We start from the raw sequence: 69765 nt of genomic DNA, 5'->3' as shown, positions 1-69765 counted from the left end.
GGACAGCAACCTAGCGGGCGGCATGCTGCTGTGCTGGGTGCGGAAATATCTCGGTGTTTATCCGGGCCATCATTAAAGAGGGATCTCGGCTCAAGACGGGGGAATTCCGTCGTGACCGTCACGCTAATCAAAAGTCACAGTAAAACCAGAAGGATTTGTTTTTTTTTCTTAAAGTCACTAGTGGGGGAGGTGTCGCACTGCACGGCTGCACGACACGGCAGCAGGCCAGGATTGGGGCTTGCCGGCCACGGCCAGGCAGAAATTCGAGCAGGTTTTAAAGGTCAGACGAGCTGACGCCCTTCAATGATGACAGGTTTTAATCTGTCTGCATAGCCAGACATCATCGGCAAAAGGCGCGACGTGAAACGCAAGCCGAGTCAAAGTGGCGCAGCGGTTTTACTTAAATATAATTTGCTTTTGAAATTTTTATGGGTAATTTGCTTTTGACTTTCACCTAATTAGAATTCAGGATTGCTAGACGGTGGGAGATCGCTGGTGAGCGACGGGGGTGAGGAATGAGAACGGTTAGCATGTGGGGTGGTGGTGGGCGGTGGCTGAGGCTGCTGGAGCCGAAGAAGGGCACGACGGTGGGTTACACGCTCTTCTAGAGCGCAACCCATCGCGCGGGTTAACCCGCTCCTAAATAAATTCCTCCACGCAACTTACCTCCTGCCGTCTCAACCTGCTAAGCTATGGCTGCTCCGGCACGTGCGTGTTGACACGTACGCCGCGCGAGTCCAAAGGAATGGGATCCACGTACGAAGTCAAAAGGCGTTTGAAAACAGGGCAGGCGGGGTTCGGTGTTCGGAGCAAGTCAATTTGCGCAATGTAACAGAACGGCCCATGGGCCAGATGGGCCGGACCACTTTCCGGGAACACTGTAGCACAGTGTTACTGTAGCGACGCGCTACAGTAGCGACGCGGCACAGCATTTTCATTTAGTCCCCGACTGAAATTTGTTTAAATAGCCTGTTGCGGGAAGTTAGGCAACTCCGGATCTCCGGATCGATCTTTTTGCGTAAAGCGAGGACGAAAGCATAACAGAATTATTTAGCAGGTGTAGTTTACTTAACATGCAGAGTGGATCTTAGCCGTTATTCCGAACCGGGTTGTTACAGTGGTATTAGAGTCAACTCTCGCGGTTTCACGGGTAGGTGTGGGTCACAGGCCCAACATGTACATGGGCGTGTGCGGGTCAGTGCACGGGTATCGGGATGCACCATTAGCACAGGACGCACATACGTGTACATGTGTTGGTTGGCACTAGAACATACAGTCGTGGCCAAAAGAGGAGATCCTAATCTTTGTCTCGTATGGATAAGCTGGTTCGATAACGTCGAATCCTAAAGGGTGGGTGATTGTAATAGAACGGCCCATGAGACAAATGGGCCGGACCACTTTCCGGGTCACTGTAGCGATGTGCTACTGTAGCAACGCGGCACAGTATTCTTTGGTACGAGACTGAAGTGTGAAATCTGAGTGGGAATTGAACCAGTTTAAATAGCCGGTCGCGGAAAGCTAGTTAATTCCGAATCGATTTTTTTGCGCGAAGCGTGAACAAAAGCAAAAAAATTATTCAGCAGGTGTAATTTATTCAACATGCAGAATAAATCTTAACCCTTATCCTTACACGCAAGCGAAGCGAGCTACCCGCGTTGCGTCTCCAATAAGTCTATTTTTTCCCCTGACGAGACGAGGCCCCGCCGAAGCGTGTGGGCACTCACCACGTGCCGGCGCGACGGACATCGAGGGTTCACGCGGTTGCCGTCCCCGTTGGACCGTGTCTTCCTCCAGACACCACACGTCCACACCAGGGATCATGCTCGTTTTCGTTTGGTTTGGCAGCCTCCGCATCAAGCAGGAGATTGTTTGGAGTTGGCACTCAGCAGCCTGGTTCCTACGCGCACGCGGTAGTGAGCGGTCGCGGGTGGCATGCGTGTCCTCGGCATGCTCGGCGACTCGAGCGATCATATCAGAGACTGGTAGCGGGCGGACTTGGGCACTTGGCACAGGAGAAAGACTTATTACTGTCAATCATAGGACGTGTTAGAGCTAGTTTCTGTGACCGGTATTAAATGGCCGGCACGAACGTGACAACACGTTAGCGCCGGCTACTCTGACCGGCACTAATGTGCGTGGCCACGAGCGGTCTCAGTCACTCTAGTGCCGGCTGATATTACTAGCTGGCACTAAATGTTTTTCTCTTTTTTTTCTTTTTGTTTTTATACATATTGCTATGTGTATGTGTATCGTATTAGGATCGTATTGCAGACTAATATTAGGACCGTATTAGTACCATATTGCTTACTAATATTAGGACCGTATTATTAACTTATTGCACACTAATATTAGGATCGCATCACACTAATATAATATTATATATATAATATATGTATATACATATAGAGTTTATATATGGAACACTTAGGAGTTCAAAAGTACTTGAGATATTATAAATTATTAAGCAACAACTATAGTAAGGTATCAGCTTTCTCGTCGTCGGATCTTCTTTGGCGACGTTTGTACGGAGATCGCCATGAAATTCGCCCTTAGGATTTATAACTTCATCGAGCAGGAATCCGCACATAGCTTCTTGAATTGCCCTGACCCGAGCCATTTCAATGAGTTCTTCTTTCATCCTCAAACGCTGTCACATTTTCAAATAAAAATATGAGAATGAAAAATAATGAAATTAAAATAATGAGCAGATATGATTGTGCTCACGTACATTAAACGTCTCCGGTGTCATTTGCCCTTTTTCACTTGCATACATGTCGATCCACTCACATACGTAGTATCCACATAAGTTATTTTCTTGCTCCTATCTCAAACACTATGGGAAAATATGGGTTACGATATAGAATTTTCCTGATGTTTATTACAAATGACACTAGTAGCGAGAATATATTCATACCGAAAATTCAGTCAGCCAACGAAGAGGCTCGATTTCACCTTTCAAGCCTATGTGTTTGCGGAGGTAGCGACTCCATGCAATATTTATCAGGTCGATGAGGTCTTGGTACTTTGATTTATCTTGCCTTAACGAGTCAAACACACAGACCTTGAGCTCCTCAATCATAATACAAACCAATATCCAATGGAAGCTGTGCATATACATACATATAACCAATTAATGTTGATTATAATAGTTATTAATTAGTATTATTAATATGAAGGGATTGAAAAAGAGGCTAACGAAGGACGACTCACTGATGATTGTATGGCAAGAGAATGAAGGGACACATGCTATTCTTACACAATCCCCTATATATAACATCGACTACCTCTTCAGGCTTGTGCGCTACCGATTCCTCGTGTATAACATCGGGGTCCAAGAAGCCGACGTTATGGAAGTTCTTCTTTCGGCAAATTTGAATTTTTGACCTACGGGAAACAACAAAAGCGGGGATCAGTCAACACACAAGGCTAAAATAATGAAACGAGAGAAAATACTTACATGCACCACACACTCATGAGGCACTTGTGAAGGGCATCTTGATGGTATAAATCGTAAAGTGCTACAAACTCGACATATACATCATCTGCCCCCCGCCAGAAATGCTCATCTTTAATCCGAGCTGGGAACATCTCTAATCCTTTAGCTTTAGATTGCACGGCATACCATTTGTGTAACTCGGCCATTCTCGTTGGAAGGAAACTTAGCAACTCTGGCCATATCAAAGGTTCACCAAGTACAAACTTTTTCTTGCCGCGGGCATTCTGTAGGGCCTCCCCAAGCAATTGAGCCCTTATTAGATCAGTTTGCAATATCATCCCAGCCATGGTCAACAGATCTCTTGATTCATTGGGACATTCTTCATGCGGCACTATCAACGGAGGGATCGATTGTTTGGACTGCTCTCCGAGCTGGGGAACGGTCTTTGCATTAATCTGCCGATTCTTGGGGTTGCTGTAGCACTTTCTGATCTGCCGATCATAATCCGATTCCCTTTCTTTCTCCTTGGTGGGATCTTTAATGAATTGTTTAATGAACTGTGCCTTTACAACCGGATCTATTTCTGGCTTCTTGTTCGCAGCCTCCCTCTGTAGCTTGTGCTTAAGCAAGAAGGTTTGAAATGATTCTTCTGCCTCTTCCTCTTCTGGAGCCTTCACTTTCTTCTTTCTTTGCCGCTTATGAGAAGGCTGGACCGAAGGTACCGTGTATGCCCTCTGCCGCTGACTCTGATTCTGTTGTGTGGCTGGTGATGCCGGACTGGGCTCGCTTTGTGCGGCTGGTGATGGCGGATCCATGCTGGGGTCCCTTGCAGGCGGTGGAGAAGGTGGACCAACACTAGGATTCCTGTCAGCTGGCATTGGTGATCTTTGCCTTGAGCACCGAGCGGAATCTGTGGCTGCTTGCACCAATCTTATGTCGCGCTTTGGCCAAGCAATCCATGTGTGTACGACATGTTGTGTAGTTCTGTTTCTTCAGGACCTATAGGGATCGGGAGGTCCATGTCTTTCCAGCGTTCTTCAGTAATTCGGTCAACAAAGACTCTGGCAAATCCTTCAGGAATCGGCTGGCAATGTATTGTCCCGCCTTCTTCTTGGACTTCCGCATAACCCTCAGCACAAACTTTGAGGTTTTTCCCATAAAAAATCAGAAGCTCACATTGGGTCCTAACGGTGATGTCGTCAATGGGGTCCCTCGGCCTGTCGGCACCCAAATTAGGGTGCTCCGTGGAAGCAACACTGCTACGACGCTGAGAGGGGGGGCTGATTTCCACATTGGCAACTGGTTGGTCCGAGCGTTGCACAACTGTTGCCTCAAGTGACATTATCCGGTTTTTTAGGCTACGGATCTTCTCTGCCACTACTGCCTTGCTTCTGCATCGGCTTTGGTAGGTTTCGAGATATCCGGAAAAGCCATATTTCCATGGAACTACGCCCACGCCTCGGGTCCGTCCAGTGTGTTCCGCATTCCCAAGAGTGTAAGTTAGCTCGTCTTTCTCTCTATTGGGCTGGAAGGTTCCTTCTTCCGTACACCTCATTGCGTCGTCGAGTCTTTGGGCAGCCTCTCTTAGTACGTCGCTAGTCACAAACATTACAGTGTCGGGGTCTAGTGTGCCTCCATGGGCATAGAAGTAATACCTTGCTCGTTTGGGCCAACTCAAGGTTTGCGGTACGATTCCTTTTGTAATTAAATTATTTTCCATTTTTTCCCATTTCGGAATAGCAACCTTATAACCTCCAGGCCCAAGTGTATGAAAGTTTGTCTTTTTGCTAGCATTCGTTTTGCCTTGAATCGAGGCTGCCACACTGTCAGCACTGTGCTTGTAGTTCACAAATTCATTCCACCACTCTCGTTGCTTCTTCCAGACTTTATCAAAATTTGGTGTGAGGCCTTTGTTGACAAAGTTTGCCACCAATTTTTTCTTGAACGAGCCGAATTGAATTGTCATCTTCTTAAATGCCCATCCCTTTACTTTGTCAGTTTTGCCTGGGGGAAAGTTGAAGTGCAACGATACATCTTTCCATAACAAATCTTTCTCTGAATCTGGCACGATATCTTCAGGTCGACCAGAGACTTTATTTCTCTTCCAAAACTTGTACTTTATGGGGACGCTTTCCCTAACAAGATATCCCAATTGATTTACAAATGTCGTCTTAATTTTATCAGGGGCTAGTGGCTCGCCGGTTGCTTCGTTGATCTCCGTGATGGTCGTACATCCTACCATCTTCCTCTTGGAGCCATGTTTCCGTTTAGGCTTCGTCGATCCTGATGCCTGAAATAATATCTAAAAATTAATACAAGTTGTCGAAGCGTATATATATAAATTTAAAAATTGACAAAACTTTTATACCTCGGCTTCCTCAAGATTTTCTTCTTCCTCCTCATTAGTATCTGGCTCCTCATCACCATGATAATGCAAGTTTAAAAATTGGGTGCCATCGTTTTCGGCCTCATCAAACTCTGGGTCAGCAACGTACCCAGCACTACCACGAATGAGTTCGTGCATTAAGTCGTCTTGGTTGTCCGTAGGATCCATTTCCACTACCTAAAATAATAAAAAATATTAAGTATTTTATAGTACTAGTAAAATATACGTGTGGTCCACTGATGAATAAAAATATTTTATAGTACTAGCAATAAATCAGCAATAAGAATAGAAGTCCACACATGGAGTTCAAGTAGAGAAAAAACAAATGCAATTCATAACATGTGGTCATGTGATGCTAAAAAACAGTGATGAACCTTATATTTATTCATGAGAGAATATGGAATGCCCCTAAAATATAGGCATGGTTTGCCTATGTTCATGAACCCATAAGGTCAGTCAAAGCTATAAAATTTTGCTTCTAACAAGAAAAATTTTCAGCAGTTACATGTAAGCTAACATGAACTAGCTACAACTTGAATGGAGGTCTGAAAACAATAGCAGCCTCTCAACTTAACATAACTATAATATTATCTATTGCTGAAAGTGCCTCTTTATCAATTGATTTGCGGAGAGAGTTGCAAGGCCGCCAACTTGTCAAACTGCTAACCACTGATCCACTTAATGGTGGAGGCCCAGCCGCAACTTCAAGATTTCTATCAACCTTAAGAGATTCCAATGATGCTCTTCCTGTAGCCATTGGTGCTATGAAGCTATTACCTGACTTGCATTCAAAGCAGCTTCTTGTATGTTGCCAGATCTGATCAAATGGGGCAAATGCACTATAGCATTTCCTGTTAGTTTGATACTGATTAATCATGTTTCAGGTACATTTTTTTTCCTCAAGCGTACAGTTGGGAGTCTGTCAGATGCTGAGATTGCACGGCTTAATTCATGGGCATTAGGTCTTCGTGTTCTTTCCTTATTGCCATTGCCATCACAACAGCGTTGCTCTTCTCTGCATGAACACCCTCAGTTGATCATAGAAGTACTATTGATGATGAAACAATTCCAGTCTGCTTCTTTGGTATTCCATCTCAACTATTTTTGTTATTGTTCTCATCTCTACTAAATCTTGGAAAAATATTATCTATTCTTATGTAAGCTCTGTACAGCTGCTTAACTTATATTTTGTTTGTGCTCATTTGTTTATGCTTGTGCCAAGGTTTCACACAGTTTAAAAATGAAGTACAGCTCATATAGCCAAGCTCCAGCATACTAATCTGGTTAATTTTGGTACTAAGTTTAACGAGATCATTGCACAAATTTTGGGTTCCAAAGTTTTCCTCTAATATATCTATGCTTAATTGATTTGCAGATGAGACAAGAAGAGTATGCTTAATTGATCATTGCACAAATTTTTGGTACCTGGGATTGGGCGAAGAGGATTGTGTCGTAGGGGCAGAATCCCAATGGCAGGAGATGGAGCCGGCGTGGTGGTGGGGGCAATCTGGATGGCAGCAGATGAGCCGACCTCGCGGAGGGCTCACGTCCGGCAGGAGTAGGCGGAGCGGCGCCGTTTCCGACGGAGCGCAGGGTGTTGGGGCGGCCCCGGGACGAGGTTGCGCCGGCGCGACGGGGGATGCGAGGGCTGCGCAGACCAGGCGGCGACGATGACGAGGCGCGCAGTGGCGCGGCCGAGGACGACGAGGTCGGGGCAGCGCGGGGCCGGGGCAGGGCGGCGTCGGGGCGGCGCCGGGGACGAGCTAGCGCCGGCGCGGCAGGGGACGCGAGGGCTGCGCAGACCGGGCGGCGGCGGCGACGAGGCACGCGGTGGCGCGGCCGAGGACGACGAGGCCGGGGCAGCGCGCGGGGCCGGGGCAGGGGATCCACGCGCGGCCAGGGATGGGGGCGGCGGCGCACGCGGGCGAGCGAACAGGGGATGCGGGCCGGGGTGACGTCAATCTGAATTTAGTGAAGTGCGGGAGAGAAGGACGGAGATTTGTTGGGGGCAGTGCTCGGTTAGTGCCGGCTAGCCTTATCAGCCGGCACTAACGTGCCCTCTGTGACGTCATCTTTCAATGTTAGTGCCGGCTGGTAATTCTAGCCGGCACTAACGTGAATTCTTAGTGCCGGCTAGAATTACCAGCCTGCACTAACTTGTCCCACCTGGCGGGAAATAAAATTTGCCCGCGCCAATTCCCTTTTACACAAAATTTTTAATATTAGTAAATTTATTCGTAATAGGCTTAATAATTAGATTAATATAACAAAAATTGATATCTTAATTTTTTAAGCATATTGTTAATTATATCTACACAATAATAATAGTAATTGAAGTAAATGAACGAATATGCTTCCATTATCAATTATGTGTAGCTTATAGGATTTATATGTATATATGCTTCTGTTATTCGTAATAAATCGAAAACATTTCATTTTTATCCATGCGAAAATATTCAAAAAAAACTTTTCAATAATAGCCTATACAATGATGTGATCAATTCGCAAATTACTTGATTATTTGTTTGTAATTTAATGTTTCAACGCTTCTAGTAATGCAAAATTAGTGAAAGTAAATAATATTTATACCATGCAAAAATATAATATTATCTGAAGATGATATTGTGTCCTAATTGCATGAATAGTATCGAGAATTGAGATAAATACGACACGGTGTGTTACATTACATCACTTAATGAGAAAATACAACATATAATTTATATAAAACTACTACTCATTATCATTATCTACTGCAACATTGATAATCTTCCTTTTGATGAAAGTGTCTTGCGCGTGATCACGACGTAAGTAAGTCGTGTCCTCTTTGGATAAGAGGATGCTGGGGTCAACGTCAATTGAGAATGGAGGAAGGTCATCAATCTGGTCATAATCTTCCGAATTGTCCGAAATATCCTCAACTCCAACAACTTTTCTTTTTCCTGGAAGAACTATGTGCCGTTTCGGCTCATTTCCAGCCTTGTCTGCTTCAGGCGTCTTATCCGACATCTTCTTCGGTTTGCTCGACACGTCCTTCACATAGAACACTTGTGTCACATCCTTAACTAGAATGAATGGTTCATCTTTATATCCAATCTTTTTAAAGTCAACTATGGTCTTCCCATACCGGTCCTTCGTTACGCCTTCTCCAGCCACCCATTCGCAACGAAATAGAGGAACAACTATGGGTCCATATTCAAGCTCCCATATCTCCTCTATGACACCATAGTAGTTGTTCTTTTCTCTATTACTATTTACTATACACATATGGACACCACTGTTTTGGTTGGTGCTTTTTTTGTCTTGACCTCTCGTGTAAAATGTATACCCATTGATTTCGTACCCTTGGTATTGCTGGACGGTGATTGATAGTCCCCTAGCAAGCCATTGAAGTTCTTGATCAACTGTGTTGTTGCCCAATAATTTTTGTCTGAACCAGCCGTCCAAAGTTTTTATATGTTGGCGTGTAATCCAAGCAAAATTCTTCTGTGGATTTTCAGTCTGTATAATATTCATGTGCTCGTCAATATATGGAGCCACCTTGGATGAATTCTGAAGAACCGTGAAGTTCGCTTGGCTGAACTCACTACAAGGGATGTTCACATTACATTTCTTTCCTAGTGTGCCTTTTCCCTTTAGTCGCCCCTCATGGTGTGACACAGGGAGCCCAATCAGATTGAGATCAGGTAGATAGTCAACGCAAAACTCAATGACCTCCTCTGTTCCATAGCCCTTAGCAATGCATCCTTCTGAGCGAGAATGTTTACGCACGTACTTCTTCATTACTGTCATGAACCTCTCGAAAGGGAACATATTGTGTAGAAAAACAGGACCCAGGATAGTTATTTCTGTCACAATATGAACTAGAAGGTGTATCATAATGTTGAAGAAGGAAGGTGGGAAGAGCATCTCGAAGCTGATAAGACATTCGACAATGTCTTTCTGCAGCTTTATTAGATTATTTGGATTAATTGCTTTCTGCGAAATTTCATTCATGAACACATAAAGCTTTACAACTGCCAATCTCACATTTTCCGGTAGAACATCCCTCAGTATAACCGGAAGTAATTGTGTCATCATGACGTGGCAGTCATGGGACTTCAAGTTTTAGATTTTCTTCTCTTTCACATTTATTTTGCCATGTATATTTGAGGAGTACCCAGACGGGATCTTGATACTGTTCAAGCAATCGAACATACTTTCCTTCTCTTCTTTGCTCAGATTATAGCTGGCAGGTTTTAAATAGTGGCGTCCTTTGTCTCTCTTCTCGGGTTGCAAGCCTTGTCGTCCAACTAGCTGCTGCATGTCGCGCCTTGTTTCCAATGTGTCTTTTGACTTACCATGCACTCCCACGAAGCCTAGTAGGTTCACGCAAAGATTCTTCGACAGATGCATCACATCAATTGCGTTGCGAACCTGTAAGATTTGCCAATAAGGTAGGTTCCACAATATAGACTTATTTTTCCACATTGGAACATGTCTCTGGTCATCCTTGGGAACAGGTTGGCTACCGGAACCCTTTCTAAATACTACCTTCACATCCTTGATCATCGAGAACACACGCTTTCCATTACGGAACAGAGGCTTAGGACGAGTTTCGGACTCTCCTTTGAAATGCTTCCCTTCGGTTCTTAGGGGGTGATCGGTAGGAAGGAATCAGCGATGTCCCATGTATACGCACTTCTTACAGTGTTTCAAATAAATGCTATTGGTCTCATCATAACAGTGGGTGCAGGCCATGTATCCCATGTTCGACTGTCCTGAATGTTTTACAAGTGCAGGCCAATCATTGATGCATACAAAAAGCAAAGCTCGGAGGTGGAAGGACTCCTGTTTATACTCATCCCACACACGTAGACCTTTTTCTTTCCAGAGTAGTAAGAGATCATTCATCAAGGATTGCAGGAACACATCAATGTCGTTGCCAGGTTCTTTTGGCCCTTCTATAAGCACCGGCATCATGATGAACTTATGCTTCAGCCACAATCAAGGAGGAAGATTGAACATACATAGGGTCACGGGCCATGTACTATGAGCGCTGCCAAACTCACTGTACGGATTCATTCCATCCGCACTTAGAGCAAATCTTATATTTCTTGGGTCGTTGTCAAATTGAGGATACTCTCGGTTAAGGTTTCTCCACTGGGACCCATCTGCTGGGTGTCTGATCATGTGATCCTCCTTACGGTCTTCTTTGTGCCACCGCATCAACTTAGCATTATCCTTATTTTTAAAAAAGTGTTTCAGACGTGGTATTATAGGGAAGTACCACACCAACTTTGCGAGAACTCTCTTCTTTACCGGCTGCCCATCAACATCACTTGGATCATCTCGCTTGATCTTATACCGCAATGCGCTGCAAACAGGACAAGCTTCCAAGTTCTCATATTCGCCGCGATACAGGATGCAGTCGTTAGGACATGCGTGAATCTTCTGCACGTCCAATCCAAGAGGGCAAACCATATTTTTAGCTTTGTATGTTGTTGACGGCAGTTCATTACCCTCAAGAAGCATGTTCTTTACAATCTTTAATAGCTCACCAAATCCCTTATCGATGACACCATCAGTTGCCTTCCATTTCAGCATCTCCAGCGTGGTACCCAACTTCTTCTGCTCCGGTTTGCAACTAGGGAACAACGGCCTTTTGTGATCCTCCAATATTTTCTCGAACTTTAATGCCTCCTTCACAGTCTCACTGTCTTTCTGTGCATCAAACAACGCCTGACCTAGCTCATCATGTGGCTCCTCTTGTGCAACATTTGCTTCACCCTCGTCCATTGGTTCATCTTGAAAGCCACCTGCTTCATGAACCCATGCCCAATCCGGAAGGTTGTTATCATCATCGGCATCTTCTTCATTATCTTCCATCATAACTCCAACTTCGTCGTGCTTGGTCCAAAGGATATAGTTACTCATGAATCCATTTAAGGCCTGGTGATTCCATAAAGTATCTCTTTTTCGGAATTCCTTTTTATTTTCGCAAACACTGCATGGACAACACATTAAACCCTTTGGCGACCTATTTGCCATTGCCGCCTTGAGAAAAGAATCTAAACCCTAAATCCATGCCGAGGTGCTCCGGCTGCCGTGCATCCATTGCCGGTCCATATGTAATTAATTACCGTATAAAAACAAAAATCAATTCTACATATCTCAAATTGGCATAATTGTTGCTAAAAGAACGTACACAAATAAATGTCTCAACATCCAACACAAATTATCCAAAGAAATTAGAATATGCAAATTATCGGCGGAACTTATTTCTTGTGAAACTTATGTACAAATTAAAAAAATCATGCTCATTATCCCTAAAAACAAGTTACTATGAAATAATTCGAAAAAAATTTGTAAATGTGTCATATGCCGCCTATCTAGTAAACCTAAAGTAAATAGCAAAATAAATTGGCACAATAACATATACACATGTCACCATGAAATAATTCGAAAAAATCATTCTAAATGTGTGATAGTCAAACTATATAGTAAACCTTCTCTAAAAAACAACAAATAATTCTACCTTGCTCAAATTAATGAACAAATTGATAAATCATGCTTATTTTCCCTCATCCTTAAAATCTTTAAAATTTTATATAATAATATATACACATGTCCCCGTGAAATAATTCAAAAAAAATTACTCTAAATGTGTCATAGTCAAACTATCTAGTAAACTTTCTCTAAAAAACAACAAATCAATTATACTTTGCTCAAATTAATGAACAAATCAGAAAATTATGCTTATTTTTCCTGAACCTTAAAATCACTATTTTCTTTATCTAGAAAGCATTAAACAAAAGAATAAACACCGTAAAAAAAGAGTGGAAGAAGCTGCTAACCTTTGGTGCACTTAGATGGGTGAAATCCTCACAAATTTTGAGAAAAATGGGCGGCACCTCCTCTCTAACACGTCGTGGGAGAGAGGAGAAGCTCGGTCAGATGGATGGGTCGGGCTGAGGAAGAAGAGAAGAGGTATATACGAGTCAACTTAGTGCCGGCTAAAGGTTCCAGCCGGCACTAAACGTCGCCTGCTGGACTCCCCAGTTAGTGCCGGCTGGACTCCCCAACCGGCACTAACTTAGCTTTTGACCGTTGCCTGTGAGTTGTTGACCGTTGGGGGTGACACGTTAGTGCCGGTTCTAGAATCTAGCCGGCACTAATGTGCTCGTCGTGTACTGTACACGCACGTTAGTACCGGCTCTTATCTGACCGGCACTAAAGTGCTGGTACCGATGTACAGTTCCCCAGTAGTGGCAGTTGCGACCTTTGCGGCGGTGGCCATAGGATGCAAGCGGGGCGGGCTCCGCCGCAAATCCGCTGGTTCATAGGAAATACTCCGCATTTAGTATTTGCACTCGTCCTAGACGCTAGTCGCTAGTCGCTAGTAGCCTAGTAATACAAGGAGTACAAAAACCGCCTTCATCGGAGACGTAGAGGGCAAACTTGATTGGTGGGCCGAAGACCTACGAGACCTCCTCCTTTTAGGCCTTCGCGGTCTCTCTTCTCTTCTACAGTTAGCTGTGGGCTTAAGATTAGGCCCAAATGAAGAGAGCCCAACAAGCCTAATCGAGAAATGGGCTGCGATACTTGTTTCTGACCACATCAAAACACGCGCGCGGCCCTTGCCTCCCTTTTCAGCTCTTCTGCATCCCTTGTGGCCTTGTCACCCGTCGGCCTCTCCAGCTCTACCGCCGCCGCCGCCGCCGCCTTCTGTGCCGTGTTCCTCTTCTCGCCGCCCTTCAGCGGCGCAACTAGCTCCGTGTCCTCGGCGTCCTCCTCCAAGCTTCCTACTTCTTAAAATAGAGTTATTACTGCAGCTGCTCGATCTCTTCTGCTTGTGCAATTCCTGGCCGCCCCACACGCCATGCGCGCAACATGTTCGCGCAATCGCCTGAGCGAGCTGCTTCGCTGCCGGGGCCAGGGCCAGGGCCAGTGGCAATGCCAGTGCCCGTACCAGCTTGCGCTCGTGCGGGGCATGACGCGGGGCCGCAGCGTGAAGGAACGGAGCAAGAAGAAGCGCGTGCACGCGCTCGAGGTGGCCATCGAGCGCTGGAAGGTGCTCTCCAAGGTGCTCACCGTCGTCGAGGCGCTCAAGAAGGAGGAGGAGCACGTCACCCCGCTCAAGCGCCTCGAGATCCTGCGGCCGCAGCTTGGCCTCGTCAAGCCGCACAAGGTGGCCCACTTCGTGCGCCGCTCGCCGCACCTGTTCGAGGTGTGTCGCGACAGCCGCGGCGTCATGTGGGCGGGGCTCTCGCCGCAGGCAGAGGCGCTCGTCGAGGAGGAGGCGCGCCTGCTGGAGGAGCACTCACCCACGGCCGCGCAGTATGTCACCAGGATGCTCATGATGTCCGTGGACAGGCGGCTGCCAATCGACAAGATCGCCCACTTCCGTCGCGACATGGGGCTTCCTCATGACTTTCGGACGCGGTGGGTACACATGTTCCCCGAGCAGTTCAGGGTGGTCAGGTTGGAGGATGGTGAGTATCTGCAGCTTGTCTCTTGGAACCCAAACTGGGCAGTCACTGAGCTTGAGAAGAAGGCTGCCGCATCATCTGGTGATGCCAATGCCAGTCCTCCAGGAGAGCTCTCGCTACCGTTCCCGTTGAAATTCCCACCAAATTTTACAAGTTACTATAGGTTTCGAGGAAAAGCTCATCACTATGTGAAGACGGGCAATACCGAGCAGTTTCAAAAGATCACCTACCTGTCCCCTTATGCGGAGGTGAAGGGATTGACTCCAGGCACTCCAGAGTTTGATAAGAGGGCTGTTGCAGTAATGCACGAGATACTGAGCTTCATGTTGGAAAAGAGGCTGGTGACCGATCACCTTACACATTTCCGCCATGAGTTTGTAATGCCGCAGAAGCTGATGAGGTTACTCTTGAAGCATTATGGCATCTTTTATGTTTCTGAGAGGGGGAAGAGATTGAGCGTGTTCTTAACAGAGGCATATGATGGGACAGAATTGGTAGAGAAGTGCCCATTGGTGAGGTGGAGGGAAAAGCTCCTTCAACTTACTGGTTATAGAGGGAGGATGAAGTATCTTGGTAAATTTGACGCATCTTCTGATTCAGAGGGTTACTTATTAGGTGGTGGTGGTGATGATGCTGTACTGCACATTGAAAGTGAAAATTCGGATGACATCTTAGATAGCTGTTCTATTTCAGATGATTCTGAGATGGATTTAGGGGATACGGATGAATTTTGCAGAGACTGAATTGTTGGGTGTGCATGTGTAGCACAGAAGCACAGTTTTTTGTTTTTGGTTTCATTAAAACAAAACTCAGAAGAAATTGCTTCTGACAGTAGGCTCTGGATATAATTGTAGACTATTCCCTAGCTGCTGGTTTTCCCAGAGTTCCAGGTTCTAGCCCAAGCTTAAACATATTGAGGCAGATTGGGTATTGTTTTCTCGGTACTGACGTATTTGGGCTTCCAAATATTATCCAAAGCACAAACAAATTGCAATGATAGGATATGACAGGGTTGAATTTTGTTTGTACCATGTTCCATTCATGTCATAAAACCAGATCAGTGGCCTATGATATCTTCTTTGGGAAAATAATGGATGAGACAACATGCAACGTGCTGTACTCAAGTTATGATTCTGTCCAAGATATATTCATTAAACAGTCTTAGCTTTCCTTTCAGCACTCCAGAAGGCAGGAAGTGATGAAGTAGAAGTTCAGACATGCACGTAGACCTCCCGGTGTCATTGATTAATGATAACTTTATATACAAGCAATTTTATAGTATGAATGAACAAATTGATTGCAATAATCTGTCAATTGGAGTTGTTCTGCACTCTCCTTTTGTTAATTTGACTTTGGTGTGCAAAGCATGATACGCTGACCTATAATTTATTGCCTAATGACTAATAAGTGTGCAACTGGTGATGTAGTAAAATATTTGTGGAATATGTCAACACTTTCTCTATCCTTTAATATGTCTAATATCTGCTCTATCTACTTTCATGATGATATGGTGATTAGATTTGCTTCCTTGCTGGTCTTGCTTTAGAGCTTTTCTAGATGTTGTTAGTCTTAAGTTTCATTTGCTTTGTGTTGTGCACGTTATGAATGTCTATTTGGCTATATTTTAACCTATGTACTTTGAAGGTTACACTCTCCTTCTCTGGTTGATTCAAGTGCCACTGAAGTTTGCAAACATGCACACAGTGCATCCTCCTTTTTTTGGATTAAGAAAGGGGTTCATATTACATATAACTGAATTTCTTTTCTCCTGGCTGGTGTATATTTTCACCAATTTAGCAAAAGTAATGAGTATGTGGAGTTATGATATTAACTGGCAAGTGGCAATCTGGCATCTTTCTTTCTGTCGTCCCCCTGATAATGTGCCATCCCTTACATTGCCCAGCAAATTCTGTGACTGGCTTTAAAGCAGTATTAGATGCTGTCCTACTGTACTAGACATCTCTTGGTGCTTCCTGAAACTAGCAAACTAACCGTTTTGTGTGGTGAAGTATGAGCTGATTAACCTGTTTTTTTTGTGCTATGGTGCAGCAAATAGAAAAGAAAACCAGCCTCTAGCCTCCAGGTGAAAAAAATCCCTTGTTTCAGGCATTTTAAACTGCTGGTATTATTGTTTTTAGCCGAAATTGCTGGTATTATTTATGCATGTCATGTTAGCTTCAAAACAACAAAGTGGTGTAGCATGTGCATTCTGTTTATTTGTACCAATAATTTGCAATGTTCTTATGTGAAATTCCTTCTTTGTGCTTATCTTTTTGTCTTTTAACAGGAGATATTTCACTTCATCGTTCACTGGCCTGTCCATGGCCGTGTTTGGTTGTCCCTGAGAAAAATGTCATGAAAATTTTTCGTCACTTTATCGTTCGCAAATAAATTTCGTTTAGTACTTCATGCATGCATTCGTCTTTTTATGAGAAAATTCTCAGGGGAAGAACCAAACACGGCGCATGGAGAAAAGATCCACCATCTCTTCTGCAAACATGCTCACATGGCGATCAGAGGCGCGGCTTAATGCAACCACATGGGAGCAAGACGCCCCCATTTACTTTCCTCCTGGGTCGTTGCCACCATGAATGTAGTTCCTGCTCTACAGATCTCCCGTCCGTCGGCGTCCGGCCATCCTCTTGATGCTTATTTGGATGGGCGCCATGTTCCTTATTTAAGGCTCCACACGGCAACGAGTCCTGATTCTTGACGCAGGGTTCGCCGTTTCGGTCGGAAAGACCGAAATTTCGGTACTTTTTCCCGTTTTCGCTACTCACCGGGAAGCGAATTTCGGTCCGGAAAGTGGGTGATTTTAGTTTCAAATTCAAAAATATGAAAGTCAAACTTTGGTAAAAAAAACGAAATTCGGAACAGTAAAAACGAAATGGTGAACCGAGCCTAACAATGGCGGTGCTGTTAGGAGTTCATCAGATTGACAAAATCGCATTCTTACTGGCACACTCAAGATATTCCCCAGTCGTTCAGATTTCTGGGTTCGTTATGGCTTGGCACTGCTCGGAGAGCCGACCATCTTTTCCACAGGAACTGGAGACGCCATGGAATGGAGTATCCTCTTTACCCCCCATCAAACAAAATTCTTGTTTCCAAGCCATTTGAATTCTGAATTAGTTGCTTGCCTGCATTTGCTAAAAGATGTTTTTGATGTGCAGAAAGGTGTGCCATCCTGGATGTCTGGACCATAAATCCATCAGGCCATCATGAAATCGGAACACCTCTCCAGCTGAAACTGTTGCAGCAGTACCATTAAGAGGTACTGTGTGAACCGCCGTGTCAATTTAGGGGGCTGGAAGTTGTTGCTGGCATCCACTATGCACATTAATCTTTGTCCCCATCACTGTACATGATACATGAAAAAGGAATACACACGCGTTTGACCGGGCAAACGGAAACATTCAACTTTCTCAACCGTCTCATTTGCTGCTGTCATTAAGTCATTGTTATCCTCCTGAAGTCCTGATCGTGACTGATTTTTTTTGTGTGTGTCAGATCTGAGTAGGTCTCCAATGGGAAAGCAAGCTCCCGAGTGATGTAGCGAGCCGAACCCCCAACCAACTGCTCGCATCGATGTAAGGATAAAATGTCACTAGCATGGTGGTTAACCCTCGCGGACTGGGGTCATCAAGCCGTCGCTTTTGGCATGAATGGGCAACAGCTCTTGCCGCTGTCACTCTTTGCCTGTCAATCTCTGAGGTCTTCGTTTTTTTTGAGACCATAAGATCTTCGTGTTCTGGCTTGCTGAGTTGTCTTCTTCAGAGCCAATGAAGCCGAGCCGAGCACGGTGTTCCCTGTTTCCTTGTCGGCAATTTTGTGAAACAGTGTGCACAATCCGAAATGATTTATTATTGACACTTGACAGTAATTTTGTTGTAAGAAGCAGAGACGCATGGCATTATTATTGACGCGTTCCTGAATTCTCGGGGTATACTTGTGCGATGTATACCTGTCAAAAATATTGAGGCAGATGGGATGGTACCGTCCGGTTTCAATGCCACGAACGATCGAGTCCCCCAAGCAGTTTGGCGGAGCCACACCATCACCACCACCACCACCACCTAATTAAGAGCCGTCCGTGAGATGAGATCGAGCTCGCCGTCTTCTCAGCTCGGGGAATGAGCTCCAGCCTCCAGCTATGGCCGAGCACCGCCGCTGCACTGCACTGCACTGCACTGCACAGCAGCAACCGGCCAGACAGGCCCAATTCATTTCGCCCCGGCGAGGTTAGGTGCCGGCGCTAGGCGAGACCGCGAGAGGCGGCATGGCATGGCATGGGCATGGATGCCGCCGATCCCAAGGGCCAAGGGCTCCACCACCCACCGGGCACCGGCCCATCCGCGATCCGCCACCCCCTCCCGACATTATCTCCACGTACGAGTACGACCACGCAGACGTGCGCTTCAGCTCGCAGCTGCTAGGGCATTTTCAGTGCAGCGATACCTCACGGCGTCGAGTGTCAATGGACCCGACTTCTGTGCAGTTGCTAGGGCACTTTCAGCTGCTAATGCTAGTCTGATCAAGAGTTCATGACGATTCAGTGCAGCCATACGTTTCGCTTCCAACTTCTTTTTTTGGGTGTCTGGAATGACTAATGAGGATGCGCGTCATTGTTCTTAAGAGAATCCGGACAGCTCTAGTCCGTTCCAGACTTCCAGGCCCTCAAAGGAAAGCCAGGCACGCCTGCTCATGTCATGCGGATAAAGCATGCGTATCTTCTTCCCACAAGTAACAAACATGGCGTGTGGTCAGTGGTCACACGCTACAAGTACAGGAACCTGCAACTTTTACAGCCAAAGCGCTGTATCTCTCTCATCATATTTGTACTGTATATGAATGTGTCAAACCACCTAGCTTAACTTTGATGATGGAGTGAAGATGTCCAAGGCTTAAATCCCAAGTCCTCATGTTATGCATGCAATTGCACACCCAGTGCTTTTCATGCTGGTACTAAGGGGGTGTTTAGTTGGTGAAAAAATTTGGGTTTGGCTACTGTAGCATATTTCGTTGTTATTTGACAATTAATGTCCAATCATAGATTAATTAGTATCATTAGATTCATTTAGTAGGAATCAGTTAGACTATGTAATTAATTATTTTTTCAACTGTAAAAATTTGACGTGACAGATACTACGTAATTTTTTTTTAACTAAACGCAGCCTAAAACCCAGTGAGCATGCAAAAAAAGTCCTGTGCCGCTGGGTAGTTCGTCAGCAGGCTGGACCCACATGGCAGCCTCATAACACCATGCCGCAACACAAGCATGCCGCAACACAAGGGAGGCTGATCGACGAAGTGATCTCCCCTTCTCCGCCCGTCCCTGCCCAGCCTCCTCTAATGGCATTAACTGCCACGCACCCACCCACCCACCCGCCATCTCCTCCCCTACCCGGCTGCTCCTCCTGCTGTGCTAGACCTGGGCAAATGTCGGGTCGGGTCGGGTTCGGGTCGGGTCAAGGCCGGGTCACGGGTCGCATAGGACGGCCCGCGCCCGACCCGTACCTATCACCGGGTCGGGTCGGGTTGGCCCGTGCACCCTGCGCGGGCGTGTCGGGTCGGGTTTTTTTCGGGTTGGGTCGGGTTTTTTGGCCTTTGGGTTGGGTTTTTCGGGTTGGGTCGGGTTTTGGGTCAAAAATCACGGCCCGTGCCCGGCCCGTTGATTGTTGCGGGTCAAAAAATACGGCCCGCGCCCACCCGCCACGTAGCTCGGGTCGGGTCGGGTCGGGTTTTTTTCGGGCGGGTTGGGTCGGGTTGTTCGGGTCGGGTGACCCATGCCCAGATCTATGCTGTGCTAGTAGTACTACTATATCAATACTAGCAAGGATTATAGATACGCCTGCTAACCGGCGACTTGTGCTCCAACTCAGCAATAACGTGCAGCTTGTATTGGCGGGGTCCGCAGCAACACGCAGCCAATAGCAGATCGGGAAGCACGTATGCGCCCGCTTACGCCGGCGTCTCAATATTCGCTCGCCACCTTCTCTTTCTTCCCTTCTCTCTCCGCCAACAAAACTTTTTGCTGACATGTGCAGCAACTCGCCCGCCTACTCAGCCTTATAATACCTGCTCAACTCGCCACTGCTCCTGCCACTGCGACCAGCAGCTAGCTCCGCATCCAAGTGCGCAGCAAGGGCAGAGAGGGCGAGGGCGCCATGGCGCGGGAGCAGGCGCTGCTGTCGACGGAGATCGTGAACCGCGGCGTGGAGCCGTCGGGCCCGGACGCCGGGTCGCCGACCTTCTCGGTGCGCGTGCGGCGCCGGCTGCCGGACTTCCTGCAGTCGGTGAACCTCAAGTACGTGCGCCTCGGGTACCACTACCTGATCAGCCACGGCGTGTACCTGGCCACCATCCCCGTCATCGTGCTGGTGTGCGGCGCGGAGCTGGGCAGCCTCAGCCGCGACGAGCTGTGGGCCAAGGTGTGGGGGGAGGCCACCTACGACCTCGCCACCGTGCTCGCCTTCCTCGCCGTCCTCGCCTTCACCATCTCCGTCTACATCATGTCCAGGCCCAGGCCCGTCTACCTCATCGACTTCGCCTGCTACAAGCCCGCCGACGCGCTCAAGGTAGTAAGCGCATCTATAATCCCGTCCTATATACTCCGGCAGCGTGATTTAATTCATTTGCCTGCAATATAATGCAAGCACAACTGTCCATCCGTATTATTCTAGGTGCCGCACAGATTATTAGCTACTCGCCTCTACCATTAGTACTAATAAAAAGGAAACATGCATGCTTTTCAAGCCTGAAGCTAGCTGTTTCTTCTTTGACATGATTTGCTTGCCTGTTTAATTTGCATGCACTACACATTTCATTGTCATGTTACACACGCATACACAAGAAAGACATGATGCATACCACATCAGATCTGATCTGATCTACTAAGAAAAAATGGATCAGCAGGCTAACGTCTCGAGTTAGGGTGTTGTTTGCGGCTAAGTAGAGTTGGCATGCATAATACTAACAGGGAAGCGATGATGCAAGGAAAATAATCATGTCACTTCGAACTTTATTAGACTCAAACGGGTATAATTGTAGGTTACAAATTAAGTGAGATTCATGAACGTAACTACTCCGGCCAAAAACAAATGCTTAATCTGATTAGCTGGGTTATTGTTGCATCTTCGTATCCCTATATATACTACTTGGTCATTCATGGCATCGTTGGTCTGCTGCTGTAAGATTAGCGCACGCATCTTTCGTAAATGAAAAAGGGAACTCAATTGCGGGATGCGTATGTGATAAATCGATCAAGAACTAGAGGTAGTCATGGCTCATAATTTTGCGCTAACAAGGTTAAAGGGATAACGTACTTGGAAAGGAGGATATATAGCAAGGCCAATTACAGCTAACATGGAGCCGTATGGTATACGAGCCATGGTACACAACACACCCATGTGGCCATGTGCTTTAAGATCGGTGCGCGCACGATTTACAACAAGTACCGTAGCTGTGCCGGTCCTTTAATATGGTCACTGTCTCGGCCAGCTGCTGCCACCAATCGCAGGCCCATAAATGCCGCAAGAAACTTTCAGAGAGTAGCATTCATGAATGCACGTACATTAGCATCTAAACTTTGAATTTTGAACTTTCGTTTAGACATGTAGGTGTCGAATTTTTTTTTGAATTTTGAACTTTGCAACTAAACAAGAAGTTTGTAGTTTTGTGTACGGTTGGGTCGTTGCGGGCGACGCGCAATAACAATCAGCCGTACACGCATGGTTGGGTCGGATACGTCTAGCTGTACGCTATTCGATCCTGCAGCGTGTTCCTCAACTGTCGACAGAATGGATTAGCAGCTGCTAATAACATACTCCAGCAGTAATGAACACGAACGCATGCAGGTGTCCAAGGCGGAGTTCATCGACCTGGCGCGCAAGTCGGGCAAGTTCGACGAGGAGAGCCTGGCGTTCCAGTCGCGCCTGCTGGCCAAGTCCGGCATCGGCGACGAGTCGTACATGCCGCGCTGCGTGTTCGAGCCCAACGCCAACTGCGCCACCATGAAGGAGGGCCGCGCGGAGGCCTCCACGGCCATGTTCGCGGCGCTTGACGAGCTCTTCGACAAGTGCCGCGTCCGCCCCAAGGACGTGGGCGTGCTGGTGGTGAACTGCAGCCTCTTCAACCCGACGCCGTCGCTGTCGGCCATGATCGTCAACCACTACAAGATGCGCGGCAACATCCTGAGCTACAACCTCGGCGGCATGGGCTGCAGCGCCGGCGTCATCGCCGTCGACCTGGCCCGCGACATGCTGCAGGCCAGCGGCGCCGGGCTGGCCGTGGTGGTGAGCACGGAGGCCGTCTCCTTCACGTGGTACCCGGGGAAGCGGCGGTCGATGCTCATCCCGAACGCCTTCTTCCGCGCCGGCTGCGCCGCCGTGCTGCTGTCGAACCGGCGGCGCGACTTCCACCGCGCCAAGTACCAGCTGGAGCACGTGGTGCGCACGCACAAGGGCGCCGACGACCGCGCCTTCCGGTCGGTGTACCAGGAGGAGGACGAGCAGCGGATCAAGGGCCTGTCCATCAGCCGCGACCTGCTGGAGGTGGGCGGGCACGCGCTCAAGACCAACATCACCACGCTGGGCCCCCTGGTGCTGCCCTTCTCGGAGCAGCTGCTCTTCTTCGCGGGGGTGCTGTTCCGCCACCTGTTCCCGGCGTCCTCCAAGGCGGCGGCCGCCGCTCCGCCGCCGGGGGAGGGGGAGGAGGCCTCCTCCGCCGCGGCGCCCTACATCCCGGACTTCAAGCGCGCGTTCGAGCACTTCTGCATGCACGCGGCGAGCGGCGACGTGCTGGAGCACCTGCAGGCCAACCTGGGTCTGCGCGACGCCGACCTGGAGGCCTCCCGCGCCGCGCTGCACCGCTTCGGCAACACCTCCAGCAGCAGCATCTGGTACGAGCTGGCCTACCTCGAGGCCAAGGGCCGCGTCCGCCGGGGCGACCGCGTCTGGCAGCTCGCCTTCGGGTCCGGCTTCAAGTGCAACAGCGCCGTGTGGCGCGCCGTCCGCCGCGTGCGCCGCCCGGCGCGCAGCCCGTGGCTCGACTGCATCGACCGGTACCCGGCGCGCATGGACGCCTAGCTAGACCCAATAAATAAGCGACGATGATGATGGATCATCTATCGTAGGACGCGATCGAGTCTCGCAGGCACAAAAGTGTTGTTGCTGCTTAAGTAAGGTACGTTCGAGCTTTGGTTTGTGTTGCTTGTTTATTTAGCGGTTATTAAGGGAGAAAGAAAGACAGTCCCTAGCTGGTACGGTAGTACCATAATGTGATGCGTGCACTGGAACGGAAGTTGGGCTGTGTGTGAACTTATTATGTATGTGCAATTTTTAATCTGTTTAAGAGTACGTTGGCAATATCTAGATGATGTTGCTGTTATCAAATAATATGTAGTGGTGGCCGGTGTGGTCAACCTTTGGCTTGCCTTGGATGACGTACTGCTGCTATGACACAAGTGCAACTGTGCCAACGATGGCCCTGTTTGGATACTCTAACTTGGTTAGAAGTTAGAGTTAGTTTCTAGCTCTAGACTAATCCTGAACTAACTCTAACCCAAGAGGTGTTTGGATGAAAGGGTTAGAATTGGCTTAAATGCACTTTTCCAATCATTTGGTCCTTTAAATGCTCTTTCTAGCTGGATCTCTTGTGGCCATCTCTTGTGTGGCCTTCTGCCACTCATAAATGTTACAAACAAATCATCTCCACAAACAAAGTAAAAAAACATGATAAAAATTATATTATCCATACAAATGAGATGTCTCACTCAAACATACAAGTCCTCAGTTATGGCAAAAAAAAATTACGCTCCATAAAACAAAGCATGAGCTAACTCATCACGGAACTCGTTCATGTTTGTATCTTCAACAAGAGGTTCATCTTCTGGCCAATCGGAATCAGAAGAGCTAGGCATTGGCATATAATTTTCATCCGCATCACAGGCACCAAATTCTCTATCTGCAATTCTGCTCTCTCGAATAAAATTATGAAGAGCCATACAAGCAACAATAATTCTAGCTTGCTTATCCTCTGGAAAGCTTGGCATGTTTAACAGCATTCTAAATTTCATCTTCAACACTCCAAAAGACCGCTCTATCACATTTCTAACTTTGGCATGTGCATGGTTGAAAGTTTCTTTCATACCTTCCGGCGGTGGGGCGTCATGCCATTGCTCGATATGGTACCTTGTACATCTATATGGTGAAAGGTAGCCCGTCCGATTTGGATATCCCGCACCAACCACATAATACTTCCCTACATATTATGAAAGACAGTCGTATAATGAATATTCTCATGTGCAATTAGATAAAAGTAATTGCGGAACAGTTCAAGTAACAAACCTGATGGTGGATGTGGAAATTTGTGAGCATAAGTAGTCACAGCATCTTTGAATACTCTCATGTCATGTGCTGAACCAGGCCATCCCGACAACACAAAGGTAAATCTCATGTCGAAATCACAAACAGCAAGCACATTCTGACTGGTTTCATTGTGCCTGTTCAAGTATGGAATCCTCTTACTCTTAGGCACACAAGCTTCACATGTGTCCCATCTATAGCACCTATACAGTCGTTGAAGTGTGGCCAGAACGCTGGATTTTCTAATCTTGGGTGCACTTCTGAAAATGTTGGGTCTTTGGGTACAATTATGTCATGTGCTAACCTAAGGAGGCATGTCAAAACTCTATTGAATGTCCTGCTTACTGTCTCCATAGATCTCTCAAAACGGTTGTCACCCTGTCTAACTGACTGTGGTGACCCAACAATCCATAAAAACATAGCAAGAGCCTCTACGGATGTCATTTTTCTAGTGTTCCTCAACCCATATGACTCAACCAAAGTACTATGTAGCCTGTTAAACAAAGGTCTCTCAACTCTAAACATATTGTAGCATTGGGTATCTTGGGCTAGTGTATCCATCACCCAAACCAAACCAGGATATCGACTGGGTCTTCTAGGTAGTTTCACTAGGTAGTTATCAGAGTACATACCCAATATGGGAACCAATTGCACGATCACCTTCTGAGCCTCCACCAAATTGTTGCGGCACATGGATATGATCTCATCCTCACTGCTGCCGCCTCCAGCATCTTGGTCTTCTTCCTGCTTAAACACATGTAACATATTGTCAGCATAAAATTAGTGCAAGCAAATAAATTCATTTAACACACATATAACAATTTCAAGTAGTGCAAGCAAATAAATTCAGCCCACAGATAATAGGTTCAACACATAGCATAAAAAGTTCATGACATCACAGAAATAGATCCTAACTACTCCAAGTTGTTGTCCCTGCACATAGAAATAGGTTCAACACCTTACACATCACACAGACACACACACTTGACATCACAGAAAAAGATCCTAACTACTCCAAGTTGTTGTCCCTGCACCATTTCTTGAAGTAACTCAACCTAAGGTCGGGAGTTAACAATGGCCCACAGAAGAACTCCCTTTGGTACTCTGATTCGAACATCTTGGACATAGCAAACACAGACTCAGCGGTTGCCTCAACACCACACTCAAATGCTAGCTCCTGACACCTCTTGACAGAGAATGCATCCTTCTCACTTGCACGTTTCTGTATTTGCTTAGTGTTGACTGTCACGGACTCTTTGAAGGTATTAGCTATGTCCTTCACAATCTTCACCATTGGGCTCTTGCTCTTCTTCACTGGACTGGTCAAAGTGCTTGAAGTGCTTGCAAATGACCTCTTGCTCCTCTGGGTGCTTGAACTCCTCCCCATTGGACTAGGTGTTGCCTGAAACTCCTCCTCTTCCTTTTGTGGCCATGCATCTTGCCCCTCATCCTCACCATAATCATCTCCAGGCGCAAAGGCTGTGCTTCCATCAACGGTGTACCCTCTCCACAGTTCTTCCATCAACTCCAAGTTTCCTGGAGGACCCCACTGCAATTTCTTGAGGTATGGTTTCTTCTGCAGGACAGAACAATAAAATCAATCAGAAACAAGTTAAGATATGATAGAACAATACACAAGTATGTAGGGAACATTGTACCTCTGTGTGTGTTTTCCAAAAGTCAGACTCCGCATCAACCGTCCCATCTGGATTTCTTCCCAACCCTGTGTGCACTTGCAAGTACCGCCAGAAAGAATGGATGTTTTTGAGTATCACTAGTTGGTTCTTCACCTGTTGGCGGCTATACACCAACCACCTCCTAGAAAGTAATCCATCGACAACGGCTCGGTACCCATCACCATTCATTTATGCACCATTATACCTTCCTGCTCTACGTTGCTCAATGCACAATTCTAACATGGAAGCATTATTTGAATCATTCCATTGGGCTCGAGTGCCTTGGCTCACCGGGAGACCGCCGGAGCTCGCTAACTCCTCCACATCATCATCGTCAGCATTGTCGAAGGGAGCGTCGGAGCCGAATTCTTGCCCACGGCCAGCACTCCTCGGTGCAGGGGGACGCCGTCCACGCAGGCCGCTGCCGCTTGACCCTGACGCCGGTGCGCGGGTGCCTCGACGACGGCGGTTGGGTGCCGCGGTAGCCGAGTTCGCACGCTGCCTCAGGCCACCGCCGTTTCCTCCTCCGCGACCGGCTCCCGCAGAGGAGCTACCGCCAAAGAGGTTCTGCCGTGCGGAGGGTGCCGTCGGAGTCGTCCATCCTTCTCCTACTCCGGCACGGGGTGCACGATAAGGAGGGAGTCTGGAGCTCCTGCCGCGGCCAGGGGGGAGCTCGACGTCATCGCCCTGGAGGAAAGCTCCGTACTGTCGAAGACTCGGGAACTCCGCTGCGGCCGCTTGCGAGTTGAGGTCGAAGCCGCCGCGGGCAGGGGGACCGTGACCAGGGCCGCTCGCCGACGGCTGCTGGCTCCAGGCGTTGGCGCCATCGAAGGAGTCCTGCGAGGCCCAGTCGTTGGCGTTGCCGTCGAAGCCATCCCCGTCGAAGCCATCCCCGTCCATTGTGGAGCTTGGAGACAGGGGGGTCCTGGACAGGCGTTGGCACTGGTCGGGGGACGCTTGGCCGGGGAAGACGCGCCGGGAACCGGTCGGAGAGGGGCCGCGCCGAGGAGTCGCTCGGAGGGAGGCCGCGCCGGGGAGCTGCTTGGAGGGGGCCGCGCCGGGGAGAAGCTTGGAGGGGGGCCGCGCCGGGGAGCTGCTTGGAGGGGGCCGCGCCGGGGAGAAGCGTGGAGGGGGGCCGCGCCGGGGAGAAGCTTGGAGGGGGGGCCGCGCCGGGGAGAAGCTTGGAGGGGGGGCCGCGCCGGGGAACTGCTTGGAGGGGGCCGCGCCGGGGAGAAGCGTGGATGGGGGCCGCGCCAGGGAGAAGCTTGGAGGGGGGCCGCGCAGCGGAGCAGGGACCAGCTCGAGCTCGGAGGGGAGCAGCGCCGGGGAGGGCAAGCTCAGGGCGGAGGGCGAGCGGCAGCGCCGGATCCGCCGCCAGGCGCCCTGGTCGCCAGGGGGTCGAAAGGAAGGGGGTCTGCTGGCTCGGGAGGGGAACGGGTCGCCACAGCCAGATCCGGATTGGAAAAAAAACGTGGGCCCCACAACTCTAACCCAAATAAGCACCCCTTGGGGGGATTGTTTTTTGGGGTGGGTTAGATACATCTAACCTACTCTAACCCACCCTGTTTGACTACTTTTGGGTTAGATGGCTCCAATCTAACCCAATCTAACTCTAACCCATAGATCCAAACAGGGCCGATATGAGCACAAACCGAACAGCCGTGGGCCTGTATGTGGCAAACATATTTAGTAGTAGTATATATACCTACTTCTACTTTGGTTCCCTTGAGCCACCAATATAATCAACAAGAGATTTCATCATCCGCATCTGTTATTGGAAACTAGCACGGCCGGGTTTCTACTTCCGATCACAAAATTATAATCTACGGCGGGCATTTGGGCTTGCAGGTGGGGCACGCGGCTTGACACTCCTTCATGGAGTCGTAACAATTCTCCTCCGGTTTTTGGTTGATACAGCAGTAACACGCACTTACTTTTGGCGACTGACATTGAAACTCCAAACAAAATTTCAGCACCACCTTGCTCTCGCTCTCATCTACTACGTCCTTGTGCGTCGTAGCATTGTTGCTTGCCATTTTCCTGAGGCTCATGTGTCTCCTTGTGGTTACGACATCGGCAAGCTCCTGCAGACGACCTGCTTCACAATACCATGTACTATATGCATGTTCTCATAAGAACGACCTGCTTCACAATACCATATATATAGACAGAGTGACAGACAGGCAGGTAGTCAATTCATCACTCAGTGATAAAAGACTTGGATGATCAGTGCGCACTTACATTGTACTACAGGAGGCGATGCAACAACGAGGAACAAGAGTACGACCATGATCGTGGACGCCAAGCCTCCACACACGCCGCGTCCCTCGTATTCATGTTGGATTGTGTGATGAGGAGTCTGGAGCGATCTAAGAAAGGCGAGCACAACTGGTGATGTGCGGTGGCCGGCCTGTGAATTCGGATGCTGGCTTATATATATAATAAGACGTACGTTAGCTGTGCAATCAATCAATAATCATGATTTTGTTCCTTTGTCGAGCATAGAGTAAATATAGAGAGAAATTAAAGATATGTTTTCTAAAATGGAAAGGTATATTATTGCTTTGGTAGCCTGCACGTTCGCTACCAAAAATACCACTGGCCAATCAAATACCTCTTTCCTGCGTTTAGTGAAGAAGAAAATCTCTCTAGGATGCTCTTTCTTTACCACATTTTACGGGTGTTTAAATGTAATATATCTATATCATCTTCTTCTAGATATATCTATTCTTAAATCTATATACTATAAAAAAATAAAAGAATTGAAACCCTTTCTCACACAGATTAGGTCTACCGTAATCCTCGCGGAGGGGCCACTACTTGTTAGCTCTAGAGGTTTGACGAAATGGAAGGAGAGATTCATTTTGTCCAACAAACTGCTGACAGTGATACATCGTTGCTGGTAACTTCAACAACACAAGTTCTTCTATCTGATGCCAAATTCTCACTAGAAGTTGTGCAGTATTCTATAACTTGTTTGCTGCTTACAAAATTTGATATCTCAGTAATGTCATCTATATCATGTGGCACTATAAGATAGTTCAGAAATGTCACCAGTGTGCTCAGCAAGCTAGGAGGTAAAATGAGATTGGAAACAAAGTAAGAAGAAATTAATGATGTATCATAATTAATAATATATAAAGGGCTATAAGGTCAAGGCCAATAGTCTAGGAAAATCCTAGGTACAGTATAATTGTAAATGAGAAAGCGTCCGTTCAAGACGAGAACTTTCATGTTTTCCTACAAAATTCAGATAGACATACTATATGCCCTGTCAGTCTATCAACAATGCCCAATATGGCAGTATTGCTACTAGCTTTTAACTGGTTCCTGTACTCTTGTCCTTGTTTCACCTAGTAGGCTAGTACACAACATTTTGCTATTGTCCTAGAACATTTTCCGATCCCCTCAAGGTGAGAACCCTCCAGGCTCCACAACTTCTATAGACTGTTAATGCCCAAATAAATACAGGAAATGCAAAGAACACAGCTTCAGAAAACACAAATTAAGCTCAGTATTACTAAAATAGTCACAAAGTGTGTTGGAAAAGGGCAGGTATCTAGATAGCATATGGGCAAAAGATCAGAATTAGGACACAGCAAAGCTGAAATGCATTAAAGATTGAAATGCAATATGGAATTATGATGATCTGGTGTCAAAGGCACAAAAAGAAATGCGCACCGCAAGTGGAGCATTCTGGGGAACTGCTTCTGTATATAGCCTCCACATCTGCACAGGCAGACCTTTTTTTCTTGTGTTTCGCCAGATTACTTGGTCCTCCTTGTGCATCTCCCCCATCACAAATGAGGCCAACTGATCCCTGAAATGGACCAATGCAAATTACTAATTTAGAACATCGCATTATTGTTGGATATTATTGAACTAGTAACAGATTACAGGCACAACGAATAATGAGTAGTGACTGGGGCCTCGCTACAGAAATTAACAGGGCGATGCTTGTACTAAAGGTAAAGATATTGGGAGCAGAACCATTATTAACCTGGTGGAGCCATGACCAGCAAGAGGGAAATTAAACTGAGATTCTAATAATTGAAGGTGATTAAGCTTTAATCTTTGCGACCAGAGGTTTGTTAGTACGAAAAGGGACAAGGAGAGGCATCAGGGACCAGGGGAGCGGAGGGGGCGCACCTTGCGATGAGAGACTTGCAGGCGAGTATCGATGGGAGGCGTTGAGCCATGAAAGAAAAGCTGTTCAACATAATATATAGTAGAACTAGAACGTCTACTTAGCAGGAAGCTGTTCAACATAGGCATAGATTACCAGGAATGGTGCTGGCACCAGAAACTAATTAAGTGCGAGTCATCGGAAGTAGGTGCAGTATGAATGATCGATGATAACATAACATTAGGTTATTGATGATTTCAGAACCGGATTACATCATACTAGATCAACTGACACAATACTAGTAATACGCAAACTCAGGGTAACTGAGTGATTCAGAGCCACCAGTAGGGGCACTTTTCTGAACCGTACCCCAGCCACCCAGGCACAGTAAACTCACTCCTGAACCCCAGGCTCGTCGTCGGGGACCTCTTCGGTGACCTTGACTTCCACGTACCCTTTGAGGCGGTACTGCGTGTAGAAGTCCTCGTCGATCGCCTGGATCTTAGCAACGAAGGCACGCATTTCCAGTTCTTCTTTGCGGATCTCCTCCGGAGCAAGGGCAAGCATCCAGTCGGGCATGGGAGGTACTGGATAAGGGGGACGGCGAAACGGCACCGCGCTTTCGACGCGCGCCTGGTTGAGCCTAACCATCCTCGTCCTCTTCCGCTTGCCCTGCTTTGATCCGGCATCCGCCACGGGCTTGCCCTCCTCAGATCCGGCATCCGCCACGGGCTTGCCCATGCGCCTGGCTTGCAGCTCCAGCTCCTCGCGCACGATCTCCATCTCCATCTCGCCCATAGCTCGCCACATTTTGAGGTTCTCCTCCATCTCAGCGAACTCCACAGTTGCTGGCAACTCCATCTTGACGCTCTCCTCCTTCACAGTTGCTGGCAACTCCATCTTGACGCTCTCCTCCTTCTCAGCGAACTGCTTCGTGGCTGGCAACTCCATCTTGGCGCGCTTCTCCGCCAAGCGCCTGCCGTGCTTCTTGTTCAAGGGGAGCCTCTCCATGCTCTTCGCACGCCTGGCGAGTTCCTCCGCCGAGCGCCTGGCGTGCTTCTCCTTGCGCAAGGCGAGCCTCTCCGCGCGCTTCACGCGCCTGGCAAGTTCCTCCGCCCAGCGCCTGGCGTGCTTCTCCTTGCGCAAGGCGAGCCTCTCCGCGCGCTTCACGCGCCTGGCAAGTTCCTCCGCCAAGCGCCTGGAGTGCTTCTCCGTGCGCTTCACGCGCCTGCCGAGCTCCTCCATGCTCTTGGCTAGCTTCTCCATGCGCTGGACGCTCTCCTCCAGCAACAGCATCGCCGCCCCCTCACCCGTTTCCATCCCTCTCTCGATGGAACCCTAACTTCCCCCAACACCCCCAACTTTGGATCTTAGATCGCGGCGGCTATTGCCTTCTGAAGCGGTGGACGCCGGAAGGTGGAGGGAGCCCCCAATATATGTAGTCCCGCAACCCTAGGCGCGAGTGGACGGCGTACTTGGGCTAAATGGGCCAGACCTGATCAAAGCCCATCTCGGCGCTGCTGTCTCATTTTGAATGAAAGGGAAAAATAACTTATTTATATCTCCCTAAATTGAATGAGATGGCGTTGTTTAGTCCAAAAATTTTCCTACCGGACTCATCAGATCAAATCTTCGGAATATGCATGAAGCATTAAACACAGTAAAAAAATAACTAATTACACAATTTAACAATAAATGACAAGATAAATCTTTTAAATCTAATTAATCTATAATTTGACACTAATTGACAAATAATAATAAAAGTGATACAATACCAAAATTTAAAAAATTTCGCGAACTAAACAAAGTCCGAGTCCATATTTTGACCCTCGATTTGGTCCGATTGAGTCCCCAAACCTCAAACGAGATTTCTAAATACCACCCGGTTGATTTTGCTCCCACTTTTCAATCATTTTTCTATGACTGATTGTATTACGATTCATGAAGATTTCGTTGGATGAGGGGAAGCGCTCTGTTCTTTACTTGGTCCGATTAGTGTTTCCTCACTTGGCCCACGATAGAATTCGCACACTTATGTTAACTGTGTTATCTCAAAAGGAAAAAATCTATGTCACGACACGTTGTTATCGTGCAGAACGCGCGACCCTACCCAAGCCTGCTGCAGCCTTCGGAGAAAGAAAATGGGCCGCCTACCTATTTTTACTTTGTTTGAGATCGACTAGTAAAGTGTGTGGTCTAAGAAGCTATTAAGCATGTATTTTCTATTCATAAGACACATAATAGTAAAAAAAAATTCAACATCTTTCCTGTATAGTTTAACATCTCAATATCCAGTTGATTAAAGCATCTGTACACATGACTTAATATTTTAAGCTACCTGACCTAAAATAAGTTGATTAGATAGAAGGAAAACAGAAGGGAAACACTTTTGGGATATCTTTTTTGAAGGAAAAACGCTTTTGGGATATCGACATGCAGGAAGCAATGACTGCACTGGCAGCTGACACTGATGTTGATGCAGAGTTAGAGCAATTCTAATAATCGGTGAGAAGCCCGCGAAAACCAATGCGAAAGAGAGAAAAGTGGGAAGGGCGTCTCGCCATCAAGATAGATATTCATGGGCAGAAATTGCGATGTTGCGAGCGTGCAGCTTTTACTCACAGGCTCCTGCCATCTCCTTTATTTCCTCTCACTTTCTTCTATCTGCCAGCTGCGCTTGATTTGGTAGTACAGCAGCGAATTGGAGCTAGATAGTCATTGATAAATGTGGTCTGCCACCAATCTCCCCTTAGCGTGAGAGGAGGTCAATCGATCTAACAGAAGAAGAAAAAAGAAACCAATGAACTTATACGCAGAAGAAAACAATGAATGACCCATACATATGCCATAATTAGGTAATAAATAAATTTCAATATAACGAGTTATAGTGGCCTCGGGTTTTTTTGAGGGGTATAGTGGCCCCATTCACGTGAACATGTCAAAAAAGTATCATCATTACATGAAGCACTTCATTGTATTCATGGTTTTAAAAGCTAGACCAACATATGCTTGCAAGTTCCTCTTAACTGAAAAGGCAACGGTACAAGGCGCGATGCTGTTGGAGTTCTGAAAACTTCAGCCAAAAGCAAAATAAACTTCTTCATAATGATTGATTGGTGAGAGGATCATTTTTCATAATTTTCAGACCGACTGTCTACTAGTGTCTAAATATGCAATTTTCTAGCTTGATTAATTGATAGATATAAACTTCTGTTAACAAACTCACCTGTTAGCAACATTGTTGTTTGGTCATAGTCTAAAGGAGGTGGACATGAAAACTTACAGCAGATGGATGAACTCCACCTAGAGGTCAGTGTAAAAGTCAAGCTTGTCAATAGGGATCCCCATCCTCTAAATACATATTATCACAATCAGTAGAGAACTACGATGCCTTAATTATTCATCACTTCATTTGGAAGCATGGCATAATATACAAGTCACAAGTTTAACATTTATGGTTATTCACTATACTGCTAGCTACCCACGAAACATTGCTTAATCTGTCATTTTTAAACAGATATAATGGGTTCTAAATGAGTACGGCATAAAGATGTCAATGCAATTCCCAACCATATTTTGTGCCCTGGTTGAATTGAGATAACAGTGAACTGTGACCCAATTCCAACGATTATAATGGGCTCAAACAAAATATAGGGAAGCAATCCCTTAATTTTCAAATGCTTGAAAGTAATAACTAAAGGTATCTCTGTTAAAAGGCACCAAAAAAATCTTGTGCAATGATGCCAGTGTAACTTAGCTTTTTAAAATTCCCACAAACTATGCGAACAAAAACCCCAGTCTGTGCTTAAGGCTCAAGGTGAAGCATACATATCAAGTCAGTCACTCGTACATGCAAATGGTTGGCACCATGAAAAACAAATCAAGTTACTAAAAATTTTATACCCATGTCTGCAAGTCCAACGCGCCACTGAAATCAACACAGAACAGTGCAATTGCAGAATCCCAAATCTCTTTCTGGTGCAAACATACTATATCAGCATCATTGAGATAAATAGAAATAACATCATTGAGATAAATAGAAATAACAATGCTAAATAAATAAGTTTCCCCATCATGAGGTTACAATGGAAAACTAAAAAAATTGACACCACTACTGTATATGTATAATTATTGGCAAATTATATTGATTTACCTCCTCTTCTCTTCACTCCCACTGCTGACATCTTCCTTTGCACAAAATACGTTGACATTGCAATTATTTTGATATTTAGAAGCTAGCATGTACAAATACTAATAAATAGGCATAAACATTCAGAGAACAAGGCAGTGGCCAAGTACCATCATTCCAACATATAAGCAATACTGCTTGATTACCCGCACCATCTATTCTTCAATATTTTCAATAGTGTCAAAGAATTCAGTGTCACCACAATTCAAGAGCATCCACGGAGTATTTTAAAAAGATTAAATTAATTCCTGGAAAAAATAACAGCAAATCGGTATGGAAAGGCTACATCTTATCAGTTTCCTCTTAACATCAGAATTCCAGCAAACATATGCAAATCAAACTTGCTGCCATGAACCAATAGAGGATTTGCTGATATCAGTTAGACCCAACATTTGCTTTCTTTTTGATGGACACCGGGGTGTGTGTGTGGGTGGGTGGGTGGTGGGGGGGGGGGGCGTGAGCCACAGGTTCTTTTGAAGGAAAAATGAGAGCCTGGGGAACTACGAGTTGATTACATATTGGAGAAAATCGAGCACCAGGGGAATCATTCACAACAAGGTATTCCGTTTTCCATATGTAACTCCAGTCACGAGCTTCGGATTTGCACGCGCAACAAGATCCAACATTTGGTTAATCAGAGTTCACAATAAGAGGCCACCATCCACCGTAGCCAACCAAGATCCCATCAGTAATCGACTTGACAAGGGACAGCCTGACAATCGAAATAGAAAGCAATCAAAGTAATTTAGCATTCAGTGTGACATGTCAACATTTTGAATATTAGAACATGAATGCTAACCAAAAGTAACACCATTTATCCTTGGCATAAAATGCCAACCAAAAGAAATTTATTCGTGCTACCAATTGGATCTTCTTCAGCACACAAGATCTTTACAGGCAAATGTGCAGATGCAGTCAAATCACTGTATGCAGGAAGGTAAAATAAAGGATGTCTCCTCACCTTGAATTTCCTAGGCCTAGGCATGATCCGTCCCCAATATTTAGAAGGTTGACCAATCTCTATAATGATGAGATCCGGCTATAATATTTAAGGAATCAGGCTCGGGATATCCTATACCCTCGCTGTATACAGATGGGAACTTCACATACCTTGTAGGCATCAAACAATGGGCTTTTTGTCGTCTGGCACGAAGAGACAGATAGGAAGGAGGATGAACTTGCTTCAAGCGGCAGGATCGTGTGAGGAAACGGCCGAACGGAGCAGGATGCTACCTGTGTGGACGACCCAGGATGGGGAGGAGGATGAACTGGGGGCGACACGCACTGGGACCCATGTTTTCTTGTGGTCGCCGCCGTCTTAGCTTCTTACGGGACCGTGCCTGTGAAGGATGGCTCTATGGGATGATGGGATCTCACGGCCGCCGGCGAGATGCGTCTCGGCTATCCACCTCCCCTTGGACCCGTGGGTGGCCGCCTGCATTATCAGGGATTCAGGGATCGCAAGATTTAGCCAGGAGAGGAGCGAGGACGACGCGGATCGGACTATGGGAGGGTTTGGTTGATTGGAAAGGCTGCACGGTGGATGGGACGGGATTACAGGAGAGGAGTAACTAATTGGTGCGATGTATTCACGTGTGGGTACGCGCGGCGGGTAAGCAATGCTGCGGTGGAAAAAAAACGCTCTCGATCGGCAGAAACATCTCCTATCGATCAATTTTTTTTCTGTCTGCACCCTTTCGTCCAGCATGGTCCCACTTTTTTTTTTGCCTGTACAGTGGGACCAGTATGGGAGGTATAGTAAATTTAATCTAGGTGAGAATTATTTTCAATTATTTTCGATTTTTATAGTATCGAAGAAAAAATGCGATAACTTTCTTGTGGGTGGGTTAGTCCAATTTCAAATCTGCTTGTACCATTGTATATTTCTCGACAAGAACTACAAAACTTGACCCATGATGCATATGTTTTGAAATATTTTTTATAAAGTAGCAACTTATATTAAATATGCAGTACCTCCTTATATGTTATAAGTGTAGCAACTTATGTGCGAATCAGAAAATAAGGTATGTAGATAAGTTACTATAAAATTAATTTTACCTACCAAGTTGTTTAACTCGATGAAGAATGTACATAAGTTACAATATTATCTCTATATAAATTATTATTAATATATATATTTTTTATAATATTATACATACACAATTTATTTAAAGTCGTCGCTAGAAAAATAATGGACCTACAACATAAGTTGCTATATAGTATAAGTTTGATAAGTTGCATCTATGTATGTTGTTAAGTTGTACAATAAAAAATCATCTATCAATTTGTATATAAGTTTTATGCATAAATTGCCGCATAGTTGTATATAAGTTACTATTTGCAATCAATATAACTTGACCGGCGCATAAAAACTTCAAAACATATCAAATATGGATCTTGATTCATAGATTTTATTTAAAAAACACAATAGTACTAACAGATTTAAAAATGGATACTCGATGAGAAAGTTACAATCATTTTAAGAAATGATATCATTTTCTCATTGCTCGTGTCACTTGTGAAAGCGACGTCCACTCACTGCATGCGCTGCTATTGCAAGTGGTATGTAATTTTTCTTGAGTCACGCGCTACTCATTTTGCCGGACCGATCGTGTGTTAACGTGGTCCATCCCAAAAAATGTTCTAAAAGAATGTTAACTGTTTTTTAATTAATAACTCAGACACTCACAATGCACGCACACTCACCTCTACGAACGCACGAGCGCAAATCCTTCCCTACTAGAATCTTTGAAGACTGAGCCGACAAATCCTCGAGATTGACGATAATCGCTCATTTTGGGAGCATATTAGCCAATATGTTGCTCAACTTGGTGATGCTAGTTCCATTAACTCATTGCGGGTTCGTTTATTTTTTTATCTTTAACTGAAATTGCATTTTTTTGGTTTTTTTATTACCTCCAAATTCGGTCCGCTCTTGGAACAAATTAGAACAAAAATTTTATGATCACTTTTATAGTGGGGATAATGAAGCTAAATTGATAGACTTGACATCGGTTAGACAAGGTAGAGATGAGTCCGTCTCTGATTACTTTAAAAGATTTAAAGAAATTGAAAATTGATGTTTCAATTTGTCAATTTCTGATAAGAATTTGGTAGATCTTACTCTTGGTGGTTTGCATTCATATTCTCCTACTACCTAAAAAAACGAAGTGAAAGTGTTTCTGCCAATATTTGTTTTCTGCTCGGTGATGTGTCCGCCCGTCAACGCAATTGGGGGAATTTAACTTTTTATGATTATAACGAGAGTCACCTCCTAAGATAGCATTTTTGGTTTTGGCATTATAAATTTAGCATCGGAGAGAGAAATTTTTTATATTTTTACCACTTTTGCTCGCGTGGCGTCAGATCATCGCTCCAGCGTGAATCCGAGTCAGCGTGAGAGGGAAAATGACCGTGGATGCCCCTGCCACCCTCTTTCTTCTCCACTCTGCGCGCCCGGTAGAAGATCCACGATGACTCGGCTCAGGCTTCGCGCCCCATGACACGGCCTGGGTGATCGGCGGTGCCAGGTGGGCGCGGAAGGAGCAGGTGGCGCCGCCGCAGCCGGTCCTGGGGTCTCCGGCGCTCTGCCCTGCCGGGAGGATGATGGGGCATCAGGTTCTCCCCTGTTTCGCTCTCGAGCTTGGCGATGGCAGCGTCGAGCTCGTGGAGGGCACCGTACTTGAGGTCGGCCACACGGGCCAAGTCCATCCGGCGCTCGGCCTCCTGCAGGCTGAACATGAGCTCCTCGCGGCGATGCTTCAGCTTCCGGATCTCATCGATCCTCTTGTTCTCCTTCCTATACTTCATTGTCAGGGGCTGCTTGTCCCTCAAATCGTCCAATTCCTTCTCGACCTGAAGAATGGCCACAATTAAGCAACATCAGTACTACCAAACAGAGCATAAAGAGGATTGTTTACTCGAGACATTACAAGAAAATTCAGTAATTCAGATGACAAGAAAGAAGATTCATTAATTCAGATACGCACCTCAACCAGCCGGGCTTTGCTGGCCTTGTCCTTCTCCTTCTCGAGCGCATGGAGCTCAACTTCAAGCTGAATCCTCTTCCTCTCGAGATTGTCGCGGTACTCCTCCAGCGTGGTGGCGCCGATGCACCGGAGCTGGCCCCTCGCGAGCATCGGCTTGAACAGGTTGGCAGCGTCCATGGACCCCTCTGTCCTGCCCGCGCTGAGGACGAGGTGGATCTCGTCGATGAAGAGGATGACCTTCCCCTCGGACTCCTCGACCTCCTTGAGCACGACTTTGAGCCGCTCCTCGAACTCGCCGCGGTACTTGGCGCCGGTGACGAGCGCGCCCATGTCGAGCGCGATGAGGCGGACGTCGAGGAGGTTGCTGGGCATGTCGCCGCGGACGATGCGCTGCCCGAGGCCCTCCACGATGGCCGTCTTCCCCATGCCGGGCTCGCCGATGAAGACCGGGTTGTTCTTGGTGCGGCGCGAGAGGATGCGCACCACGTGGCGGATCTCCTCGTCGCGGCCGATGACGGGGTCCAGCTTCCCGGCCTGATGCGCAGAGTGGAGAAGAAAGAGGGCGGCAGGAGCATCGACGATTATTTTGTCTCTCGTCGGATCCACGCCGGAGCGACCACCTGGCATGCCATGCGAGCAAAAGTTCATCGCAGGTTTCATTACTTTTCTTCCATTCAAATTCAAAAAAACTCTTAAAAAAAGATAGCGAAAGCTCAATTCACCATTGATAGCTTTATCCCTAAAAGGAGGGATATTGTGATAATAGCGGCAGCAAACAAGAACATGAGGAAAAAAAGATAGAAAAAATTATTAATAATCCGAAGCCCACCTGTCAAGTTCTGTTATTTAAAGAATAGGAAGGAAAAGCATGAGGCTGTTAAAAGACACCGGGCCGAAGCAAAAGAAGCAATCAACCTACAAGATTATCTTTCGACTATGAAAAAATTGACTCCGGAACAATTAAACACAGAGATAAAAAACCGCAAAAGTGATAAAAATATAAAGATTTTCTCTCTCTGCCAAAAATAAGGATGCTATGTTAGAGAATCTCCAAGAGATTCTATAAAAGGAGTTGAATAGGTAAAGATAGATAAATTTCCTTAAAATCAGCATCCAGAAACTTCTCCATACTACATTCGCCATCTCGATCGGCATCCCAGGTCCCACGCGCGGCATCTTTGCTGAATGAGTCTTCCTCGCAATCTCGCCTCGCGCATCGCGCTCTTGCCTCCGATTCGCCCCTCCCTCACCGTGCCTCGTCTCTCTTCCCTGCCTCTTCTTCCCGTTCGGTAGCGGCGGCGGCCATCGGCTTCGCGCCGGCGGGGAGTACGCGGCCATGGCGGAGGCGGAGGCGTGGCTCCTCCCCGGCGCGAGCTCCTGTAGCGGCGTCGGCCGTCAGCTTCAGCGCCGAGAGGGAGTGCGCGGCCATGGCAGCGGCGGCGGCGTGTGTTGGCGTTTCTTAACGCCACCACTAGGAGGGGTTAGTTCCCAGCGACGCCGCCAAGAAACGTCGTGGATGGCCGCCCCACAGCGATGGCGCCATGGGACGGTGTGCGGTATATCTTAACGATTACAGAAGGATCCGCAAGCGCACAAATATACCGTTGTAGCATTTCACCCGAAAGTATTTAGGGTATCATTATTTATATTTTTCCAAGGGATGGCTATGATGTGTAAAGATGTTTACTAGATACATAACCATAACAATATGAGATAAGGTGTAAACTGCTGATTATACAAAGGTAAGTGATAACAAAGGATAATCATGGGTAATATGACACACACAGATCAGCCAACTCTCATGAATAAAGAATAAACGAATACACCTAAAATTAGTGGGAGCATAGACAAACAAGATCATAGTATACTATTTATGTTAGCAGAGAAGTTATGTTAGTCACATGCTTAGTGCTGCAGGTGCCAGGAAATTAGGGACATCGGGGAGAATGACCCGCACTGGAGAACATCCAGTCTCGTTTCATCTTTGCATGAACTTCTACATGATACCCCAACGTCGGGGAGTATGCTAACCAAAGCTTCCCGGCGGACCGACAGGGCTGTCACCACTTGCGGTCTACTCCAGTCAAACCGTGGAGCACCATCATATCCGAGGGATCCCTCATACCCGGGCACCATGCCCGTATATGAGGTCACTACCCTAGCACCCCCGGGTCCCCCACCCTTCGGATGGACAGGTAAGACGCTAAAACAAGCCCGAAAGCACAATGAACTGATATCCTTACCCAGATCATTTAGTCTAAACAAGCAACTAATACAACATGATGAAGAACAGATCTTGACTAACATAGCGAGATAATCAAGAACGAACTCTTTATGAATAGCATAACGATAGTTAGAATACAGAGCCATACCAGAGGCCGAGGATTGCTCGCCGACCCCGAGACGACTGTATTTGCTAAGGAAATAAAGTATTAGCCTAGCTCCACTACCCTAAGGAGTACAAATCACAATGAGAGTAAGAGAGAGGCTTCCCCAAGTGATGTGTGTTGTGAAAGTGGTGGGAGGACCCCTTTATAGCTTGGAGAGGTCGGTTCCCGCCATCTCCTTGTATGAAAACGTGCCAAACCGTCTTCAGGAGGATAAAATCAATCGTCCCGCCAAAATGCACTGGATAGGTGCATGTCCTGGTTCGGCCGAACCACTGGTTCGGCCGGCCCCACTTCGCCGCCTCTGGCCACCGCCTTTCTCTGGTACACTGCCTGGTGGGTCCTGATGTCAGATGGTCGGTGCTGGGGCTCTTTTGCTTGTGTTACGCAGGACGCGATATTCTGTGACTTCGTCTGTGTATTCTTTGTGTTTTCTTCTTATTCCGGACTTGTGCTCCTGAAAATATAAATTCTCCAAAATAACTATGGAGCTAGATTAGGGATACAAATATGTGAGTAAGAGGCATGGTTTTTCTTTTTTTGTGCATATTTTGTACTTAACGACCGTCAACAACACCCACAAGCTAGCATTTTGCTCGTCTCGAGCAAAACTTGTCTCATGTTGTTGATCAGGAGTTGCTACAATGTTGAATTTTCAACTTATGCTTTAGGCACAACTGAATGTTTCTTACCTTAATTTTGAATAAGTTGGCCTTTTGTCCTTACCTCTTACCTTACTCCTGTGGGGCTTTTAGCTTCACCTTATCCTTGGCGGTTGAGAGTCAGAACGGTATCACATAGTGCTTATATTTCTTCCCTTTAGTTCAACCGTCAATCCGGAGTTATTGTAAAGTTTTTCAAAAGAAATCTATAAAGTTCCTCGGATGATCTCTCGGATCGCTCAATGTGTATAATTCCTCACCAAGATTTTTTATTGAGCCTTTCTTTCTCACCCTATTTTCTAATGGACATTTTTGTGGAGCTATAGGTATGGAGGATTTGAAGGCATACTTGCTTCTCATATTTTGCTAAGTCAAAGACCGGATCCAAAAGAGAAACAAGTCATAAACCTTGATCAAGATGTGCAAGTGTGTGGATATTTTTGGTGAATGGTGTGTGAACTCCTTTGTATGAATCATCTCTCTTTTTTGTCTTAGAGGCTATCTTTCATTCATTTTTTTTTGACATGCCGAAGCATGCGGCATATCTTCTTTGGGTATGCATCTTTTTATTTTCTTCCCTTTTTCTTTTTGTATAGCCCCATATCTCTGATGTGATTTTCTGAGGGAGGTTTCGTACAAAAAAAATATGGAGTTTTTATTTTGTGGATGGATAGGTGGAGTGCTTGCTCCTAGTGTAGAAGCATAGAATATGGTAAGAACGTGTACGTGATCTGATCATGGAAGTATGAAATGAATCTCACTAGGGTTCACAACAATTTGACAAAGCTCTATGAGATAGCAAGTTGCATATGTGAAAGGTTTTGCAATGAGATCAACATATGGCTTTGGATAGGAATTTCAAGTCATCGAGAAATTTTATTATATTTTTGTATTTTCAAGATTAAATACTTCGGATATCAAGCATCCCATAGAAGAAGATCATAGCAACTCTATTTAACCATATCATAGCTCACAACAACTTAGATTCGGATCATGCGTTTTGCTACCCACGAGTTTCAAGTTTAAGATTTGAACTTATAGCCAACAAACTCAAAACTAGGTAGAGCACAAAGTTTTAACTAAGCATACGAAGGAAATTAACAAAGCAACTATTCATCATCTCAATAAGAAAAACTCACACCATGCTTACTACACATATTAAAGCAAGGAAATATTTTTGGGTTTTTCTAATTTTTGCAAATTTTTATTTGGTTTTAGTTATGCAAATTTTTATGAATTTTCTAGTTTTGCAAATTTTTATGGATTTTCTAGTTTTGCAAATTTTTATTTGGTTTTCATGCAATAGTTTTGAAAGCGGTAAAGGATAGAGTTTGATACAAGTTACCTCTCGTGAGGGTCCCCCCCAAGCTAGCTTCAGGCTCACTGCTGTTTGTTGGGGTTGAACCTAGCCCAACGGTACTAAGCCCTCCACTCCTCCTGCATCTGCTGCTGACGCTGCTCCATGGTGTGGATCCTCTCGCCGGTGAAACGCTGCCAGTCTTGGGTTGACTGGATGTGTTGCCTCAGCGATTCTTCGATGTTGTGGGCGCGTACGTTCAGCTCGCCCATCTGCTGAGTCAGAGTGGCGAAACCTCTGGATGAAGCTAAACGTCCGGCAGAGATCGGAGGTCTGCTGGAGCTGGAGCTGGAACTAGTGGACCGGCGCCCTGGGGCCTGCCGTGCCCACTCCTCTGTACTTGCCTTGTGCCAAGATGAACCACCTGCCTCATGCTGATATGAGGTCTGAGGATGCTGTGGTGGTGGTGTCGGCTCTGCCTCCCTTCTGGTCCTGCTTCTTGTCATCCTGCCAGGTGTTGGTATTTCTTAACGATCACAGATAAGATCCGCAAGCGCACAGAAGATACCATTGTAGCACTTCACCCGGAGAGTATTCAGGGTATCGTAATTTCACAAGGAACGAAGGTGTAATGATCTTCTAACTAGTGTACCCTCGAAGAATAAGAGGTAGGAGAGCTTCGGGTAGTGTGGTTTATCTAAAGATAAGGATCAAGGTAAGGGAAATTTAGGCTATCACTCGTTTACTTCGGGCACCGGTCTGACCCAAGTACTGTTAGAGAACTCCGGCTTGTTGCTCTACGCAGTACCCGGACAGGGGGAAGTGCACTAACCATGAAGCAGCTTCGTTGCGGACCGACGGGGCTGTCACTACCCGCGGTCTACCCCGCAATACTGTGGAGCACGAGGCAAACAAAGGTAATATAGGGCCTAGACACCACGTCTAATTCTTCGATTACTACTCTAGCGGCGTACAGGGTTACCCGTCTTTATCAGGGGGCCTCTACTAGAGTATCCGTTACGAGAACGGACGATGAACCCGTAAATGAATGAATAACTTAAGAATACTTAAATCAAGAACTTAACAGAAAATGAACTCCGGATACTTACTCAAGCGACTCATATCCGTCGAGGTACAAGACGAAGAGAGGCCGACAAGTCCGACTCTTCTCCGATCCTCCTCCTCGCACACTCCCTACTCTAATGATACAAGTGGAAGTCCTACTACTACTCTTCTTCTTGAATGTGTATATGAATGTTGGATTGAGAGGGGTGAGTGGAGGCCCTTTTATAGATTGAAAGATCGGTTCCCGCGGGAATCAGATATGGGAACACTAGGAACCGCCTTGGGAGGATAAGAGCAATCTTCCCGCCAAAGCTGAGGGGGCCGTGATCCCGTCTTGGTTCGGCCGAACCTGGGGTTCGACCGGCCCCCGGGTCCCACCTCTCGCGCCGCCTTTCGTCCTGGACACTGCTAGGTGGGTCTCCATCTTATGTATGTCGGTGCTGGGGCTTTGTATGTCGGTATGTTATGTCAAATGGGCCCATTTTGTGAGTGTGATGCAGGATGAAGTCTTTTGTGTGTTTGTGTTGCGTCTTGTGCTTGTTTTCCCCTTATTCCGCGTATGGGTGCCTGCAAACCAAGAATCACCAAAACTTGTGGAATTGATTAGAATTAAGTCCTACAACTACGTTCGGCGATTGAATGTTATGAAAAGATGCAGGAGTTGATGGTTTTATTTGTGGATGATATGCATGAATGGGTGAAATGTCTTTCCGCAACTTCCAGTCTAGAAGTTGGCATTATATATGTGGAGTGTATGTGATCTTGATCATGGGAGTATGGAATGTCTCTCACAAAGGATCACAATAATTTGACAAAGCTCAATGAGATAACAAGTTGCATATGTAGAAGGTTTTCAATTTTGAATAACATATGGCCTTGGATAGAAATTTCATAAACAACCGAGGAGCCATGCTATTGAATTTTTAAATTTTATAAAAGAAACCCCGAGTACTTTGCAAGGAAGAATTAGGTTCCATTCGTTCAACCATATCTCAAAAGTCAACTATTAGATAGCAAGGGTTTCCTATCATATTTTTAGTTCACAAGAACATGGCGAAAGTCAAGGAATAAAGAGTTTGCAAGTTTATCATGAAGTGCATGGAGTGCATGAGGTGATTGGCAGGGTTTATTGAGTTCATTTTTCTGTGATTAGCATTAAAATCAATTAAACTCAAAGACTTAGGGAGTATGAGGAGTATGTGTGCACAACCATCGCTCGAAGAGGAAAAAGGAACTGAGGAAAATCAGAGTTGGTTTGGTCGAACCAAAGGTTCGTCCATCCATCTCTAGATCCCATCTATCCTGTTCTTCAGCATGCCAGACCGTCGATGTTGTGCAACATGTTGGGGGAGAGATCTCAAATGAGTTTGCAAGTGGTGCCTTTGAAAGATCTCCCCCACACTTCTTCTTGTACCTACTTTTATTCAAAAGAAAAATAATACAAACATGGACTCTACCGGTTTTGAATCACCGGGGAGTCAAATTTTTATTGAGGCAAGGTGCATGAATTGCTTAAGTGTCTAAGTTTCTTTTTGTTATCATTTTTGTTATATAAATATTTATTTTCCTTTTTTTATTATGGCAAGCTGGGCATGATGGGTAACTTTGCAGGGTGGAGAAAGGAACGAGGATACACAAGGTATGTGGAATATTTACCTGATGGAACTTACCAATCACTAAACAAAGATGCAAGAGTTAAGCTCTATATTCATAAAGCCAAATCTTGCATTATGTTCTGCTTGGCTCCTTGTGCGTTTGTCTCCTTCTTGGACCAAGGAGGGCTGTTTGGGTGCTTAGGGTGTTCATGCTGCTCCTTAGTTGTTGTTTTTTTCATTCCCTGCAAAAGGTTAGTGGACAACAAATGTTCGAGAAATGCCTAATTTTTTGAAAGAATTTCATCATTCATTTTTTTATTTGTTGTTCACGTCCATGCTTAATTAAAATCATATCCCAAAGTTCAAATTGCATGGGTCCCTAGTTGCTTGCCATTATTTTATTTCATTTTTTTCTCAAGAAAGATATTTCCTCTTTTTATCAAAAGGTTTTTATTTCTTTTTATTGTTGTTCACCAAATTTATATCTTAAACAAGGCTGGGATAAAACTTGCACAAACATGAAGGAGCATTTTGACAATATACTCACAGTGTACCTTGGAAAGGTGATATGTGCTTCCCTTGCATGTTGTGCAAATTTTTTTTAACATGCCTCCCGCGCCTTTGTTTATCTCCAATATGAACTTGAGGACTTACCCATCATTTTCTTGAAAATTTCCTACAAGGGTTAGTCCACCAAAAAGATAGGCATCCAAAGTTTGTGATAGTATTAACTCAATAGTTCATTAACCAAACTTGACACCATGCCTAATTTGATTAAAGAAGGCTATTTTAACCTAAGCACCATGCTTAATTCAAAAAGTCTATGGATGCACAACGCTGATACACCCAAACCAGAGCATACAAGCAAAAACAAAGGAAGCATGAATTTCGAAGATCAAGCTATGTTTAAATGGAGATTGGTGAACTCGGGGTCACATACCTGAGTGCACTTACCACCTGCATGTAAGGTGGATGTCTTGATATTGCTGCAGTGGTGGCATGGTCATATTTGGTTGTCGATGACTCCTCCATTTTTGATGCGAGCTGAAGTAGAGGAGGGCACATAGACTATGCTGACTCAGGTGACAGCAAGACTGGGTCACACACATAGCTAGTGTGCAGGAACCCTGGGCCTTGGCAGTATGCTCCATTGGAACGATGATTGGAGGCACAAAATATGTCTCCTTTTGTGTGTGTGTGTGAGTGAGTGCCAAATAGACTAGAGTAGCAAAGCCCAGACCAAGAGAGGAGCACTCCTCAGGTGTGTGAGCTCGGGCTGCTAGAGCGGCACTTTGTAAAGCTAGAAGGGGATGAGGATTATGGCGAGGCTTTGCAAGCGTGCGCTAGAGCAAGGATGAGTGGAGCTTAGGCGGTAGAATGTTTTTCTGCTGATGTGTAAGGCCACATCTTGTAAGCATTTGCACATGACGCCTTTTTGACTTGAATAGATCTTGCTGGCTCATGCTTACTCCCTTCTCTGCTCACTTCATTTTTTTCTTTTATATATATTTTTTTTCATCATTTATTTTTTCTTTGGCTCCTTCTCTCTATTTTTTTTTTCACTCTCTCTTTTTTTTGTATAAAATAAAAGATCGGGTTGCCTCCCGCAAAGCGCTTCATTTAAAGTCATAGAGCTCGACTTTCTCACATACCTTTTAATTGATGCGAAGCCATGGTCCTTCATGCGAGAAACCGAAGTGTCCATGCAGCTTGATGTCGCCTCTTGTAATCCATCGTGGTTTGCTTGCAATATCTTCATTTGTCGAAAGTCGACCGCTTGTGCCTTCAATTGCCAATGTCATTGGGGTTCTTCCTCTGCTCCAAGCCTCTGAATTTTATCATGTACGCTTGATGAAAGCATCGCCCAAGCTCCCCTTCATTGTTGTCATCGTCATCTTCTCTATCTTGTTCTCATCGCGTTGCTCTTGCCTCTTCTTCATGGAATCTCTCCTGTATACTCAACAGAACATATACCAAAATATAGATCTATTGAAATGTTTATGAAATTACCTTTCCAACGAGTGGTCATTCATCTTAAACTGAGTCCAAATGAGAGAGTTATGACCGTTTTACTTTAGCGCTGCGTGCTGTCCAGAAAATTTCAGAGTGCACGACCTTCGATGTTTTGGCCATAACTTCTTGTAGGAAACTTCGATCGACTTCATTCTTGATCCGTTCGAACCGGAACTTCATGGGGCTTTTGAATATCTAAAAATATGCCGCTATTTGCTTCTGAGGTCGAGCTGGACATTAATGAGAATAATATCTTCTTGTGAATTCATCCGAAGATGTCAATGATCTCGATCATGTGGTCTTTGGAGCATAGTGTCGTGCGTCCCTAGGCTTCAAGGTCATCACCATTGATTACCAGAAAATATCGCAGCTTCAATAATGTGTCTTCTCTGTTGTTCTTGCTTTACCCAAGGTGTCGGGATTAGAAGATGCTCATGTGCTTCGTGTTGATGATCCGAACGGTTTCCTTCCTTGATAGCATCACTCGATTAGAAGTATATCGAGCATCCCACTGGAGAAGATAGGTGGTGTCGTGGTTCTTCTAATCTTGTTGCCTCCATCTTTGGTTAACTTCAAATCATCATCTTTTGTGTACACAGCATTCCAATCATCCTTTGACATCATCATCACCTTCTTCGTCGGTTGCTACTGCCTCCGTCCTTGTTGAATTTTCCTTCATCTAGTGCAGAGAATGTACCAAACTTCTACTCCATTGCAAGGTGCATCAAATTATCTTTCCAACAAGTGGTTATTCGCCCCGATTGGACTCCGGATAAAGAAGTTATGCTTGTTTTATTACGGCGCTGCAATCTGTCCACAGGGATTTCAGAACGCGCAGCGTTGAAAGATTTTATCATAACTCTTCCCTCCGATCTCCAAAGCTGATGGTTCTTGATCCGTTGGAAAGAAGAATTGATGGAGCTTCAAAATAATCTATTAATTGCTCATGGTGATTCTCTGATCTTGGATGAAAAACTCATCACAACAGTAACACTTCATAGATGATGATGATCGCACGATTTTCTTCACGGGCATGCTTCATACCTATTGCTTGAACAAACAATTCTTCTCAAAAACATCAGTCTTTAAAATCAATTGACACGGCGGCGTACCTTATTTATCATCTTTTGCTTTGGGGAGTGGGGACGCGATAGCGGATGCTGGGCCCCTAACAAAAGTTAGCACCTACCACTAAAGAGTGAATCTTGATGTTGTTGCCGTCATGTCGATGTGGACGTTGTCGATGTTCCATGTCGAGGCTCCTCGATCATCTTGTTGCCGATTTTTGAAATTTGTCGAAGTGGATTATGGACTTCTCGAATTCCAAGTTTGGTGTCTAACTTTTTCTACCTGCTTTCAAGGACACAAACAAGAAAACAAGGGTATATGCAATAATAAAATTAGGGTTAGTCCAAAAACTAGATAGATCGCCCTAGGGTTCGTGTTGCCGATCCCCGGCAACGGCGCCAGAAAAGCTTGTTGACGCTTCTTAAAGCGCCAATTTACGTACGGCAAGCGCACGGATTGTGGTAGCTTTTCCCTTAGAGTACTCCCCAAGGTTTATCATCCGTGGATCGGAAGCGAACCGACTAGGGTTTACCATCTAATCTATCAAACCTATCGTAAACATGAAGCGAAGATTGCATATAAATTGAACACTTGATAGATATGAATGAAGCATAAGTGTTCATCACACCCACAACCGTAGATGAGATAACACAACCAAGGAGCTAGGGTCTGTCGTCTCTAAGTACGGTTCTAGTAAAAAAAAGGTGATCAAAGCATAGATTGCATCTCAACTAAAGGTACACGAAATCATCTCTCAGAAAGGCAGCTCGCAAGCGGCCTACTTTCCAAAGGTCGCCAGTGCGAGGTGCGTGTCGACGCCTAATGTTTCCCAAAGCATTACCCCAGACTCCCATGGTACTCGCCATCGATCCTATTCTACATCATGTCGTCGCTAGAACTTTTCCCTCCGCCATGCTGTCACCACACCAGGGTAATCAACCACTAGCTAAAACATGCTACCTCAACGTATCCGCAAGATGTAGACTAATTACCACGAATAGATCTAATCTTACTATGAACATATGGATGCATTACATATGAGAAAGAAAGCATGCATTGAAGTAGACCAAAGTCGAGACAACTAGAATAAAGAGTAGATTGATATCACCATCGTGTGTGTACATACCCCGACGAATGTTGGGGATGACTCTCGAACCCCACCATGGCACAACCTCGCAGGGAGGCCATGGCGGCTAGGGGTGGCCTAAGCCATCTCCTAGGTACCCTCGAGGACTTGCGGCGGCCGTCGTCTCCCTCCGGTCTTAGCCCTAGGTTTTCGTCGAGTTCTGGGTGGATTGGATCCCCTCCCTTGGGCGCCTAGGGGGTTGTATTTATGCCCTTGGGGAGCCTTGGGGCGTGTTCCACCTTGCCTTGCACGAGATCTTCCTTGGGAGAGAATCAAACTTGGTTTCCATAAAATCAGCATCGTCCAGATTTTCCTGTTTCGCAGCCCTTTCTTGCCGACGCCATATCTCCTATGTCCGGACTCTAAATATTGCAAATTCGGTATCCAGATTGTGTGCCACGAAATTATCTCCAACTTTGGTATTCATTTCTTTCCTTGTAAACGAAGATAAGATCCCCAAAACAGCCTCGGAAGAAAATCTGTCTGATTTCGGACTTGTCTGCGCAGCAGGTATTTCGGGGGCCATATCTCCTACCTCCTTGACCCGAATCGGGCCTTCCATATGTCCAAATCGAAGCTCTCATCGAGACCCACAACTTTGGTATTCAACCTTTTTCCATTAGAGGCCGTTTAAGTCTCTGAATCCGCACCGAAAGATCATGCTGTTTGCGCGAATATCTCTCGGGCTGAGTTGATCTCATGGGTAAACCTCCAAATCTCAAGCCCATCTTCCTCCATGTGGCTTTTCTCGACATTTTGACTTTCTTCACCTTTACATGTGGGCTTTAGACATCATTATCTCCGCGATTTAGATAGGGGTGTTTGTCGTCCAAGCTCCAGCATATTCTGTTTAAGTCCCCAGAGTTTTATGGCTTCGTGCTTTGGTCCTTGGGCTCTCTTGGAAGGTGGATGTGCATGAATGGGCTTCGAATCAACATGGGCTTTGGTCCTTCCTTTGGGCTTTGGCCTTCGTCTTTCTCCGTGTTAGCGCTCGATCACGGGCCTCATCATTTCATGCTCCAAAATAGGCCAAAAACCTGCAAAAATGAAGTTCCTCCAAAATATATGTGCAAATATGAAAATGACCAATAATTAGGCCGGGGTTAGGACGGTTAGTGATTTTGATATTGAATTCATGCCATTATCAAGGATAAACAAGGGATAAAACAGGTACTCAAGGAGCGCCAACAATACGTGGCAGCGTTGCGCATCCCGAAGGGAAAGGGCGACGGCGCAGTCGCCCCCCCGGGAGGCACTAGGGCTGCAATCGACGATGGTGCCGGCCCAGATGACGCCGGGGCACGTGATGACGAAGCGGTGGCCCCATCGGCCGCGACGCTGAGCTGTGACATGGCAACATCATCCCACGTGGGGGAGGTGAGGCGTGCCGCCCTACGCCGCTCCATGCGCGCTTGTCGTGAGTGCTGACCCTAGCGCCTATTGCGCCGGGCTGGTGACGTCGGAGCGTCGGGGTTGCGTCTGGGCGAGAGGAGCTCCATGAGGTAACCATTGCTGGTTGCCCTGAACTCAAGACTCCCGAACCAAATCACGTATCCCGCTGGGAGCGGATCCGAGGCGCCCATGGGAAATGGGTTGGATCTACTCGCCATTCTTGGAGATCAAATGGGAACAAAAGAGAAATGTCACGCAGCGTACCCCTACCTGGCGCGCCAACTGTCGGTGCCCTGACCCGGCGGTCCGGACCTAACTAGTGATGCTGCTGCGTGTTCCTCGTCCCAGATGTTGATGCAAGAGGCAACACAATAACGCACGGGTTTATCCTGGTTCCGGCCGTGGGGCCGTACGTCCAGCAAAGGGGTGTGCGAGAGCAGTGTACTGTCTTGCACCGGGGGTTCCTGTAGTAGGGGGTACAAGCGAGGCGAGAGAGGGAGGGAAGCTCCCAAGTCTCTGCTAGAGGAGGAGTTGATTGAGACGAGTGCCAATATCGGGGCTTAGGAGAGCGTATGTGCTCTGTGAGTAGTGCTGGGTGTTGTGTTCTACCGGATGGACCTGGCCCCCTAAGGGAAAGCCTGCCTCCTCCTTTTATAGACACAAGGAGGGGCGGCGTACATGCACAGGGGATCGTGGAAGTCGTCGTCTTCTCCCTGAATCGCGGGGGTGCAGTGGTCGAGCACTGTGGAAAGTACACTGTGGGTATGGCGCCTGGCGTGGCAGTCGTCCAGGGCATCGTCCTTGGCCTTGCGGAGATTGCGCCAGTGTTCTTGTAGCTCCAGCGGACGGCGTGGTAGTTGCTGTAGGAGGTGCCGTCCTCCAGGCGTGGTGTGGCGACGTTCCGAGGGTCCTGCAGGCCAAGGTCTTGTCCTGGTCAAGGCCAGAGCCGCTTCCGAGGGTCGTGCCCATGCCGTTTGAGGGCTCCGCGGAGGGGAAAGCTTGAAGGAGGTATGGGGAGTTGGCAGCACAGTAGCTGGAGCAGTGCCGTTCACGTCTCGCACTGCGTCGCAGGTTTCCACAGTGTCGCTACAGCGTTCGGAATGGCGGAGCAGTGACCGGAGTTGGCGGACGGGACTCCTGTCACAACCACTGTGAGGAATGGCGGCCTGACGCCGTCTGACCCAGGCGCTGTGGAGGAGTGGTTGGCATTTAATGCCTCCGTACGGCGGGCGGGCGAGCGGAAGGGCCGTTTGTCTTTCCTGTCGAGGGGTGGCCTCAAGCGAGGCGGAGTTGATCTGCTCTCTCGAGGGTAGGCTCGCTACCCTCGAGCGGGGCGGAGATGATCCCCCCAGGGTAGGCTTGCTACCCTCGAGCGAGGCGGAGATCGCCCCGCGGGTTCGAGGGGAGCGGATTGGCCGCACTGTGTACGTGGGCCGCGTATTGGGCTTCTTTGAGTCCTTTCTTTTCTTCCAGATTGGAAGGAGGCTGTAGGCCTTCGTGGGCCCTGTTTGCCTACTATGTGTTTGCGTTTTTAGGGCGATTTTGGTCCTATGACTAGAGTGCCCTTAATCATGGTACCCAACAAAAACCTCGCGGCAGGAATTTATATCTTACAACACCTGTAAATGTTCATATACTTATACATCTTATCATATGTAAATGTTCATATACTTATACATCTTATCCATTTTGGAGGAATTTTGAGCTAAGTAGTTCATGGGAAAGGACTAAATTTTAATTTCATCCCTGAGCAAAATGTTAGTCTCTGTCTCTCTCTACCTTGACTAAGCATAGCAGTATTTCAGATACACGATTACCAGAATGTGGAGAAATATACTCAGCGCTTAAAAACTACACGTTTCTAAAGAAAATGAATATAAGATTTGTGAGTGTTTCCAACATGTTCTCACTCAGCAGCTATGCTTTGTGTTATAGCGAAGAGGCAAATTGAGGCTAGGTGTTCACTAATAAATTTGTTGAATATTACATTACGCTAGCAATCGAGCGTTGCTGAGAATCTTATCATGAAATATGGTAGTTATATGTATCCAAATGCAATATCTCTCTTTGACTCTTTTGTTCCATAGTAGTGGGTCTGGAGGCACCATCAACAAGCTCAGGTACATTAAACCAAGATATTGACTTCATCACTTTTGATTAGTTGATTTGCTATGATATATAATTGCAGTCAGAGGTTTGAGACTTTGAGTAATATGTCAATGAGTAACATGCACGAGATATCTGCAATGACAAAGTATAATCCTCGAGGAGTGAAAAGTTTGGGATTCCATTTGTCCAGGCGACAAACATCAATCTTTGACCCACCCTGGGATCTGCAGTAAATGTTATTGTGTTCAAACAACCTTCCTACAGTGGTGCATGACCCGCCAGCCTTCCAGTAGACGCATGCTACTTAACTGAACTAGAGATCAGCACCAGCCACTTCATCCTGCCATGGTGAGCCACCTTGATCCTGTGATTTGCAATGTGCAACTGAAGCCATTCGCGTTTGTCTTGAGATATGAAACTGAAAAAAATTCAATCATAATAGTTTCACTTTTTCAATTATCTCCTTTCTTTATGTATCTTTTAAATTGAAAAATATTTGTGTTGGTTGTCAGTCTTATAGTGGTATAACGTACACAATTTCAGTCCAATCCAGTTCTTGAAGCTTTTGGTACAAAAACTGCGCGAAACAACAACTCAAGTCTTTCTCTATCTCTATTTCTCCCGTTTTGGCAAGTTTGTTGAGATCCAATAATTTGACAAGACTGGATGGATCTCAGGAGCTGCTATCAGAACTTACTTGCTGGAAAGATCGCGTGTTTACCAAATTAATACCCCGGAAAGAAATTATCATTGATTTTACTTTCTTTGTGATGCACCATCTGAGGTACGTTTTCAGATTGACTTCCTATTGCTACGTGGTTTGATAATTGATATTCTGGGCATGTAACTCAACATGGTTGAGAAGGCTTATTCCTTACGTTTTGATATTTGTAACCTGCAGGACATTCAGATGTATAAGCTGTCTAATCCAAGATCCTTCCATTACCGCAACCAGTCAAGCTGTATTGAGGTGGATGGAATTATGAGGAAGAGCAGGTGTGTCTCTTGTTATTCTGAAGCTCCTATAATGTTACTTTAATGATTACCAAAAACCATCATAATTCATTTACTTTACAGGAAGCTATATTCAGCCTTGTAGCAGGTGTACTTCATCTTGGAAATATTCAGTTTGCCAAGGGAACAGAAATTGATTCATCTGCAATCAAGGATGATAATGCCATGTTTCACCTTAATACCTTTATTTAATACTTCTAAATATTAAGATTTTTTTAATGTAACATAGACTAAAGTTTAGCCTTTAAAATCAAAGAGCCCCTCAAGATGCAGGGAGGCGCAGATGGGTCTGCCAACCTACTAGGTCCGTCCTGCAAAAATGTGTAAACAGGCCTCTGCAGTTGTCCGCGTTTTGGAAGTGGGTTGAAATGGGATGCGGCTGCCAACCCTGCTGGGCTAAAGGCCTAAAGCAGAAGCCTGCGAGGCCTGCGAGAGCGCATCAATAACCCCTCTCCCTCCACACGACGGCGCCGTCGCTCCCCTCCCGTCGCACCTCCACACGACGGCGCCGCCTCTCCACTCCGTCTCGCGCCTCCACGCAACGGTGCCGCCCCTCCAGTCCGCCTCGCGCCTCCACGCAACGGCGCCGCCCCTCCTCTCCGCCTTTGCCTTCGCTGGATCTGGCGAGCCGCGTGTCCTCCGTCTCCACCTCTTCGCCGTCGTCGTCCACCATCGAGGTCGAGTTCGTCACCCGCAGCATCCACGTCGAGTACAAGGTCGTCAAGGCCCAGATCTGGGATACCGCCGGCCAGGAAAGGTACGCGCCCCAGATCCGTCTGAGCTCTGCGAGGCTCATCGATCCCCTTCCTCCTATCTGATCTCCGATTGGTCCGTTCGTTAGCGATTGGTTGGTCTGCGTCGTATGGATCTCTGTTGCTTAACTTGGTCAGTGACCCCTAAACTATAGATAGTTGCCAATACGAGAGCCTCCTTTGATGGATTACACTAGTAATAGGGCTATAGTTCTTTAGCGCCAAACATCCAGAGAATATGAGTTTTATAGAAATTTATATATTAGCTAGGAATTCAGAAAGTTATCTTGCAGATGTTGCGTCTGTTTGTCTGTCAATGACTAGCAGAGCTCCTACAGTAATCGAGGCTTAAAGTGAGCTCTAGTTTAAGAAGTCTGAATGTGGATTATAACATGGCCATTTTCTTTCTGAAAACTGCAGAGGAAACAACAGGAATGTAAAAATATCGTACCACTAGACAGCTAGGTCGGGGACTTGAATCTTGTTTAAGATAAAGTATTCCTCGTGTCCCTGAGTCAGGCTAACCCTGCCCTGATCATGGTGTACTCCTCGAGCTACTGCTTTTGGACAGTATGCAACCGTGGTCATGTTTGGGGTTATACAGGTGCCACAATAAGCCAAATTTTTGTGTCGGTTGCGATCAATATGGTAGCATGTAGGGATGGAGAAAAAAAAGTTGTATGCACGGCCCGTTCTGGTGGAGTACGTATGAATTAGGAAGAAATAGACAATTTTCCATACAGGGTTTGGTTATTCACTTGGGCCTTGTTTCGATTGGAGTTTGTAACAGAATCTGAGCATACATGCACATGCTAAATTCTTGAATGGTCTTTTTTACAATTATTAAACAAATAGCAGTTTGATTATTTAAATTTCTTTGACCATAAGCCATGTGCTTCATGCACCGGCAATCAAATGATGGATGGGGGATCCTCAGGTGAGATCCTAAGGAGGCCATGTAAGGTTGATGAATAAGCAAAGAGAATAAAGACATTGAGTATTTTAATGGCTGCCTGAATTCACACAGTTTGTGGGCAACATAAATTATAGTTTTACAATTTGATCTTTGAAACAGCTATTATGAATCTATTCAATGTAAGAAATAGTCATGCCAATTAATTATTTATTTCCAGCATGCATACAAGTCTGCATCTTTGCATCAATTGCAAAATGACAATCTAAGCTTCAAATAGCCCCTGCTGCAGTGGACAAAAGCTCTTCCTGTTTGTGTGTTTTCTGAGTCAAATCCAACACATTGTTTACTTCTCTATTATGCATCTCACCATGTTATCTAGATTGATTTGCAGCATTTTGTAAAACAAAGAAACACTGATTGCATTTGTTTCTTTTCATGTTACCATGGAACAATATCAATATCATGTAATTTGTCTTTTTCAGGGAGCAACAATTGTGGATTAAGTTGTAAACATAACCCCAGCTCAAGATTACATCTACATCCCTGTTACTGAACAGGTATACAATTGAGTAACTTATGTTACATAAATGGATTTAATCGCTATTGGTCATTGTTTTTCATAGAGATATCAATTTTCAAAATTATGCAGCATGTTTCTGTAAAGGCTTTTGTTGGAGAATATAATCAAATTCCCTGCCATGTTAGCTTGTCATTGTTGTCATGCTTTTATACTCATTTGATGTGCATGGATAAGATGTTAGTCTTCGCATTAGCACGGGCACACTTACTAGTAACAATCAGTTTACTTATGTGCAAATCTTGAGCATAGGAATCTTTTTTTTTGTTCTTAACGTGATGAGCTGTGTATCCTGCCCTGGTCTGTGTGCATCAAGTTTAATATTGCAGTTTCTCATATTCTTAGAACTTAGAAGCTGAGCACCTCGGTGCATCACCAATTTTCTTAATATTTCTTCTTATGAAGGATGAGCTTTGACCATTGGCGCTCCTATCATGACCCTGAGGAGTATCGCCTCAAAAACCATGAGGAGTACCCAGAGCCTCCACCGAAGACAATGAGGAAGAAGCGGAATTGCTACCAGATTAACCCCACGGTGTGCCCTCTTATACCTATGTTGTTACTTAACCTTTGTTACTTAACCTGTTGAATACATAAAATATAGCAATCGTGCTAATTGCTTGACTTATTTTCATTGAATTGCTCATTAATTAGGCTTATGAGGATGAAATCGCACTTGCTCGTAAATTAAAAGTTCACCTTCTTTGAGTACTGTTTACGTTGTGTCTTGCACTGCATATGTTTTGCGCTTTAGGTTATTTTAGCCAGAATATAGCCCAACGTCTAGTTTTAATTTCAGTTTACATTAGTAATTTCCATTTGATTTAGTATGTGATATGTGAAAATTGTCAAAATTATTAAAAGTTTTAAAGGTTGCTTCAATTTTTTTTTTCATTTGTGATTGTATATCTGATGATTTCTGAGCTTGCAGCTTGTGGAACCTCCGGTGATTGGATGGGGAGTTGAACGCTGTTTAAACCTCCGTTTGCGTGATTCGTATCAAAGCATTATTTGGATGGCTAATGAAGTATATTATTATCAGCACGTTTTGACGCTTGATGATTCTGCTAGAGCAGCTGAAGGAGTTGCTAAAACTGATGTCGAGATAAACGAACACATCAATGGTAGGTCGATTTGTTTGCAGTGTTAAGATTTGTCATACGAGTAACTTAACTATCAAAGGTTTATTTTGATGCAACTATTTATTTAGGACATGTTTAATGTGATTGTGTTTTTTTTTCAGATATTATAAAGCAAGCGAGAGTGGAGAGAGATGGAAACCTTGGATGTCGTGCATGTTGTGACCAGGTTGTAAGGGCTGGTGGCAAGCCGATACTGTTGCCAAATGCTATTGAAAATGCTTTGACCGAGATGTTGGGACACCCCCCACCTCTTCCTGACTCCCCTGTGACAGTTCCGATATGGGGAGTTTCACGGACGTCTAATACCATTAGAATCACAAATCAGGTAGCACATCTGGTTTTTAAATTTTGTTTTCTTGATCTTGCATTTTATAAATCTGGTTAGGTTTTTGTTTTGTTCTTGATTTGCTTTTCTTTTTGCTCTATTCAGCACCTTAGATATCCAGCTCGATATCTTGAAGAGAATCATTTGAACCGAACACTACAAAAGGTGTACAAGTGTATGGCCATAATGGTGAATGAAATTTGGGACAGAGAGAATCGAGAAGATCATGGGCCCCCCACTGTGGTTGTTGAGACTAATGGTATGTCACAACTCTCTCTCTCTCTCTCCAGGCACATTCTGTAGAACTGAGCAAGCATCACAATGAGTGGCACTATGACATGGAGCAAACAAAATGTGTTTGTCAATTATGTGTCAGTTGACCTAAGCTCGGAGCTTTTGATAGGACAGTTGAAAAATGAGATTAATAGGATAGTTGAAAAATGAGATTAATGCTGGTTACTTTCCCTAGAACACTTATGGGCCTTAATTCACTGTTTATTTTGTGTCGATGGCCTTTTTTTAGGAAGGATGGTGAAAATGACTCTTATACCAATTACTGTAGCACAAGTGTGCCATTCCCTCCATAAAGATGCTTTTAATGTTTGCTTATACATTTTCACATTCTATTTTTCTGCAGCCCTGCGCCTCAAGTTACGGAAGATGAAGGTTGTAGCGGACAAGATTATCTTGAGGATCAGCCAGAGCAATGAGGAACATTTTCCGATGCCTAATATATTGTCTGCTGCTGTTTCAAACCTTACAGAAAAAATTCTGGAATGAAATGAGTAGAGGAAACTAACTCCTACGTGATTTGAGTCAGAAATTAACAGCTATCTAATTTCCTTTAGCCTCTTAAGTTCTGAACTGCTAGTGCTTCGAGTTGTAATGAAAAATATGCTTCGTTACTTCAATTGTAGTCTAAATTATAATGTATGTTTGTATAGCATCAGAAATGTAGAATACAGGTAGTTTGCTAGAAACTTAGACACTGTTAGTTGGACCCTTTTCTTTATATAAGAATTACTTGGACCTTGGTATCAGTATGTTTTTGCAATCGGAAGTTTGTCTGACGTTATAAGGAAAGAGAGTTCCATTGATATTTTGAGTTATGAGCATGCTTTCATTTGTATGTTTGTGATTAAGAGTAAAGAACTACTCAAATCACTTCCACTGCAGAAATGACCATTTGAAACCATGTAGCTTTTTTTATACTTTATTTGTGAGCATTTAATATTGGTATGATAGATTATTTGATGTTATATATTGGTTTCTTGTCACCGTTTCCAGAATCCTAAACTTTTGGATGGTGTTGTCATTACTCGACTAACTTCTGAGGGAGGATCGTCAAGTTTGGCAGCTACAATGTCATAGCAATCTCCAGCAATTTGGACATTCCGGTGAATCATGTTGGTGGTTGCATTTCATTTGAGATTTTCCAGCAATGCTGGCCAGACCACGCCACGAATAAAATATGCTTGCAGAAACGTATACAATTATGAATCAGATGGAATGTCCACGTTGACATTACATGGGCTCCGGACGCCGGACAACGATACAGGCAAATCAGCAGGGGAGAAGAAAAGGATGAAACCGAGAGGGAAATGCTCTAGGCAATAAGATGAGAGATCCAGTTTGACATGACCGTCGAGCTGCTTCTTCTGATGGTGTCTTTTAAGCGAATTGACGTGGTCATGCTGTTCCCTTGCACTTGCAGAGGTGGACCCCGTGAGCAACCTGGATGGTTGAACCGTTCCAATGATGATTACATTTGAGTAGTTTTGTCTACTAAAATGGTACTGATGCTGAGCACTACGTGACGGGAACCAAAATAAATCTTTATACTCCTGCCCCACGGATATAGTGCCTTTGCATTAGCATGGTGTTTTTTGGGGAGCAGATGATGGAGTTCAGTGGAAGCTAGGTTCGCGTCAGTGTGGTTGTTGATGTTCAGTACACGGGCCGCGTCAGTCATCAGGATGGAGCAACCATCACCAGCACTGTGCACCATGGTAATGTGTAACACCCAAGTCTTTATCCTCGGTAATTAAGTTAATTAAGGTCATTAGTTTCAAACTCACACGGCAAAGCACAAAACCGAAACTTCTTCTGTCAGCCTGGGCCGGACCGGTCGGACCGGTCTGAGCAACCGGTCTGACTGGTTGAACTGGTTTCAACCGTTTTGGGCCCCATAGCATTTAAATCTCTCTCTCCCCACCAACTCACTTCTCCCTCAGCGAGCTAAGCACGCCTGCTCGAGCTCTCCCCTCTCATTCTCACCCCAAACCCTAGGACCCAAATCCATCCATCCTCCATTGATCCAAGGCCCAAGGGAGCTTCAATTTGGTGGCGAATCATCTTCTCCGCATGCTTCCTCCCTGGTTGGCTTGGATTCAAGCTCTTGGTGCAAGGACCCAAGGTAAATAATATAGGAGTTGGGATTGATCTCTTGTTCTAGGGGGTTTTAGGTGGTTCCCTTTGGTCATGAACCTTCGCTTGTAATCTAAGCTAGAGCCTAGATAGAATTTATGCTGTGGAATCAAGTCCTTGTGGGGGAAAAGGACTCATTCAAGGTAATTTAGGAGTTTGGGTCGATCTCTTATTCTAGAAGGTTTTAGGTGGTTTCCTCTGGTCAAAAGCAGCCACATGAACTCCTGAACTAGATCCTAGAAGGTATTCGGAGTTGGTGGGCGATTTTCGCCGCGCCAAGATTTTTAGGTTCTGGTCTGGGTTGGACCGATCTGACCGGTTGGGTATACCGGTCTGACCGGTAGGGGCCCAGACAGTCCGGCCATTTGTCCGGATACTCCGAGTTCGTGGTGGTTTAGACATTCCGGGTTTAGGTCCGGATTCTCCGGACTTGGTGGTCTGGATACTCCGAGTATACGTCCGGATACTCCGGATTTTTTGTCTCAAGATGCACACGGGCCAGACCGGTCTGACCGGTTGGGTATACCGGTCTGACCGGTGCTAGCAGGGCTAAGAGGGTTGCGTCAGGGTTTGTTGGTGAAAGTAGATAGAAGGAGATTTGGTTATTGGTTTCTGGTAATTTTTATAAATCACTCATGCATTCTCTCATATCATATGCATATGCACACGTGTAGCGGCCGCGGCGGAGGAGGTCGTGTACGAGGTGGTTGCGGAGCCACAGGGGCCACAGGGGCAAGCCCCGCAGCAGGAGGACCGTGGGGAGTCGGCCCAAGGCCCAACTCACCCCAGTGTTGAGCAGCAAACACAAGGCAAGTCCCGGTGCATATCCTATTATTTTAAATTATGATTCACTATGTATATGTTTTATCGATTACTTGTGCATTACATATTAGGAATTGATTGGAACCCTAGCTGCATGAATCCCTAGGTTTCCTTGAGTTTTTACTAGTATGTCTAGGTCGATAGCGGTGCCAGGCTAAATAAGTCCGGTAGAAGTCGGGTGACTTCGTGTCAGTCGCGAGACACAGGAAACTTTTGAAGACGAGTAATTACCGGTTACTCGCGAGATACATTATTATCTTTATACTTCAGTATTTGAGAAATGGATTTAAATGGTTATGGAGATGTGAGACCGGGCGGAGATGATGGTATTAGGTTTGGCAGTAGGACAGGGTTCCTGGGTGTCTTAGCCCCGTCCGTGTCGATTAAGGACCGGGCGTTGTGGCAGTGCTGATCGGGGATTGAATTGTACTAACCGCATGCCGGGAGTAGGAGGTAGTCGAAACCGGTAAGCTTAGTACTGGTTTGCTTCGAAAGTACAGGACTTCAACTCACCTCCTGGGGTAGTCGAGTAGTCGCGGAGAAATGTGGATGCATATTTACTTTTGGTGGTCTCACGTTGAGCTCGGCTGACCATATGATGGTGGGGCGGTCCTGTAGTTCGAGGTGGGGAGGGGAATGGTTGGTACGTGTGGTCCGACGGATCCTATACGTGCCATGTTGGTTAGGTTCACCTTGCAAGGTTAAATCGGATCGATTCGCCATGTCTCGCGGATATGAGGGCCTTGATCTCTTTGTCACCTCGTAGCAAATGAGTTAGGATATTAGAGATATAAAAATGGATACTATTCTGAATCTTAATTGGATGCTCCAATATGCGTGTGTAGATAGGCAAACATTAGTGAGAATCTATCTATATAAAATATGAGGCTAAAACATTGAAAGTAAGAATACACCTCTAGTTGCTATTTCTGCAAAACAAACCACCAGCCAAATGCCGTACATGTCTAATATGTGGGCTAAGTTATACCCACTGGACGGGTAAGCCTTGCTGAGTATTAGTATACTCAGGGTTTGTTGCCACAATTTTTATTTCAGGACACCCGAACATCGACTTCTGCCCCTGTTGTGTCAAGTTCATCCGCCGGTATGCAAAGGGGTGGTAAGTCGAGGAGCGAGACCCTTAGAATAGGGAAGTGGCGGGTTGCACACTCTAGGACAGAGTTGCAACCCCTCAGTTTTTGTGGGACCGGTCTGGGACCGGTCTGACCGGTGTTTAGTATAGGCCGGTGGGGGCACCGGTCTGACCGGTGTTGGGAACCGGTCTGACCGGTTGTGTTGAACCTGAGCCAGTGAATTAGGATAGTTGTAGGTTCTTTTCTTTGGAACTGGTGTTTCCATCTTAAAGCTTGTACATTATGTATTTGATGTAAATTATGTAATTCATGGTGTCTTTGAACTCGGCTTGTAAAACTCTTGTTCATCGGTTTGGCATCTTTGTGTATTTTCAAGTAATTGTTATGCTGGTACCATCTGCGCCCGCCTTCGTGTTGGACTTCCGGTGTTGTTTCGATCGGGCCGTGGGTTGAGAAAGGATCGCCAAATTAAGCCGTTAAGCTAATGCGCCCGATGTGTTCAAATGACGGCCATTACGCTTAATTAAAGATTTAATTTGGCGGTTTCGTCACATAATGTAAGATCAAACCAAACAAAAAAAAATAGAGGTCAATCCATGTCATGTTCATTATGGGTTGTGAGAGACATTTTATGATGTAGTATTAGGGTGCAAAGAGGTGACTCTTAGGTGCACCTCCAACCTCCTTTAGTTTAAAATTTTGTACTATTTTTCCAAAATAGAATCCCACTTTGGGGAAATAGTACAAAATTTTGAACTACTTTTCCAAAATAGAATCCCACTTTGGTGAAATAGTACAAAATTTTGAACTAAAGATGGTTGAAAGTGCAGCTAAGATATATTACTTTGCAGCCCTAGTGTAGTATGTGTTTGTTCAGAAGGAAATAGGAAGTTTTTTTTTTCTGAAGAAACAAAGGAAATAGGAAGTGACGAGTGGTTTTCGGTCGAAGTTGACATTTCGTCACTTGCCGGTTCAGGCCGCGGGCCACTCCATTTCGTGCGGTCAGACGTCAAGGGTTGGGGATCGATCGGATCCTAGTGAGACACCCACCCGGTTCCTTGAGCATAATCCTGAACCAGTACATCACGTTGTCTCAAGTATTGGCACTGGGCAAAGACGCCACTGACCTTGACGTGCTCCCCCCGCCCCCAGGGGAGTGACCCGTGCCGATACTTCTCCTAGCCAAGGACGCTACGCACGAGCAACAAATCTGCCGTCGTCCTCGTCCATTGATGCCTGCTGATATTGTTGGAGAGGATCACTTAGTTGCTGTAGGCTCCGTTACGCGGATACTTTTAGTAGGCGGCGTATCCGTATCCGACACGTTTCGGATACGGATACGCCTCGGATATGTTTCCAGACGTATTCAGAAAATGTAGATACATTTTGTGTTGGATACGTGTATCTGATACGTTTGGGCCAGATGGGATACGGCCCAAACCATCCGTCGGCCCAATTAGCCCACCCAGGTCTGATTTTACACCCCCGCCTCCGTGAGACCGTGACCTAACAGCCGCCGCCGCAATCCTCGACTCCTCGTGCTCCCGTTCCTCCCTCCTGCCCGACCTCTTGTTGCCCTCTGGATCTGGTGACCACCGGCGAGCTCCTTCCCCAGCAAAAATCGGTCGCCGGCGAGGCTCTCCCTTCAAAACAAGTAAGTTCTTGGCCGCCCATACGTCTCCGCCCGCCGTCAAGCCTTGCTCTCGATTCATGGGCATGGCGGCTTCGCCGGCTTGTGCTCCGGGCCTCATCTCCGGCCCCACGCTCCCTCCCCAGCCCGTCGCCTTCCACTGCTGCTGGGCCGCGAAGCCTTCGTCCTCGCCGTCCACCTCCAGGAGCCCGCAGGGCAGGCGGGTACTCGTGCTTGCAGCCACCTCCGCCCGTGCCTCCCCCGCGGCCGCCACTCGGGGCCTCGACACCGACGACTTCCGCCACCCGCTCGACAAGCAGGCAAGTCTTCTCTTCCTGTCCGTATATACTGTTCGATTGCGCGATGGTTGTAACTTTCCGTCCTATGAGAAATTCTCTGGCCTACTGGTGCCGTGCCACTATGTTGCTGAAATGCTGAATATCTGTGGTATTTATATATAATTATTAATTATCCTAGCTGTATCCCCGTATTGGTGTTTTTGGGGAAAGTGCGTATCCGCGTATCCGATACGTATCATATCCGATACCCGTACCGGTATCCGTGTAACATAGGCTGTAGGATTAGGACTTGTAATCAAGAACAGTTTGCGAAGAAGTTCGTTTCAGAAATGCTGTTAATGAATTGGAACAGCTTGCACGCCACCACTTCCATTAAAAACCCAATATGATCCTGACTGACCTCGCGCGTGGCCTCCACTAAACCCCAACGCCCTGTTTGGTTCGCTGGCTCCAGCCAGCGGTTGGCCGGTGGGGCTGGTGGTGTCTCCCAATTTAATGCACTATAACTACAGAGCATTTTTTTTCTCACAAAATACTGTGGCTATAGGGGAAATAAGCCAACACTGGCGGGTAATCCAGCGAACCGAACAGGCTGCAAAGCGGGAGCGCTGGACCAGATCAGCAATCCAGCACGGGAATCTTCGCCCTTTTTGCCCCCCTCCCCAGCCGAAACGGGACCCAGCAGCCCAGATGATCGACAGCACAGCGAAAAAGTTACCACTCGGCACGTTGCCAACATGCGGGGAGGAACTTTGCCGGCTGCCCGGCCAGCCGGCGTGGTCAACGGTCAGCCTGCCGAACACGCGCGGGGGCCAGGCCAGGCGGATAATCCTACGTGCGCCGACGATGGACGCGTGCGCGCACGAGTACACGACCGCACGAGCGCGCGCGGACACCGGCGGCCGGAGCAGCCAAAGGCAGGCCGACCGCCCATCGGCCGCGACGCGACGCGGACCACGCCCCGGCCCCCGCATCGTGCCGTCGGGCGTCGCTGCCGCCGCGACCCACTCTCCCCAGCTCCAGCTCGTCGTCGCGTCCCGGGTGTCTGGTTGGGTTGGGTTCGGCCGCGGGCGGGGCCCGCCGTGTCAGGGGCAGTTAGCGGCGGTTGGGCGCCCCGCGCCCGCTACCTCGGCTGCTTATTATGCCGCCGCCCGCCTCGGGGAGAGGGAGACCAACCGCTGCTTGGGCTCCGCTCCTCGCGAACTCCTCCTCCTCCACGTCGTCGTCTCCTCCGCGTCGTCTTCGCGCGCCTCGAAAGGTACCGCGCCTCCCTCCCTCCTCTGGCCCCGTTCCTTGCCTTGCTTTGCTTCCCCACCACCTGTTCGGCGAAACGCCGCAGCCACTGAAAAGGAGAAGAAAAAACGCGCTTGCTGTTTTCGGGTCTGCGATGCTGCCTGCCGCGGTTGTGGTGTTGGTTCGACGCGGAGCTTCTCGTCCGGTGGCGGTGGGAGCAGTTCTCTAGCTTGATTGGAGTGTCGGTTGCTGTTCGAGGAATTAAGGCCCTTTCTTCTTGCTCTAGGCGTCGTCCTGGTCCTTGCCCCTGAACAAGGGCCTTTGCTTCTTATGTAAGTTTGTTCAAACAATTTTGATGGTTTCTCTGGCTAACTCAGCGTCCTTAATTTTAGCTTCTTCTCCCCGTAGCTTCTCAATAACCTCGGTGTGAACCTACATGTGACAGGTGTAAGACTGTAACTTAGCTCGGATTTTTATTATTTGCGTCCTTTCCCACCATCTTGTTGAGTGGTGACCTTCAATTCAGATTGATGAAAAGGCGAGCTATACTAGTTTTATGCAGTTTTACTAACCCGGTATATGTCTCCCGTGGGTGGGTTATGTTACGCTTATGATCGACATTAATCACAAGTTCCTGTGCATTCTATTTTTAGTTTAGTATATCAAAATTAGAAGAGTTGCTTTGCTCACTAGTTGACATTATTCTGACATAGAAGTTTAAGAATAGTTTACTTAATTCTTGTCCCTTCCAACAACGCCTGTTTCTTGGGTCGTTGGATTTCTCATTTCCTGAATTCTAAGTCAAGAAACCCAAAGAATGGTGTACTACAGCAGGATTTGGGAAGGTTGTCACTTCTTCACAATCCCTTTGTTTGGGGGCAGAGACATGAAGGAATTGGGAAAGTTGGTGGTTCTTGCGTGTCCCTGTTCATGGCCATGGAGATAGAGGTCTGCAAGAATGATTGGGTTATCTTTTTGTTGAGGGGGGGTCTACACCACTAATCTTTGCTGTAAAGCTAAGAAACATAGATACAGTCCTTTTACCTTTTCCCAGTGCTTGTGCTTATTCAGTAAAATACTTTCCTCTTGTGAGCAGAAAATTATTTTATTCCTTCATTATTTGGTAAGCTTAAATTGTCAACAAATTTTGCTTGCTGTGTGAAAGGACATTTTTTGGCGTTGTTCTTTTTGTCTGTTTTGTTGCTGTTTGCTTATTTTTCAATCATCTTGACATCTGGCCAAATCTGGACTTTTGGGTGGTACGACTTCATAGTTTTACTAATTGCATGTCCATATTGCTAATCCGTTTTTGTCCTTTTGTTCTTTCAAACTGCCAGGCTCGTTTATTAAGTAATATTTTACTTTGATGGAGCTTAAACATCAATTATTTATTTATATCCAGACACCATCAGGAAGCCATTTACCTAATGTATCTCTTAATCTCTCATATGGCCGATAGAGAATAGTCAGCTGTGTGGAGAATAATGTGTATACATTTAACTTACATTACATTTTTTTTTCAGAGAAAAAGAATTAGCTGGCTTGAAGATTATGGCGTCTCTTACTCCAGGGATACTATTAAAGGTTCTCAAAAATATTAACTCCGATGTGAAAGTATGTGGAGAATACCGGTCCATTCTTCTCCAAGTTATTAGCATAGTCCCTGCAATTACTGGTTTGGAGCTTTGGCCAGATCATGGTTTCTTCATCAAAGTTTCAGATTCGTCGCACTCGACATATGTTTCTTTGTCTAAGGAAGACAACGAACTCATCTTGTCAAACAAACTACAACTTGGACAGTTTATATATGTTGAGAAGGTTCAGTCAAGTATTCCTGTTCCAGTTCTTGTTGGGGTCCGACCAGTTCCTGGAAGGAACCCTTGCATTGGAAACCCAAAGGATCTGATGCAAATGTCAACTCCCTCTGGGGTTATGGAAGCACTGGATCATCAAAGAAAGACTTCCAATTCAGCTGATCTGTCTGAAAGTGAAAAAGAAAATTTTCAGAGGAAGGTAGTTATTAAAGAGCAGAAGTCGGTTGTTGCTTCCCGTTACATGCTTGGGGTATCAAGCAACAATGGCAAAATTACCAATCTGAACTCCAGCATTGATAGTGACAAAAGTAATGGAGGAAGTAGCATATGTGAATCAAATCAAAAGTCTGTTGCCCCAAAAGTCAGACAAGAGGCAAAACCTCAGGTATGCTTAAGCTCTTAGCTTTACTTGAAGCTAGTTGATGTTAACAACATTATGACCCTCATATCTTGGTTTTGAAGAATCCTACAAACATTAATGATTTCGCTCGAGAGATAAAAAAACAAGCATTAATGATATGTGAACTCATGTAAATTTTGCATTTAACAAATTTGAAGTAAACAATTCTCCTTTTATCTTCTGAAAAAGGGTAAAAAGTCAATGGCTGATGGTTACTTATAGGAACGGCCAAATACTACATCTCCTAGTCAGGCTAAGTTGGTACCCACAAAGCAAGAAATTAACAAAGACACACGCAAGAATAGTGGCACTTCACCTAGTCCAAATGGTGCTGCTGTAGTGAAGAAGCAAATGCCAAAGGAGAGGAAAAAGGAATCTGCAGCTGAAAGAAGATCACCGCCAAAGCTTTATAGGAGTTCACCAATGCCAGCTAGCGCTTCACCACCAAAGCTCAGTTTGTCAGCAAAGCAGAATGGAAATTCTGGTCCAATCCCTTCTGTATCTAGTGTTAAACGAAGAGTTACTGAAACTATCTCCTGGGACTCCCTCCCGACAAGCCTAATCAAGTCTGGAAAGGTATGCTTTGTGTCGTTTGGTAATTTTATGCATGTAGAGTGTGAGGTTTTCATGACTTAAAAATTGTTTTCTATTATGTATAGTTTGCGCCCTTGTGTATCGGAAACGATTATTTTGAATCATGCATTGTTTTTGCAGAAAGACACCTGGTTATATGTCAAACTTTACTAAACTGTCTTACACCATTTAGATATTCTTTATTTTGTGTGCATAGGCTGTTGTCAGGAGGAAGAATATTGCTCTTATAGTAGCAGCTGAGGCTCAAAGGGAGGCTGCAGCAGCGGCATATCTTGTAAAAGGCCTTGGGTGAGTAGGTGCATAACTCACATATTTATTATTGATGACTGTGTATCTCTTTTATTGACTATAATAGTAAGTTTTGTTGCATAAGTTGGGAAAGACATTCCATATTGATGAATTCAATACATCGCAGGTTCACCTTGTACTGTGTTATTTAGCACAAGAGACCTATTTCCAGTAGTATATTGTAACCTCAGCCGTGTAGATTCTTAAAATGATCCTTAAGGCTTTCATGGTTTTGAAGGCTTCGTTATATATATGCTTAGTTTAGATATTTGTGTGCTATGTCTGAAGCACTTTTCCACTGCAATTCAATGAAATCTGATGAAACTAGAATACTCTGAACAGAATAAATGCATAGTAGTACAAAAATATTAATGCAGCAATCTTTATTCCTTCTGTGAAGCGCATGCTTTACTCTTTTCTTTTACGTAACTTTTTTCTTTGAGGGGCCTACATGCTTTCCATTGGCTCATGAACTTGACGGACAAATCTAATCTTGTGGCTGCTTTTACAGAATTTTCGCTGAGATAAGGGAATCTTCTGAAGTGGATCCACATGCTGCGATCACCAAGTTTTTTCAGCTCAACCGGCTTATCGTTCAGCAGAGTGCTGTCTGGAAAGCTTACTCCCCAGAGCCTGGCAAAGAATCTCGAGCAGAGAAGGAAAAGCCGTCAAGGAAAGTTTCTGCATCTCATAACAAAGCTGCTCCATGCAACACAGCAAAGAATTCCGACGATGCTCAGGCAGGTGAAAAGGTGGAATGGGCCCGAGAGGATGGCTTCAAGGAGATCTGCAGGTCATGGGTTGCTCTGAAAAAGGAATCGCAGTCTTGGTTCCTGAGCTTATTGGAAGATGCTCTTGAGTCAGGATTCAAGTTGGAGGATCAAACCAAGAACACCCGGGAACGCGTGCGGGGACAATCCAAGGGTGCGGATGGGAGGATCGCGGCTCGGCTGTCGCAGCTCAAGGAAACAAGCAACTGGCTCGATCAGTTGCAGGACGAGGCGGATGGTTTGGTCGAAACCATTGAGCAGCTGAAGCAGAAGGTCTACAAGTGCTTGCTTGGAACAGTTGAAACCGCGGCATCAGCGCT

The 69765-nt window shown here is 45.9% G+C and overlaps 6 protein-coding genes across 13 annotated transcripts in view; 4 read left to right on the top strand and 2 right to left on the bottom strand.

Moving 5' to 3' along the window:
- The first annotated feature begins 13429 nt into the window (after nucleotides 1-13429).
- LOC120693123 (protein WHAT'S THIS FACTOR 1, chloroplastic-like) lies at nucleotides 13430-15596 on the top strand. The gene has a single exon (XM_039976524.1). It carries the CDS (start codon nucleotides 13681-13683, stop codon nucleotides 15031-15033), a length of 1353 nt encoding a protein of 450 aa, XP_039832458.1. The 5' UTR covers nucleotides 13430-13680; the 3' UTR covers nucleotides 15034-15596.
- A 4548-nt stretch (nucleotides 15597-20144) lies between these two features.
- LOC120691140 (3-ketoacyl-CoA synthase 10-like) lies at nucleotides 20145-23723 on the top strand. Of its 2 annotated transcripts, XM_039974128.1 has the most exons (3): nucleotides 20159-20868; nucleotides 22147-22971; nucleotides 23014-23723. In XM_039974128.1, exons 1-3 carry the CDS (start codon nucleotides 20458-20460, stop codon nucleotides 23374-23376), a joined length of 1599 nt encoding a protein of 532 aa, XP_039830062.1. In that variant the 5' UTR covers nucleotides 20159-20457; the 3' UTR covers nucleotides 23377-23723. The 2 variants fall into 2 exon arrangements, with proteins under 2 accessions (XP_039830060.1, XP_039830062.1); XM_039974126.1 differs by having other exon boundaries at nucleotides 20145-20868; nucleotides 22147-23723.
- Nucleotides 23724-30661: 6938 nt separating this feature from the next.
- Nucleotides 30662-31872, bottom strand: LOC120691141 (stress response protein NST1-like). 3 transcript variants are annotated; one of them, XM_039974129.1, is made up of 2 exons: nucleotides 31357-31872; nucleotides 30662-31317 (listed from the first exon to the last, which is right to left on the bottom strand). In XM_039974129.1, exons 1-2 carry the CDS (start codon nucleotides 31774-31776, stop codon nucleotides 30850-30852), a joined length of 888 nt encoding a protein of 295 aa, XP_039830063.1. In that variant the 5' UTR covers nucleotides 31777-31872; the 3' UTR covers nucleotides 30662-30849. The 3 variants fall into 3 exon arrangements, with proteins under 3 accessions (XP_039830063.1, XP_039830065.1, XP_039830064.1); XM_039974131.1 differs by having other exon boundaries at nucleotides 30662-31555; nucleotides 31631-31871; XM_039974130.1 differs by having other exon boundaries at nucleotides 30662-31579; nucleotides 31655-31871.
- A 6256-nt stretch (nucleotides 31873-38128) lies between these two features.
- LOC120689372 (chaperone protein ClpB1-like) lies at nucleotides 38129-40063 on the bottom strand. The gene is made up of 4 exons (XM_039971661.1): nucleotides 39885-40063; nucleotides 39357-39373; nucleotides 38635-39254; nucleotides 38129-38500 (listed from the first exon to the last, which is right to left on the bottom strand). Exons 1-4 carry the CDS (start codon nucleotides 40061-40063, stop codon nucleotides 38129-38131), a joined length of 1188 nt encoding a protein of 395 aa, XP_039827595.1.
- A 14733-nt stretch (nucleotides 40064-54796) lies between these two features.
- Nucleotides 54797-59176, top strand: LOC120690947. 4 transcript variants are annotated; one of them, XM_039973877.1, is made up of 8 exons: nucleotides 54798-55119; nucleotides 56513-56587; nucleotides 57013-57044; nucleotides 57081-57142; nucleotides 57539-57731; nucleotides 57851-58074; nucleotides 58180-58333; nucleotides 58712-59176. In XM_039973877.1, exons 3-8 carry the CDS (start codon nucleotides 57014-57016, stop codon nucleotides 58852-58854), a joined length of 807 nt encoding a protein of 268 aa, XP_039829811.1. In that variant the 5' UTR covers nucleotides 54798-55119; nucleotides 56513-56587; nucleotide 57013; the 3' UTR covers nucleotides 58855-59176. The 4 variants fall into 4 exon arrangements, with proteins under 4 accessions (XP_039829810.1, XP_039829811.1, XP_039829812.1 ...); XM_039973878.1 differs by lacking the exon at nucleotides 57013-57044 and having other exon boundaries at nucleotides 57087-57142; XM_039973875.1 differs by having other exon boundaries at nucleotides 57013-57142.
- Nucleotides 59177-65050: 5874 nt separating this feature from the next.
- The window catches only part of LOC120689822, a 4979-nt gene continuing 264 nt past the window's right edge, over nucleotides 65051-69765 (top strand). The window contains exons 1-5 of one of the 2 annotated variants that reach the window (XM_039972239.1): nucleotides 65051-65604; nucleotides 67103-67778; nucleotides 68016-68369; nucleotides 68584-68675; nucleotides 69187-69765. The exon at nucleotides 69187-69765 is cut by the window's right edge and continues 264 nt beyond it. In XM_039972239.1, coding sequence (XP_039828173.1) covers nucleotides 65084-65604; nucleotides 67103-67778; nucleotides 68016-68369; nucleotides 68584-68675; nucleotides 69187-69765 — 2222 coding nt within the window. In that variant the 5' untranslated portion in view covers nucleotides 65051-65083. Of the gene's footprint in view, nucleotides 65605-65640; nucleotides 65912-67102; nucleotides 67779-68015; nucleotides 68370-68583; nucleotides 68676-69186 lie in introns of those variants that run through there. The other variant, XM_039972240.1, reaches the window with a different exon arrangement.

Source organism: Panicum virgatum, chromosome 9N, assembly GCF_016808335.1.
Source record: "Panicum virgatum strain AP13 chromosome 9N, P.virgatum_v5, whole genome shotgun sequence".
NCBI classification, from domain to species: domain Eukaryota; kingdom Viridiplantae; phylum Streptophyta; class Magnoliopsida; order Poales; family Poaceae; genus Panicum; species Panicum virgatum.
The sequence above is the reverse complement of the archived record's forward strand: the minus strand, read 5'-3'. Positions and strand labels throughout refer to the sequence as shown.

Coding starts and splice junctions, on each gene's coding strand:
- LOC120693123 (XM_039976524.1), top strand. CDS start 13,681: ATGCGCGCAACATGTTCGCGCAATCGCCTGAGCGAGCTGCTTCGCTGC.
- LOC120691140 (XM_039974126.1), top strand. CDS start 20,458: ATGGCGCGGGAGCAGGCGCTGCTGTCGACGGAGATCGTGAACCGCGGC. Junction 20,869..22,146: donor AGCCCGCCGACGCGCTCAAG/GTAGTAAGCGCA, acceptor GAACGCATGCAG/GTGTCCAAGGCGGAGTTCAT.
- LOC120691141 (XM_039974129.1), bottom strand. CDS start 31,776: ATGGAAACGGGTGAGGGGGCGGCGATGCTGTTGCTGGAGGAGAGCGTC. Junction 31,318..31,356: donor AGAAGGAGGAGAGCGTCAAG/ATGGAGTTGCCA, acceptor GAGAGCGTCAAG/ATGGAGTTGCCAGCAACTGT.
- LOC120689372 (XM_039971661.1), bottom strand. CDS start 40,063: ATGGCCGCGCACTCCCTCTCGGCGCTGAAGCTGACGGCCGACGCCGCT. Junction 38,501..38,634: donor GCAAAGCCCGGCTGGTTGAG/GTGCGTATCTGA, acceptor GCCATTCTTCAG/GTCGAGAAGGAATTGGACGA.
- LOC120690947 (XM_039973876.1), top strand. CDS start 57,014: ATGAGCTTTGACCATTGGCGCTCCTATCATGACCCTGAGGAGTATCGC. Junction 58,075..58,179: donor CCATTAGAATCACAAATCAG/GTAGCACATCTG, acceptor TGCTCTATTCAG/CACCTTAGATATCCAGCTCG. Junction 58,334..58,711: donor TGTGGTTGTTGAGACTAATG/GTATGTCACAAC, acceptor ATTTTTCTGCAG/CCCTGCGCCTCAAGTTACGG.